Source organism: Triticum urartu, chromosome 5, assembly GCF_003073215.2.
Source record: "Triticum urartu cultivar G1812 chromosome 5, Tu2.1, whole genome shotgun sequence".
Classification (NCBI taxonomy): Eukaryota; Viridiplantae; Streptophyta; class Magnoliopsida; order Poales; family Poaceae; genus Triticum; species Triticum urartu.
In genome coordinates this window covers 526081506-526153594 of record NC_053026.1, presented here as the reverse complement: position 1 = coordinate 526153594, position 72089 = coordinate 526081506, and the positions used below count along the sequence as shown (strand labels likewise).

General features: G+C 46.1%; 1 protein-coding gene across 1 annotated transcript; it reads right to left on the bottom strand.

The window, feature by feature from the left end:
* Positions 1–41906: 41906 nt before the first annotated feature.
* Positions 41907–58311, bottom strand: LOC125507300 (serine/arginine repetitive matrix protein 1-like). The gene is made up of 5 exons (XM_048671924.1): positions 57929–58311; positions 57561–57618; positions 43337–43832; positions 43004–43107; positions 41907–42251 (listed from the first exon to the last, which is right to left on the bottom strand). The coding sequence occupies exons 1-5, from the start codon at positions 58309–58311 to the stop codon at positions 42135–42137; spliced, it is 1158 nt and encodes a 385-aa protein (XP_048527881.1). The 3' UTR covers positions 41907–42134.
* Positions 58312–72089: the final 13778 nt, after the last annotated feature.

The window sequence follows — 72089 nt, the reverse complement described above, 5'->3', positions numbered from 1 at the left end:
CAGGTGTTTCTCAAAAAAAAAAGACTGCGCTTAGGGCTCCAATTAGTGTCAAACTAATAAACAAGATTGGGATTAGGGCACCGAGCGCCGACGTGCTCCTCCTGCAGTAAGCTTTTTTCCACAAATATGCAAAGCTTGTGTAACTTTTCATTGATAGAAAAAAGAAAAATGAGGACAAACAGTGGTACAACACATGTCATAAACGCATGGAGGCATGAGCATGGCGTATGGAGCAGAGAGAGAAGGGGTGCTTAGCCAAACAAGGAAGATCACACAATTAGTCCTATCGAGCCTAGAAACTAGAGGAGCAGATCAAATCAACAGGACATCAATGAGATCAAGTTTCTCCCATATTGTACATTTGTCATTTAATTTCGCCCAACTCCCCACTCATTTGCCGAATTCAAAGGGTTCGAGCCGTGTCTAGTTCATCATCTTCCTCTAGTAACTAACTCAACCACCTAAGATAATCTCTTCCTCAGCATTGTGTAGTGCTTCAGAGTTTTCGTGCCTCTACTTCTTGCACCCCAAGGAGCTTGTGTCACATCCTGCGATGGCCATATGACACTTACATTTTCACGGTAATCATCCATCAATCATATTGCTTCAGCTTTTGCTGCCATACCCCACTTCTGCATTCTTCGTGAAGATGTCCCAATAGCCCAGACACCTAAAAATAAATAGGGTCTTCTCATATCTAACTTGCAGAAGCGACGTCCTATCCTCTATGGTACATGGGGTAAATCACGTGAGTGGCTTTGCACCAACACTCGAGCGCGCACATTCACATAGTCGCCTCTCACATCTTCCTCGGAGCTAGTTGTATCTCTCTGTACTTGCCAATGTGACGCGCAAGCTAGTCGCCCTCACTATAAACCCCTTGCGATATAGACCAGGAATTATGTGTATCTACGCCTAGATGTAAAACCCATCTGAATTGATTGATGTCAGATTCACGCGTCCATCGTAGTCCTCAATGATCGGCCCAAAGCCACGGAAAATACAGGGACCCCTATGCACCACCTTATTCTAATCCCCAAGGAAAAACATATGGAAGAGGACAAGCGTCTCACCAGCCTCCCTATAATTCAGAGTCTGTGCGAGCACCCAAACGAATACATGGACGCCTATGCACCACCTTGTTCTAATCCCCAAGGCAAAGCATATGGAAGAGAAAAAGCTTCTCACCCGCTACTTCCCCGTTTCTCCTCTTTATTTTTCCTGCTTTGATCAGTATTCTCTATATGGTTACAAATGCAATTCCAATCGTGTGTTAAAAGTAATATTTTTTTTGTAAGGTCAAAGTTTGAAGAATGTAAGTCTGTATGAAATATTCACCTGGGTCCCATTGGCATATGTCAATGTAGGCAACATGGCCACCAGCAGCAGCAGCAGCCACTGCCACCACTCGTCGTCGTCGCAGGCGCGGGCGCATGGCGACATGACCGTCGCCAGCAACAGCAGTCGGCACTGATCCTCCTCAATGTCGCCGGTAGTGGCGCATCTGCTCGAAGATGACAACCTCCTTGAATAGATCCTTCCTAGTCTCTCTCCGCGGCCGCGATGCCCCGTGCACGCTACCTATCGTCAAGCGCTGGCAAGCAATCATCAACAACCAAAGTTTCATGAAAGGTTCCGAATACAGAACGGTAAGCCTCCCCTCCTCGGCATTCTCTATGCTAGAGGCATTGGCCACAGAGTCTCTTTCAGATCCACCGAGGAAGGGAGATGTAGGATGCGTGCCAATCACTTCTCCTTGCGAAAGGACACAGACCGCTTCCATCGGTGGCAACTGGTGGACTGCCGCAACAGGCCCGCACTCTTTGAGGACGGGGTGAATTCTTTTTGCATCGCATAGGACCCTATTTGTGAAACATACAAGGCCATCACCTATCCTATGAAGTTCCAAATTTGAAATATTTTGTACCGCCACTGGGCGGTGCTCTATACAAACGACAAAGAGGGCCACGTGCACGGCTGCTGCCACTGAAGTCCAAGGAAAGTTGTCTTGGCAGCCATCTACGAGCATGAGGTTCACCAATTGGTCATTGCAAGTGTATTTCTCCTACAGTAAGTCCGATATCGTATACAAAAATGCTACATCAGTGGGTCTTGCTGGAATTGTTGATCATCCTGGTACACTTGTTGTTGGTAATACCTTTCATTGGTTGATTTGTTCCTCCTATCATCAATGTTACATAAATTTTGTTCTTGAGAATCAATGTCTAGCTGTGATCCACTTAGAGATCCAAAGGCTTCATAGTGTCAGCCTCATCCATTGGAAGAAAATTGATGGCGATTTTTCCTTGGCTAATTTGTACTCCCCGCAACGACCCTTCCACCTTACAATCTGGGAGAAGAGGGACGATCCTAGTGGTGTTGCTAGATGGGTGTTGGTGAGCAGTAGGCCACTAGTAGAGCTTCTTGAATTGGCATTTGCGCCAGGAAGGAACAAATCGTCCGTAGAGTGCTACGCTGAGGATGCATATACGATTTTCTTGCGGGTGGGCTTAGGGTACATATGATTGAGCTGAAGACAATGCGGGACAAGGACATTTATACTGAACGATAATGATGACTGCACATATCATCCTTTGATGAAATTCTATTCTAAAGTTGAAGGTAACTACCTCTTTATCTTTATATTAAATCACTCGAAGGTTTATTATTTTCCATTCATGTTTGCCAGAACAATGATTGTAGTTGTTGAGTGTATGCCTTTTAATTTGAACTTGTGGTCATTGAATTTGCCATTGACTGCAAAAGCAAATTCAGCAAACATTTATGGAAAATAATCAATCTTGAAAATGCTACAATGTAAAGATGAAGAGGTACTTACGTTCAACTTTAGAATAGAAGCTCAAAGAATGATAGGTGCATTCGTCATTACGTCCAGTATAAATTTCCTTGTGATGCATCGTCTTCAACAGAACCATATGGACCCCTAATCCCACCCGCAAAAAAATCATATGTGCATCCTCAGTTTAGCGCACTATGGATGATTTGTTCCTTGTTGGTGTAGATGCGAATTCAAGCAGCTCCAGTAATGGTCTACTCCTCGCCAACATCCATCTGACAACACCATTAGGATCGTCCCTCTTCTCTAACATTGTAAAGTGAAGAGGTCATTACAGAGGAAATACAAATTAGCCAAGGCAAGACCGCCATCAATGCCCTCCGAATGGATAAGACTGACACCGTGGCCTCTGGATCTGTAAGTGAATCACAGCTAAACATTAATTGTCCATATTAATTTGTATGTATTACTGGTGATAAGAGGAATGAAGCAACCAATGAAGGGTATTACCAAAAGTGTACTGGGACGGTCAACAATTACAGCAAGACTCATAGATAGAACATTTTTGTATATGATATCAGACCCACTGCCGAAGAAGTAAACACTTGGAATGACCAATTGATGACCCTCATGCTCGTAGGTGGCCGCCAAGACAACTTTCCTTGGACTCCAGTAGCAACAGCCATGCAGATGACCCTCTTTGTCATTGGTATAGAGCACCCCCTAGTGGTGATATAAAATATTTGAAATCTGAATCTCTAGAGGATAGGTGATGGCATCGTATGTTTCACCAATAAAGTCGCATATGAAGCACCAAAAATCCACGTCCTCAAAAAGTGCGAGACTGTGGCAGCAGTCCACCAGTTCCGACTGATGGAAGCGGTCATTCTCGTCTCGCAAAGAGAATTGATTTGCAGGCATCCTGCATCTCTCTTCCTCGATGGATCTGAAAGAGACTCTATGTGACCCAGCCACGGATAATGCCAAGGGGAGGAGGCTTAACATGGTGGATGCCGAACATTTTACGAAATCTCTGGTTGTGAATGATGGCTTGCCAACGTCTGACGATGCAGGTGGCGTGCACACGGCAGGGCGGCTGCGAGGAGAGACGGAGAATGATCTCTTCAAGGACGTTGTCATCTTCACGCGGATGCGCCAGTGCCAGCAACGTTGAGGACCGGTGGCGACTGCTACTGTTGGGGGCGATCACCGCGTCAGCTTCGGTGACGAGTGGTGGCGGCGGCAGCTGCTGCTGGTCTCCGATTTGTTTGATTGGCTTTCTATGGATTCTGTACAAAGAAAATATAGCCATTATGTACAGATCTGTGTGTAAAATTGCTCTTCTTAATCCCTACTGCCAAGAGGCATGTCGACAATGGATTTTAATAATTAGTAAAACCATAAAGAACCACTGAGTAAATATCTCTAGTCAAATGTATAGTTATAGGTAAGGATGTTGATTCATGATCTCACATTCAGCTGCACAAACACTTGCCACCCTCTGCAAATAGAGATATCTTCTCCTGACCCATAATCATCTTATTACGTCTTCTTTCCCTTTTTCATCCATCAGCATATATAATCTATTCTAGAAAGTGAGTCTAGCTCACTTGGTTGAGGAGATGATTTATAAGAAAGTGAGTCTAGCTCACTTGGTTGAGCACATGAAACCATAAAGTCTGTCTTGATTTTCACATATTTATTTATATTATAGGGTGTAACTTGAATGTTAGATTTAGCACAATACGGTCTAACCCATATTCCTCAATCCATTTCCGTGGACCTTTATGTAGTGCTAATTCCAGTTTTATTAAACCATAATTCCGCAGATAATTATTCCAAAAACTCCAGGTTAACCAAACCAACCACGATCATTAGTAACCATCTAGGAGTCTCAATCTGCAATTAGTCCCACAAGCACACACGTGTGAGTCACGTGCCGAATTTGAATCTAAATCCAAATTCACAGGCTTTAATCAATTCATATAGCCAACATATGAACAACCTGGCTTTCCACTCTATACTGTTCCCGGGTATAATTCCAGCATATTTATATACACTGTGTTCCAGTATAGCTGTACCGGCTTCCTTAAGTATATTTCCTTAAGTCAATTCCACATCATTAATTCCTTTGTTATTTCCTTGATACTTCCACATGAAGTTTAATTCCAGACAATGTATATATAAAATGTTGCAAGCCATAAATTCCTACATCTCCCACTTGGCTGAAAACATTTTATTTCAATAATTTGAATTCCCACACAATTAGCATGGTTAGAGAACAAGTCCTTCCATCAATGTATTAATGATTCATATAAACTTTGTGAATTTTGCACTCATATTATCACAAAGAAACATGTTATGATGCACATTTCCGCGGCCTTAAGTTCACGAAGAAATTTCCTTCGCCATAGACCTTCCTTCAATGTTTGATGCATCATAGTATTCATATTTCATAAATAATGAGTACTAAATCATGTTTCCTTTGTGCACCATAAATACCTACATAAGTAAATATTAACATATACATAAAAATAGATTACCTTTCACCGATATGCTCTTTCCAGTAAATAGTGTCAATATATCCACGCATTGAGATAGTCAAAGAATGAATAATCCATATTTCCTTGACATTTCGCAACAAGTTATTTTTTTAATGTGATTTCAACAATCTTTATAAGATTCATATTCCATTTGCTAATAGTTCCAGCAAATTGCTTTCCGTGCTAATCAAAATAGCAACAATTAAAGTTGCATGGCTAAGTTCACGTCGCACGAGTAATGTCCCACAATAATTGTGGTATGACAATTACTTTTTTTTTGTCCTCACGAGTTCAAATATAATTCCTCGCAGAGTATCATCCCTTTACCAAAAGGTGCTTGACAGATTTGCAGCTTTCCACAGAAAAATATATCAAAACATTCTCTATGTAGTTCCACTCCCAAAACATTGGAAGATTCAACATACCTTCCATACGAAAGTTCGAACCGAACCAAGCTTTCACTTTGTATATGATATGTTCCATCATTAATAAAACCATATGACCTGACATACCATTGATGTGAAGCTTGTTCCAAAAAATATATGAATTGATCTATTCAATTAGCAAACCATGTCTTTATTCCCACCTCTAAATTCCAGAGTTTCCAAGAAAGTATAAACATTTCCTTTGTGTAAAGAATTAAACAACAAGCTTAGCCTTCTAATTTCCACTAAGCATGTTACATTAAACTTCCATGTAAGTAAATCCATTTAGAACCTACATGACTGCGGTTGTTTGGTAAAATAAGAAGTTCCCAAACTTTCCTCATTGAGTCTATTCCTTCCCACAATGATTACGCCATAGTTAACATTAGTAACAAGTTTAGGTACTGTTTCCTCTTAAATATAGTAGAGTAACTTCCTAAAAAACAGACAATTATAGCTAGGATATGATTTTTCATTTTAATTCCTCCCACTTTCCTTAAACATGTTAGTGTCGGGATAATTCCTCCCGCTTTTCCTAAGCATGTTAGTGTTAGGAGTTTAACTTGTGTCTTCCTTTGAGTTTAGTACATATAAAAGTCGAATATGACTACTTGTAAACATCATAAAATATCATATTCCTACTTTCCACCAATTTACCTTTTTTCAGATCAAAAAATGAAATAAGATTTGATCCAATAGAATATATAAATAAAAATTAAAACTTGGTGTTCTACGTAGTTAACAATCATTCCAATTCCATACTGCCAAAATATAGATAGAATACTTCCTTCCGGTTCACAAAAATAGATAGTGACTGTGATAGATAATGACTTAGTAGACAAAAATAGTAGTATGTGATGCTATTCACATAATCAAGGGAATAACCAAGAGTTGTATTCCTCCATTCAGCCATGGAATGCATGATAGACAACGATGAATTATTCCATGCTCATTACCTTAGTTTCAATAAATATTCCTAAAGTGTACTTCCCACACCAATTAGTTTTCAAACTATTAAATCCTTTGATGACCTCAAATATGAGTGTCCAAAAGTACCGGAAATATATGATGATGAAGTATCACAATCCTTCCACTTAAGTATAGAATTCCATAATTAATAAGTGTAATTCTGTTTAGTAAGACCAAGTCGTAAATTCCATCGACAATACAATTCCGAGCATGTGTTCCTATTATCAGTAGTCCTCCCCATGGAGTTATCTTCACAACCAACTTCCAACGGATTATCGATAGAATATGAGACCGTTGTGTTAAATTCAATAATGTACTAACCTTTCTGTTGAGCAATAAATTCTACTCTTCCTTTTCCAAATAGTATACATAACCAAAAAATCCCAATAGAGAAGTATAAATAAAATTCCTTCTCATCGTAGGTGAATATACGAACAATAATAATATTCCTCCATAAACAGAGTTTGATTACATAATTTCCGATTCCAAAGTTATATAATTTATCATTAGTGACTAATTATGCACATTTATTCTTCCTTTGCAATTGTTCATGTGTCAATAAATAGGCTATAGTATTGCATCAAATTATGATGTATAGACAAAATCCATAATCCAACTATAGGAAAAGTAGTGACAAACAAATATTTTGTACAAACCATAAAATTGGACATACCATTGAGTAAATAGTGATTTCCTTTTCCACTGGAGTATTTTCAATATTCCTCCAAAATAAGTGATGTCAATTACAGAATAGACACGCTTCATGTCGTCTCGACATCGTTACACCAGAGAATTCCGATGAATTATTAAACACTCAGACACGTGCCGGAGTATACCAATGAGTTCATATCTGGTGATAATGTCAATCCCATAGCAATTGAAAATCATAGTGCCAAATAAATAAATAAACAATCCATATAACGAAGAATTTAATAAATTTCCTTGGAGTGAATTCCAACTTCTTTTAAAGGCGAGTGGTGTCCAATAAAAGAAGTTCCGAAAAAATGTCCAGGTTACGTAAAATGTTCCACGTAATCTGTGCACTCCCATACTCGGCATCTAAAGAATGAAACATTGATATAACTATGTACCAGTCAATTTTCCGTAGCCAAATTCCATAGCTTTCCTTTCCCTTTTGGCTTTTCCGGTTTATGCAGGCTAATGACATAAACAATATTCTCAATTGAAAAAATACATGATTCCCTTTCGAAACCGTGTAATTAGAGCATCTAAACTGCATGCACGCAAAAAATAAAAGACAGCGGTTAAATTTTAGCAGCCATAGATCGGCTTGTTTTCCTCCAGCCATGCACGCAAAGAACGAATTGGGCAAGGATGGAGTCGGATGTTGGCTTTCCGATTGATCCGTGCGATCGGATAGTAATCACTGCTTTTGCTTCCTACTGATGGCGGTGTCCTGTTTCCTGTAGGCGTTTAGTCGAACAGGTCGCGAGCGCTGTTGATGGCTAGAAAACGGCACAATGTCTGAGCTAGTTGGGAGGAGCTTCCTGAGGCGTTGTTGTCGATTTGATGCAGCAGCTGGCGATTCCAGCGACAGACGAAGTAGCAGGACGCCGTGTTCCTCGGCGAGATCGATCTCAGCGAGTTGGTGCAGGACGGCTGCGGCGACGCGGTGGACCGCGTAGGAACTTACGAGGTTCCGCGGCCGGATCGAACACGATCGGTGATTCGCGAGCAGAGTTGTAGCAGACTAGGATTAGGGCAGTAAGACACGTCGGGAGGTCCGGCGAGGCCAACTTTGGGAAGTTCCGCCAGGGATGAGTGCGCAGCGGATTCCGGCGGCGTTGAACCATCAGCTCCAATGCCAATGTTAGATTTAGCACAATACGGTCTAACCCCTATTCCTCAATCCTTTTCCGTGGTGCCGCTCACAATGATTAATTAATTTGAGGCTAGGGGTTAGGGACCTTTATATAGTGCTAATTCGAGTTTTATTTAAATCATAATTCCACAGATAATTATTCCAGAAACTCCAGGTTAACCAAACCAACCACGATCATTAGTAACCATCTAGGAGTCTCGATCTGCAATTAGTCCCACGAGCACACGCGTGTGAGTCACGTGCCGAATTTGAATCTAAATCCAAATTCACATGCTTTAATCAATTCATATAGCCAACCTATGAACAACCTGGCTTTCCACTCTATACTGTTCCCGGGTATAATTCCAGCATATTCATATACACTGTGTTCCAGTATAGCTGTACCAGCTTCCTTAAGTCAATTCCACATCATTAATTCCTTTGTTATTTCCTTGATACTTCCACATGAAGTTTAATTCCGGACAATGTATATATAAAATGTTGCAAGCCATAAATTCCTACATCGAATGCATGGCAGGCAAACTTATTTGGTTATTGCTCCATGTGATATTTGTTAGCCTTCAAGTCAACTGTTATATGATGCAGTTTATCAAAACAGAGTAATTTTGAGCGTATACCAGTTCGATTTGTCATTGTTTTCTTCTATATCAGATTTTTTCACTGTTCTTGATTATTTTATCTCTTTGCCCTGCCATAGTACTCCAAGCATCATCTTGTGTCAGAATAAATATGAGTGGCTAACTGACAACACTGAAAATGGCATTTGGTTTTGTTTGATTATATTTCATTTTTTGCCAAATCCAAGATCAGTTCCCAGTCTCCTACTGTTTCTAATATCCTGGTCTTCCTTTCTGGGTTTTTTTTCACGACTACGATGCGTATTGTTCCATTAATAGGCAGAAAGATTTTTTTTACTGGGGTTGGGGTGCTACTCTTGCCATCGTACGCAAAGATGGCAAGGGCAAGAGCACACAGGAGCAGAACGGGAGGATGCACAGCCTCAGTTTAGTAAGGTGAGTTTACCTGCAAGATTCTTTCTAGGCCTAGGGCGCCCGCGTGAGCCCACAGTGGCGCCTCCTGCTAGATGGAGTCGGAGATCGTGGTTGAGGATGCGAGGTCTCCATCGAAGATCACATCATTACGATGCTTCCATATTGTCCAAGCCACAAGGATGAAGAGCGAGTTGATTCCCTTTCGAAAGCACGTCAGAGCAGCGTTGGCAACGGCCTGCCACCAGTGGAAGAACCCAGACGTGCCATCCGGTGGGATAGTAGGTAGGCGGTAGTGCAGGATAGCACGCAGCCCGTGAGCAGGTGGTCCATAGTCTTGTCCGCCTGGCAGCAGAGAGCTTGCAGACCGGATCGTGGGTGAGGCCATGACGCGTGTGCCGATCAGCCGTCCAATAGTGGTTGAGGCCTTGAGGGAGGCCAGCCAGAAGAAGATCATGGCATTGGTGGGGGGAGGGGGGGGGGGGGGGGGGGGGGGGGGAGAGCAGTTCTTCCAGATTAGGCGCCAGTAGGGGGCAATGGTGGAGCCGTTGAAGAGCGCTTGATAGCATGAGCTAGCAGAATAGATGCCGCTGATGGACCACTTCCAGGAGATTTTGTCCGGGGCTTGGAAGAGTGCAATCCCCTGAATCTTACGCCATAGCTTGACGTACTCGACGATGGCCACAGGGTTAAGGGTGCCTTGAACGTCGGTGATCCAGGTGTTGCTGGTTAGGGCCTCAGTGACAAGGCGATGCTTCTGGCGTTGGCGAGGGATGGGAGAATTCAGGGGATGGGGCGATCTCGGGGATGGACTGCCCTAGGAGCTAGTGATCCCGCCAGAACCTGCGAGAATTGCCGTCGCGAGTCCAAGTTGTGGAGGCGTGGAGAATTGGCTTGTGTCACGATCGTTGGGTAAGTGGACGTTCTGCCAAGGCCGATCGGGGTCCATAGCTTGTAGCCAAAGCCAACGGGTTTGCAGCGTAATACCGGTGCATTGCAAGTCATGGATGGCAAGGCCACCAAGCTGCAGGGGCGACAAACGCGCGACCAGGAGACCGGGCAAGCAGCCTGCTATGGCGTCCTTTCACCCGAACCAGAAGAAGTTCCAAATGAGCCTGGTTATCTTCTTGAGGATCGGCGCGTTGATGGCCATGGCGAGCAGAATGTGGACCGGTGTGGCGGAAAGGACATGCCAGACGAGGGCAAGTCGTTCCCCGCGGGATAGCAAGGACGCATTCCATGTGGCGAGCCTCTTAACAAGCTTGTCGATGAGTGGAAGCAGGGTAGATGCCGGCGTCTTTCGGATAGACAGGGGGAGGCCGAGGTACTTGATGGGGAATTCAGCTAGCGGGCATGAAAGTGTGGACTCGACTGTGGTTAACTCTTCGGTGGTGCACCAGATCGGCGATGCGGAGCATTTGAGTAGCCTTTCCTGTTCTTGTTATGCTGCTAATGTATTGATGATACTTTTGTAAAAAGAAATGCAGTTTGGGCCCTATCCTCCGTACGATGTTAGTGCTGGTGTTAGTGAAGTTGGGTCTACAGCAGCACGGGAGAAAGAAGCGAGAGCCGCAGCAGTGCAGTCTCAACGGGCACTCTGGACTATGAACCTCAAAGCGCACGAGGCTAAGAAGATGGTGCTGGAAGAGTATGCGCAGAAGGTGGAGAAAGCGTTCCATGACCTATCTACTTGCTGATATGCTGGAGACACCTTCGTTTATTGGCACTGGTGATGGATATGCAGATCACGGGTTCCTCAGCCATGCTGGGCAGCTTCGCTGACAAACTAATTATAGTCCTACTCCCTAGATGACATGGACTAAAACTACTGAGTTACTACTAGCTAGTATATGCTTTGCTCAAATGTAGGTAGATTCTAGTACTCCCACCGTTTCATATTGACATTTCTTTAAGGGGCTGAGCTGGAGCTAATACTACCCGGATGCAACACTTAACAATGGCGTAAAATTTTCAAGCAAATATGTACTGAACAATGATGTGTTTCACAGCTTGTAACATGCAATATTCGACATAATAGAAGTTGATGTATACAAACAAAATCCAATAGTTAAAATGCTTAAATGATAAAATAAAGGACAAAATTACTCGAAAAAGATGTCTTGCATTTTTCAAATTTCAAAACACATCATTAAACATCAAGATTCAGTATCTACAAGACAAGAAATATATTTACATTTTCAAGTAGAACATAATCAAATTCCCAAATCAATGTACTTTAATTGCAAAAAAAAAGTTACCTTTAGTATATTCTCTTCCTCCAAGCCATGAAATACTCAACCACTTGATCATTGGTAACCTTTTCTCATTTATGCTTTCTCCATATAACAGATGGCATCATCACTCAAGCTGTCATCATTGAGGCAATTGCACAAGTTTTGACTAGTTTCATAGCTGAAAAGCACCTCTCAGCTGTAGAGATGGCAATAGGTAACACAATCACTAGTTTCAACAACCGACAAAACAAAGGATAGATAATATGCCTCTTTGTCTGCACCATTTATTTTTTGAAAGCTCAATCATTATAGTTATGTTGGAAAAGATATCATCTGTGCGCACATCGGCAATATAGAGGCACATATATATCCTTAATTATCAAGATCCCTCGAATCCCCGAAATCAAAATCTTTTTAGAAGAAACCTATCCATATTATTGCACTTAACAAATAAATTACTAATGAGCCATGGAAAATTATTTAGCCAGTGAAGTATAAGTACCTAATTAGAAGTTAAAACAATACCTAGTCCTACAAGTTCATATATATATATATATTTGTTGCAACTTGTAATTTTTTCAGGAAAAACACCATAAAAAAAGTATAATAGCAAGGAATCGAATTGAGCGATGACTATAATTTAAACGAAAAAATCAAAATCATATTTCTGTTTTGCTAAGAGAAAGGGAAAGGCAAAATTACAGCTGCGTGGGTGCTGCAGCCTGCCTGCAACGTCGGGTGTGGACGATCGGCTGCCTGCTGGCTGCCGCTGCCCAGGAACCGCTCGATAGATTGGAATGCCTCCGCTAGGTCACCTGGGTGCTCGCCTGCTCAATAACTCAGATAGGATATAGGAGATGAGGAGATACCCATGCGTCAGACAAACGTAATTTCCTTGTTAAATCTAGAACTGCAAGACGGATCGCTAGTTTAACCTTTCTTTTGAGAAGATCGCTAGCTTAACCAGACACGGATGGATCGATCATCACACATCACGTATGTGGGCTGCAGGGATCTTGGTGTCGTGGTTCGGGAAGGACGGCTTGTTGCCTGGTTCGATGGGCCATGTTAGATGGCAACGGGACGAAACCCACCGGGTTTTGCTTGCCCAAACCCATCCCCACGAGAAAATCGCAAACCCGTCCCCGTCCCCATTAACGTGCACGGGATTACATTTTTGCCCGTCCCCTAAACCCACCGGGTTTTCAAAACCCACGGGGAACCCGTCCCCACGAGCAGTCAAAGAAAACAGCAACATTTGAAAGAAAAAAAGGAGCATATTACAGCAGCAGGCGACGTCTGGGGACCTAGGTTTAGGTTTAGGTTTCGTGTTGTGTGGGAGAGAGAGTCCTAAAGAGCGAGCAACACTGCAGCGACGGAGCGAGGGGTTGGTTTGTACTCCAGGGCCTCGACGCTGTGGGGCTCGGCTGCTCGGGCACTGTGGCTTTGGGCCACTTGAGTCAAGATGGATCGGTGCGTGCTAAATAATGTATTTTGACGGGTTTTGTCGGGTTTCGGGTTCGGGTAATACTCAAACGGGTTTAAACCCGCGAAACATGCCGGGTTTTATAATGTACCCACGAGTAGCCCCGCGGGGATAGAAAGTCGTCCATCCCCGTCCCCTAATAAGGTTAAAACCCGCGGGGATGCGGGTTTCGGGGCCCCATTGCCATCTTGACCATGTAGCACTCCTCCTGGGCCACCCTAATGCCTTGGGTCGAATAGCTAATAATTAGCACTAAAAAATAAATTGGATCATGTAGCCTGTGCCACAGGATCTGCCCATTGGGCTCCACCCCTGATTTCTTTGGTACAAAGTTAGTGGATCAAGGAGTACCATTTTCACTGCCAAACTATTTATCTTGAGCAAAGAAAGCAGGGTTTCTAATAATTTGTAGAACTAGATGATACCCCGCGCATTGTGGCGGGACTTTCTATCTTCCATGAGCATATCAAATGAATAGTATATATTGGATGAATGAAAAGGAAATGTGGGTTGAAATGTTGTCATTCCTCAATTCTTGCATACCATGATATCCAGTGAAAAATGGGGCTTGAAGCAGATATTCAGCCAAGTAGAACATGTGCAGAATCTGTAAGAACATATAAGAAAACATTTCTGTCGACGGAAAAATGTATGGAACCTATGAAATGAAAATCGAAAATAATATTCTGAAAGTAAAGTTTGTGCAATCCTCATGACCTCAGTTATGATAAATCTTTATATTTAATTTTGAACAGAAATGGAGAGGTTCCAGTATTGTTGCTAGGATCTAAATGTGTCGTTTGAGTTGTATGTACATATATATTAATAATGCACTATGATCTCTCCCCCATAGAGACAACATAAAGGTTAAATTCAGCAGTCTTGGGAGCAGGATTGAAAAAGGTGCCTCTTAGTTATAGAGATATGTGCTGTCAATAATCAGTGAAACAGAATGCAGTTGAATAGTATGAATTGCATGCATTTCTTCGATAAATCAAGCAAATCAGAATAGAATCTGAGAGGACATCGAGTAGATAGTAGCCCTCTCAATCAACTTATCTGGGATACTCAGAAAACATTGTAAGCTGAACTAAGGAATAGCAATAAAGGATACCCAGCGGTAATAAAGGAATAGCTCTGAATATATACACCACCATGAACATGAGCTCCTACATTAAAGAACCGAGGGGGCATAAAGGCCGGCAAAAGAAAAACCCGACTTGATATAATCACCAATGGAATAACCCGAGATTATTACTGCTGAATGTTAATTGGACAGTTAAAATATCCAATCAGGAAAAGAAACAGTAGCACACCTTCGGGGATAAGGCATGCAAAACATTGATTATCTGTCATAGAAGCTTGGATCAATCACAACAGTGGCTCTGTCCGAAGATCACCGCGACAGCTTGTCAGCCTGTCAGAAAAAAAAAGCTTGTCAGCCTGGAGATTGTTCAGCAAACAATAAAAGAACCATCTAGATAGAAACCTGTACAGCTCAAGTCCTCCCTTCAGTTAACTTAAATTTTGTGGACAGTCATGTTAAAATCTGACAAACAGATCAACCATGGAAACATATACTCCCTCCGTCCGGAAATACTTGTTGGCGCCGCCTCTCGTGGAACCGCTTCTTCTTCTACCCTTGAACTCTCTCTTATCTCTTTGTTTCTCTCAAACACACAAGAACACCCACACACACACACAAGCACCAAGGAAGAAGAACACATGGCTTTGCTAGTAGACACCTCCCTGATGCACACCGTGGCTACATTGTTGCCTCAGCCCTCACGGCCTCACTTTTCCATTCACTTGTTCAACTTAAATAGTCAAGTACAAGACTCACTCACGCACCCACTAACCCACGCACACACGCACATACACATGCATGGTCAAGCCCACTGTTGCTTGATCCGATTAGTACTCCATGGGCTAGCTACACACACGCTTGGGTAACAGCCAAGTCTGCAGAATCTTTGGATACACACGCATAGGACCAAGCCTCAACTAATTGCTTCCTATTCTTTCTCCACGCAGAACTACCACGCGTCTCGGCTGCTCCGGCTCCATAGCTAGCTAATTAATCCATCCATGCATGCAGGCTACTAATGCAACGGCACATCCACTAGTGCCACACACCGCACTACCGGAATAATTGGCTACCCCGACGGCCTATTCTATGCCAACGGCCTTTTGTCGGGGCTGTCGGCATAGACGGAGCTATGCTGACGGCCTAGGGAAAGCTGTAGGCATAGAAAGGTCGTCGGCATACCTCAGACTATGCCGACGGCAGCCGTAGGCATAGAAAGGCCGTCGGCATATCTCCGACTACACCGACGGCAACCGTCGGTGACGTGTGGCCGTCGGCATATAGGTGGCCCTGGTGGCCCGGCCTCAGACGGCAGCCTAACGCTGTCAAATCTATGCCGACGGCCCTCACGACGGCCGTCGGCATATGTTTTATCTGGTTTTTTTCAGGAACTGCCACATGGCAATACTATGCCGACGGTCTTGCCGTAGGCATATATATTATCTGTTTTTTATCTTTTAAATTGTTTTTTATTTTAAAAATGATTAATTTAAATCTGTTTTTTATGTATTATAAGCGCCAAAAATGTTTCTGTGTTACGAAAAATAAGTATGTGATTCTGAAAAAATAAACATTGTAAAACACATTTGTGTAATTAAAAAAACATATGTTGCATTTTAAAAATGTTCAGGCATTTCGAAATACTGTTAATAACATTTTTTAAATGTTTACGCAATGAACAAAAAATTTCATGTAGTTTAAAATGTTCCACACCATCCGAAAATGTCTAACACGTATTTCAAAAAAGTTTCAAAGCTCGTATTTGGAACAATGTTAATTATATGTATAACTTTTTAAAAAAATACTAAATTTCTAGCACATTTAATATTTTTTATACATACGATTAACATGTTCTCAAATACAAGTTTTTGAAACTTTATTCAAATAAGTGGATAAACTTTTTTGGATTGTACGACACATTTTTTAAAACAACGCTAACAATTTTTTACATTGTATAAACATTTTAAAAAATGTAATCAATAGTTTTTCGAATGCCTGAACATTTTTAAAATGCAACATATGGTTGTTTTAATTACACAAATGTGTTTTATGATGTTTATTTTTTTAATGTCGCGTACCATTTTTTTGTAAGACATATTTTTTTTAATTGTTGCAAACACAAGAATATAATTTATTTTCTTACATAGAACAAGAAGGAATAGCAACCTGAAAAATGTTTATCCCATCTAGACATGTTGTGTTGTTGTGGCCTAGTGGTAATCTTAGTTAACGCTGACCACAAGGTCACATGGTCGAGCCACAATGCTCCCTTTTTTGTGTGACAGTTAAAAAAATACTTTTCGGTCCATATTACATGATATACAAATTAGGCGTGGTATTTAAACATGAATCATCATCCCTCTTGTGGTTGTCCACCTTCCCTTACACAGTCCACAGTTTCAAAACCCCACCATCTATTTTTCTTTCATTTTATTTTAGGCGTTTATATATAACATAAATAAAAAACGCAAGGGCTTATCTGCATATCTACAATGTGACATTGGCTGACAGTGGGCCCTGGCCACGCTGGCATGCCACATAGGCCATAGATACATCTGCATATGTACGGATGGTTCTTCGCGTGTCTACGAGTGTGGTCGGTGGCCTTCGGGGCTAGCTATGCCACCAAATCTTGTGATGGGTCCTCTTACATGCCACAAAGTGTGGTGGCAACTTCGAACACCTAGCACGGGGCTCCGAAGTGTGACCCCCTTCACGGACGGCGCTACCGCCCACACTTGGAGGGGGAAACATCTGCATCGGGTTGACGTAGAGGGAATCTTGTGGTGGTTAGGGCCGGGACCTTGTTCTGGAGTCTTCACATGGGCTGACCCCATCACAACGGGTGGAGAAGTCCATTGGTCAAAGGGCTTCTCTGCATATCTACAATGTGACATTGGCTGACAGTGGGCCCTGGCCACGCTGGCATGCCACATAGGCCATAGATACATCTGCATATGTACGGTTTGTTCTTCGCGTGTCTACGAGTGTGGTCGGTGGCCTTCAGGGGCTAGCTATGCCACCAAATCTTGTGATGGGTCCTCTTACATGCCACAAAGTGTGGTGGCAACTTCAAACACCTAGCGCGGGGCTCCGAAGTGTGACCCCCTTCACGGACGGCGCTACCGCCGACACTTGGAGGGGGGAAACGTCTGCGTCGGGTTGACGTAGAGGGAATCTTGTGGCGGGTAGGGCCCGGACCTTGTTCTAGAGTCTTCACATGGGCTGACCCCATCACAACGAGGTGGAGAAGTCCATTGGTCAAAGGGCTTCTCTGCATATCTACAATGTGACATTGGCTGACAGTGGGCCCTGGCCACGCTGGCATGCCACATAGGCCATAGATACATCTGCATATGTACAGATTGTTCTTCGTGTGTCTACGAGTGTGGTCGGTGAGCTATGCCACCAAATCTTGTGATGGCTCCTATTACATGCCATGAAGTGTGGTGGCAACTTCAAACACCTAGCGCGGGGCTCGGGGGTGTGGCGCCATGCATATCTCCAATTTCTTGCATTGAAACCCTATGGGTGCACTAAATGTCTCAAATATTGCAAGCGGGCCCGAAAAATGCCATATCCTGGCACATGTCATGCAATGGCCCCCTCTGAGAGCACGAGAACTTTTGAGGTCAACAGAGCAACGGGCAACACACTTCCTTCACAAACCGGACACGTTCTCTCTCGATAGCCAGATACTACCTCGGAGATGGTGTAGTTTACAAGCGACCTCCAGTCAGTCTTCTGCGAAACATGCTCAAAATTTCACCACACCCTACAAGGACCATACGACGACACTGTGCCAGGTCCCGAGTATTTCCAGCATCATGTGATTTTTGTTTGATTTTAACGGCTGGATCCGGCATGCCGCCGAGGTACATTCGCCTCCCTGTGGTGGGGCATGCCCCTCCTTGGGTTGCACTAGGCCTACACATACCTCAAAGACATCATATATGATTTGACAAACCACCTCTGGACATCATTTCAGGTGGCCGCCGTGCAGATCTGCAATTTCCCGCATTGAAACCCTACGGATGCAGTAAATGTCTCAAATATTGCAGGCGGGCCCGAAATGCCATGTCCTGGCACGTGTCATGCAATGGCCCCCTTTGAGAGCACGAGAAGTTTCGAGGTCAACGGAGCAACGGGCAACGCACTTCCTTCACAAATCAGACACGTTCTCTCTCAATAGCCAGATACTACCTCGGAGATGGTGTAGTTTACAAGTGACCTCCGGTCAGGCTTCTGCGAAACGTGCTCAAAATTTCACCACACTCTACAAGGGCCATATGACGACACCGTGCCAGGTCCCGAGTACTTCCTGCATCGTGTGATTTTTATTCGATTTTAATAGCTGGATCCGGCATGCCGCCGAGGTACATTCGCCTCCCTGTGGTGGGGTCTGCCCCTCCTTGGGTTGCACTAGGCCTACACATACCGCAAAGACATCATATATGATTTGACAAAACCACTTCTGGACATCATTTCAGGTGGCCGCCGTGCAGATCTGCAATTTTCCGCATAGTCGTCATACCGAACACACCATTCCCCGATCCATTCCCTCCCCACCTCACCTCACCATCTCCTCCTCGCCGCCCTCCTCTCCCCTCACGGATCGTCGTCGATCGGTCCAAGATGGTAGAAGAAATTAGAAGAAAAAAAAAAGAGAAAGAACACAATTGTATGAGATTGGTTCCTATTGGTGGAAACATTTGTGCCACGGATCGATGACGAGGCGGCGGCCATGCGCTCCCACACCCGCGACCAGGCCACGGCCTCGGCAGACGAAGCTGCTCGAGTTCGGCACCTCCCCTCTCCTCTGTGTGGTTCCCGGAGAGGAGAGGGCCGAGTGGTTAAAAAGACATTACAAATCCATATGAAATAATAATACATTAAAAAACATAAAAAAGAAAAATTATAACTATAAAAGACATTAAAAAATCTATATGAAATAAAAAACATAAAGAAGGAAAAATATAAACTATTAAAACACAGCCCACGCATAACTGTATTAACTTCTTAATTTTTTTGAAAATGTAAACAAGGTCTAAAGAATATGAAATTTGGCGTGGTACAGCTTTATGAGTCCTAAAATGCATGAAATTTTTTTGAGAACATTTACTGTATTTTAACATGTTTATTTGGTCAACATTAGTAGGCTAAACAAACACAAAAAATTTCATGTGTTCCTATTGGCTGGAACCAGTGTCCCCTGGATCGATGACGTGGCGGGGCAGCCCACCACCACCACGCATCGCACACACCAGCTATCAACCCAGCCCACGTGCACGTACAGTCCAACCACTCCTCGATCTCTTTTTCTCCTCACAGAAGCGCAGCAGCAGCGCACGTACAGCGCCCTCGACGGACTACCCCGCCGCTGCCCCCCGCCGGACTCCCTCGTCGCTGCCACGCCGGACTCCCGCGCCACCGCCCCTCGCAAGATCCTCCTCCGACGCCCCTCGCTGGACCCTGCTATGCATCTCACCTCCTCCTTCTCTTTCTGCCATCTTCCTCTATCTCCCTCTCTCCGTTCAGCACCGCCGGAGTAGCAGCGGCACCGCCGGAGAAGCAGCAGCGCTGGAGTTGCCGCGGCCTACAGTCTCCTCCCGCAGCCACCTCCTAGTCGGGGGCAGTAGTCAAGGCCCGCCGCACCACCAGCTGCGCCATCGAGCCCGTGCAGGCCGTCTGCCTCTCTCTCGCAAGATCTCGACGACCACGGTGGCGACCTCGACGACGACGCCGCGCGGACGACCTCCACGATGACCACGGGGGCGACTTGGGGTCTGGACGGATGCAAGGGACCTCTGCACATCCGCGGCTGCTGCTCCGGCCATGTCCGCAGTCGTCCTCTGTTGCTCCGACCATGCTGTACGTGGGACGCCGGACATGCTGTACGCCGGACGCTCGACACGCTGCTCGCCGGTCGCCAACCGGACGCTGTTTTTTTAATCAACTAAAAGCATATGAAGGAGGCGCCACGTGGCAGAGCTATGCCTACGGCAAAGCCGTCGGCATAGATTTCCATCTATGCCGACGGCTTTGCCGTAGGCATAGCCCTGCCGCCAGGAGAAGCCGGGGGACGACACGTGGCGCAGGTATGCCGACGGCTAGTCCGTCGGCATAGATGGAAATCTATGCCGACGGCCAAGCCGTCGGCATACCTGCGCCATGTGTCGTCCCCTGAATCGCCAGCACTGTTGACGGCGCCGTCCGTTGCCGTCAGACGGAAAACAACGCCGACGGTTAAACTATGCCGACGGCTATCCCAAGGCCGTCGGCATACACACCTATGCCGACGGCTATACTACGCCGACGGTCTGACACATCTACGCTGACGTAATCTACGCCGACGGGGCTATGCCGACGGCAGCTGTAGGCATAGATATATGCCGACGGCAAAGGACCTATGCCGACGGCCCTGGGCCGTAGGCATAGCCCGCGAGTCCGGTAGTGCCGTGTCATGCGGCGCTCACAACTTGGCATGACTAACTGGCCGTGCACGCTCTAATTAATTAACTAAAACATGATGAAAACCAAAAGAAAACAAGGTTAACTCTAACAATACTTGTCGGAGAAATGGATAAAGATGTATCTAGAACTAAAATACGTCTAGATACATCCTTTCCTCTGACAAGTATTTCCGGACGGAGGGAGTACAAGACATGATTATGATGAAATTGGGAAACTATGTATAGGAAAATATTCAAAGTCTAGGCCCTTGTATCCTTTTGCTTAATACCACTAAAATGCAGAATAAATCGATATGTTGTACAATGTGTACAATCAAAATTTCATCAATTATTAGAAAACTACGTAGCATTCAAATCATCTAGATAGGAAAACAGAAATTAATTCCTTGACAATTCTAGACATCTCTAATAGGTTTCATACATGGCCTTCATCAGCATGCACATGCAGGTTCCGCATGGATGCATCCATGGCCTTCATCAGCTAAATTCCCAGCCGGCAATCAACTATGTATGGCGCTAGTTCGTTTCACAAGAATTGAGTCAGTATAATAATATCATCAATCAGTTTATAAATTGACATTCTATTTGAGCTAGAAAGTACAACTTACCTTCAAATTGCGTGTGGTTTGGAGCAATTGGGCTACAGACCAGAAAGAAATCGAACCTAATAAACACCACAACCCATAAACGAATCAATAGCAGATCAAGTTGTAAATTACTTGATAATATTAAGCCAAGTTGCTCCTATATATCTGCACCTGCACCGAGTCCCATCGATTCCATAAGACTTTCTCCCTCACAAGGCTCAACCAAACCGACCATCATATGAACTTCGGCGAGAAGAAATTGTGGGGGCGCATCTTCAGGATATAGAAGGTGGCAACGCCAGGCAGAGGAAAAGATTGAACATGGCAAGAGCGGCCAAGCGAGCAGAAGGCGGCTTGGATCGTCATATTTGACGAACACATGTTGACCTCCACGACAAGTGCATCGCCGTAGGTGAGGTGCTGGAGATGGTACCCGTGGTGCTCGATGAGGTGTTCGAGCGCGTCACTGGCGATGGGGAAGAAGAATCTGCAGCTGCAGCGGCTGCGCGGTGGCGGCGGCGATGCCTGCAGATTTGTCCCGGCCAGCCCCCACATGGTACCGGAAGGAGATGAGTCACGGTGGGGGATTCAACTCATCATGTTGATAAAGGATTCTGATTCGTCGAGCAGGCGTCCGCGGTGGCGGCGGAGAGGGCTCCAATTTGTCCCGTCACCGGAAGGAGATGGACAATAAGATCCCTCTACGGGTGATGAAGCTCGATGATTGATTGCATGCCCCCATCCGTTTCATGTGTATTTGTGGTGGGGAGATCGAAGAATTGAAAACGTTGCCGCGGATGGAAGGAGAAGAGAACAACGCATTATTAATTGGGGAAGTGGAAGAGGAAAGACTCCAGGCGACGCGCCGAGGAAGGATGAGCCAACCGGAAGGACGTGGGGCACCGGGGATCAACTCTTGGCAGCAAATCTGAGGCATGTGTGGTCAATCCAACGGCTGAACGAATTTGGGATGACGTGGAAGCCTGAGAACGAAGGGAAATCAGGTAGTGGGGCCCTTGTATTTAGACTAATAAGCTTGCACGTGCAAATGCACGTCTCGACTAATATTACAAAGATATGTTAGAATTAACATGCATACAAAGGTATTTTGATCGCGTTAAAAAGTACTAAAAATCAAGAAAACACTTTAACATGGCAGCCAAAAAAACATAAATATCTCATTATTTCTTAATACACGTAATTAATACTAGTGCAACAACAGAAATTTTGTGTGCAACTTCATTGTCGATGAAGCTAAGTATGGTGCACCGCAAATTGCTTCCTTAGCTGGCAAACATCGTGAATGAGAATAAAAGTCATTATCTTGGGAATTTTCGCTTAGTAGAATGTAAAATCATGAAACAATGAATATTGACCCTGCAAATTGGTTGATTTAGTTCTTCCCCGTACCATGAGTGCATAAAACTAAAAACAAAAGAATCGAGATTTTGGCAATGTGCTGATACACAATTATTCACTTCTTTAGCATATCTAACAATATGAGGACACCATTTTAAGATTCTCTAGCAATGTGCTAATAAACAATCTAATGACCTACTCCCTCCGTTCCGAATTACATGTCTTACATTTGTCTAGATACGGAGGTATCTAGCACTAAAATGAGTCTAGATACATCCGTATCTAGACAAATTCAAGACAAGTAATTCGGAACGGAGGGAGTACATATGTAGGGTTCCTTCGATTCATTCGATTTTTCGAGGATACGAATCTTAAGGATCTTTTCCCTATGGAGATGGTTTGATATTTTCCCGAAGGATTCTTTGTACTCCATTTTGGAATGTCTCTCAAAAGAATAATATATGAATTACTACATAGTTAGATATATACAAGGATCCTTCGGTTCTCAAGAGTTCCATGGGATTTTCTATGGATATGAAGCCCGAGGATCTTTTCCTGAAGTATTCTTTGTACTCTATATTGGAGAGAAAAAATCCATCCTCTCAGACCTCTAGTTATGATTTCATCTGTTAAAATTGTTACATATGCCTAAAATGAGGGGGAAAGAGAACTGAACAGAGACTATCCAATTTTTTAGGCTTAACAAGGAATAGGTAAAACGCAATTATATGGTACCTAGGTTTTCCTTAATCCCGTATTTTGATAATCAGATAATCATGTGAATCAAAGAGACCCTAAGAAGCTTTAGGGACTTCAATTAAAAACATATGGCAGCATTCAGTCTCATCATGTGTACCACACAACTCTTTGCCTTCGAAACCCACACAAAGACACCACATAAAATGAATGGAATTGAAGGATATAATCTGTTTTTTTACTTATAAAAGCATAATCAAAATCACCGTATGGTTTTCCTAAAAGAGCAAAAAAGAAAGGCACAGAAGTTACAAGAAAATACACACATGCAGAATTAGCCAGCACATGCAACTTTGTTTTTTCAAAACCACTATAAATTACAATGGCATGAAACAACTTCACCGCTAAACCAAAGTGGCCAGATTTTGTTTATGCCTACAAAAGTTACAAACCGGAACAACTTCATCAAGAAAATGTTTCTCTTCAGTGCACTTATCAAGCTTTGCCGAGAAAGGCTTTCTCCCCGCTTTATATATAAAGCACTTATCAAGCTTTGTGTGTAACGTTTGGAGGTATCATGCAGTAGCAGAAACTTATATTTAATTCTCTTTGATTTCTAGCAGAAGTGACTTATATCGGTACTACATTAGCACAAAACCAGAGTCACAATGAACTTATAAGCTAGTAATAAACATTGACCAGATCATTGTACTATCCGAAAATCTAAAAGAAGAGAAGTAGCACATTTGTAAAAGAAAATACACAGAAACATACCATAGATTACAGCTTAACTTTCCTGTTGAATAGAGTTCATCCATTACTGCACCACCATTACATATGAACACATACCATCTGCTTTGGACACAATACATGATGGACATAGTCGTCACGAGCATAATCCCAAACCTTTGGTGTTTCTAATTCAACTGAAAAGTGGTGCTCGGTTTCTCTCCAATGTTCAATAACATGACTGTGGGGCTGGCATGGAGTAGAGCGGGGCGAGGCGCTGCAATTATCCAAAATTCCACATGCTATCAAGTTATAATAGTAAAGCTTGTAGGAATAAAGATGTGCAGTAAATGACTTATGTGCATCTGTTAGAGTTGTGTCGAATATTATTGTACAAGTTAGGTTACAGTTGGACTTGGAGTCGTATGGTGTGTAGATAGGATGAGGAGTCGTGTCCTAGCAGGACACTTGTATCCTAGGCCTCTCATATATAGCGGGGGTAGACACACGATGTAACCTATGCCAACATAATAGCACGGGCACGCGGGGGAGCCGGCGGCGTGTTGTAACGCCCCAGTTATAACTTTCCCAATTTGTACTCCAACTCTTGCCGTTTTCGGCGTTAAGTTATATTTATTTCTCGGGTTCGGGTTTTTGTCTCCGTGTGTTGTTTTCGTTTTCATGCATCTCATACCATGTCATCATGTGCATTGCATTCGCATACGTGTTCATCTCATGCATTCGAGCTTTTCCCCGTTGTCCGTTTTGCATTCCGGCGTTCCGTTCTCCTCCGGTGGTCAATTCTAGCTTTCTTTCGTGTGTGGGTATTAAACTTTTCCGGATTGGACCGAGACTTGTCATGCGGCCTTGGTTTACTACTGGTAGACCGCCTGTCAAGTTTCGTATCATTTGGACTTCGTTTGATACTCCAACGGTTAACCGAGGGACCGAAAAGGCCTCGTGTGTGTTGCAGCCCAACACCCCTCCAATTTGACCCAAAACCCACCAAACTCAGCTCCATCATCTAGAGCGTTCGATCACGATCGCGTGGCCGAAAACCGCACCTCATTTGGACTCTCCTAGCTCCACTTATGCCTATAAATACATCCCCTTCATTTCGGACCTCTCCCTCTCCCCGAACCCTAGTCTAAAAAAAAAGATCCACCGCGCCGGCCGGACACGTCCGATCCGACCGGACGCATCGCCGCAGCCAGCCAGGCGCCGCCACATGGCGGGCGGACCACATCCCCGCCGCCTCCCAGCCGCCGGCCCGCAAGGCCCGGGGCCGGCCCTCTCCTTCGCTCGACCGGGCCCGAGGCCAGCACCTCGCCCGCGCCTTTCTTCTCCGGTGGCCGGAGCCGCCACCCGCCACCGCGGCGCCGCCGCGCCCTTCTTCTCCGGCGACCGCCGCTCGCCGCCACCATCGCCGCCGCACCGCCCGGCGCCGAGCCCGGCCGCCACCGACCTCGCACCGCCGGCCATCGCCGGATCCGGCCGGGCCCCGCCCTCCTCTTCCTCCTCCTCCCACGCCGGCCTTCTTCCCCGTCAAGTCCGGCGAGCTGCTACAGTAACTCCGGCGTGCATCGGGAAGCGTGCGGATCTGGATCCAGATCTGAGAAATTCATCTCGATTGACTTTTTCGTCCCTAACCTTAAATTTTTGTGCATACTTTGACCAGTGATATCTCCGCATCCGTAACTCCGTTTTGGACATATAGTATATCAAAATGTTCGCCTCAACGAGTACATCATTTCATTCCATTGCATCATTTTCATTTGAGTTCATCTTGATGCCCGAAATGCTGCTAGAAGGAGGCTTCGTGAGTTAAATGTCAGATCCGTTAGTTTATCATACACTTTTGTCATTTTTGCCATGATTGATGTGTGCATGATATGCCTGTGAGTCCTTGATATGTTTTGTTAAGCATTTTGTCTTCTTTTCAGAGGTGCAACCCATGCATTTTTAGGATGTGTGTGGTGACTTGTGCAAGCTTGCAAAGAGAGGCACCCGGGAAATTTGTTTTCAGGGACTTAGTGATTTTCACAAAGTCTGGGATTATTTAGTTCATGATGCCATATATTCAGCTTGTTTCCTAGTGATCCGTGCCTCTTTTGAGGATGATCAGTAAGGGACTTTTGTTAATCATGTTATGCTCTATCCATCCATGTATTTACTTGCAAGTTTGGTGCAGCCTAGCTTGAGCCAATCGAGCTCTACTTTTTATTCGTTGTTATTTTGGGCAGATCGTTAACTCTTTTGCGATTTTGCCGGTGTTATTGTAGTTGATCCATGCATGCTATGCCATTGTTCTTGTCATGTCTAGCTAGAATTTTTTGCCTTATTAATGGATGTATGCTTGTCTTGCCATGACTTGCACCGTAGTGAGTGCATCGAGCTCGTTTACATGCCTTCGTGAGATAAATTTCAGCATGTCTCAGTTTTCACTAAGTCTGAAAACTGATTGTGTTTCATCTATGTTCGTGTGCTCGTTAGAGTATTTTGTGAACCCTTTTGGCCCCAGGTCACTTTGGGTCTTTTGTTAAGCTTGTTGAGTAGCTCTATGCCATATTCTTACTTGTCATATTCAGGTCTTGTATCTTGTTGTTTTGCTGCTCCGAAGAGAGCATCATGGTCTAAAATTTCAGACTAGTGTTAATTTCACTAAGTCTGAAATCTGTTTTGCATATGCGTTTTTGCCATGCTTGTTTGAACCTCATAATGGAGGAATTGGACGTGGCTCAGTGCTAGTGTTTTGATAAGCATCTTGTGTACATCTCTGCCATGTCTTTTGTTGTCATGTTTCGTGGCTGTAGCATGTTCATTTCGTTGCGTTTAGATGCCTACTTGCTGTAAATCGCAGACCGGTGTCATCTTAAAACGCTTGCCATTTCCAAACTGTAACTCCGATTCCAATGATTTTTATATCGTTTTCAAGAGATTTCATCCCCTCTATCCAGTGGAACACTTGGTTTTCCAAGTTGAGGCCAGGTTCATGCATTTCCTGTCACGTCTTGCATTTTGCATCCCGCATCGCATCTCGCATAGCATACCATCTTTGCATCTTATTGTTTGCCCTTGCACGTGGTTGATTGTATCCTTGTTGCTTGTTTGTGTTGTTTGGGTAGAGCCGGGAGACGAGTTCGCTAACGAGGAACCCGTTGAGTTTGCTTTTGAGGATCCAGACAACTCTGACAGCTTTGCAGGCAAGATGATCATACCCTCGAAATTACTACTATCTTTGATATGCTAGTTTGCTCGCTCTTGCTATGCCAATGCTACGATGCCTACCTTTTGCTTGTCAGCCTCCCTATTGCCATGTGAAACTCTAACCCACCTTGTCCTAGCAAACCATTGATTGGCTATGTTACCGCTTTGCTCAGCCCCTCTTATAGCGTTGCTAGTTGCAGGTGAAGATTGGAGCCGTTCCTTGTTAAAACATTTATTTACTTGTTGGGATATCATTATATTGCTATGTTATCTTAATGCATCTATATACTTGGTAAAGGGTGGAAGGCTCGGTCTCTCGCCTAGTGTTTTGTTCCACTCTTGCCGCCCTAGTTTCCGTCATATCGGTGTTATGTTCCCGGATTTTGCGTCCCTCACGCGGTTGGGCTATAATGGGAACCCCTTGATAGTTCGCCTTGATTAAAGCTTTTCCAGCAATGCCCAACATTGGTTTTACCATTTGCCGCCCACTCTTTTTCTTTTCCCTTGGGTTTCCGGAGCCCGAGGGTCATCTTTATTTTAGCCCCCCACGGGCCAGTGCTCCTCTGAGTGTTGGTCCGACCGAGTAGACTGCGGGGCCACCTCGGGGCAACTTGAGGGCTGATTTTACTCGTAGGATGTCTCATCTGAGTGTGCCCTGAGAACGAGATATGTGCAGCTCCTATCGGGATTTGTCGGCACATTCGGGCGGTGTTGCTGGACTTGTTTTAACCTGTCGAATCGTCTTGTTGTACCGGGATACCGAGTCTGATCGGTGTGTCTTGGATGGAGGTCTATTCCTTCGTTGACCGTGAGAGCTTGTCATGGGCTAAGTTGGGACTCCCCTGCAGGGATTGAACTTTCGAAAGCCGTGCCCGCGGTTATGGGCAGATGGGAATTTGTTAATGTCCGGTTGTAGATAACTTGAACTAAACTTAATTAAAATGAATCAACCGTGTGTGTTACCGTGATGACCCCTTCTCGGCGGAGTCCGGGAAGTGGACACGGTGTTGGAGTTATGCTTGCGCAGGTTGTTCTTTAGCTTCTCGCTCGCGCTTCGCCTCCTCTTCTCGCTCTCTTTTGCGTATAAGTTAGCCACCATATATGCTAGCCGCTTGCTGCAGCTCCACATATACTTGCCTTATCCTTCCTATAAGCTTAAATAGTTTTGATCGCGAGGGTGCGAGATTGGTGAGTCCCTGTGGCTCACAGATGCTATAACTCCAGATGCAGGTCCAGGTGTTTCCGCTCCAGGTGACGAGTACGAGCTGAAGTGGGAGTTCGACGAGGACTCTCAGCGATACTACGTGTCTTTTCCGGATGATCAGTAGTGGTGCCTAGTTGGGGATCGATTCAGGGCCTTGTCGCATGTTGGGTTCTTTTCCATTTTGGCGCCGTAGTCGGGCCATGAGTGTCTATTTGATGGATGTTATTTATGTACTTTAATGTGACGTGGCGAGTGTAAGCCAACTATGTATCTCCCCTTTTTACTTATATTACATGGGATGTTTGTGATGATTTCCTAACTTGCGACATTGCTTTCAATGCGGTTATGCCTCTAAGTCGTGCCTCGACACGTGGGAGCTATAGCCGCATCGAGGGCGTTACAAGTTGGTATCAGAGCCTTCCCCGACCTTAGGAGCCCCATTGCTTGATCGTTTTTAGAAGCCGAGTTGTGTCTAGAAAAAAAAATGTTTTGAGTCATTTAGGAATTATCTATCGGAGAGCTTAGGAATTCTTTTTTTACTTCCCAGTCTCCTCATCGCTCTGGTAAGGCATCCTGACGTAGAGTTTTGACTCTTCTCTTCTCAAATTTCATTAAATTTTTTTTTTAGGATCACGCGAGTATCTTGGATTTGTTCCGATGGCTTATGATGAGAATACTGTCTTGGTGCCTCCTGTCAGGGGTTTAGTGGAAGTGTCCCGGGGAGTTGAGCTCTGAGGTGTTGTCATCATAATTTTATCGTTGCAATTCTGGAATACTTGAGATATGTTCGCCAACATCGAAAATCTCTTTTATGTAGTTCGTTGGTGAGATAACCTCGACGCCACCCAGTACTGGGGCGGGAGTTCGGGAGTATCGCCATAACTTGTATAACGGATACTTTTCGAAGGTTGAGATAGATGGTTTCCGAAGGTTTCTTGGTTATGTGTTGAAGGATGGATACAACTGGATGTAGGTATTGCTAGTTTGGGTGAGATATTTTGCTTCCCCTGCATCCCCAACACCTGATTGCATAACCGGGAAAATTTCAGGAGTTTCATAGGTGGGAATTCTCGTAGCTCTAGTTCTTCTTCCACGGATATTGGTTTGAGATTGGGATTTCTTACCGATTATTCGTTCTTGATCCGTACCTTGTTGATTTCATTCTTCTACCTAATTCTACGTGGCTTTGCAATTTAGGAATGTGTGACCACTTCAAGAGAAATGCATTCGTTCTTTTGTTCGGATATGAAGACTTTATGTTGCAATTTTCATTCCGTTGGTTCAAGCTTCATTTATCTGTCTGTGTGCTAACGGTGGTCAACCTCTTCAGGATGGCTCCCGCTAAGAGCACCAGTCAGAACCAGAATCAAGATCCGCCACCACCTCCTCCTCCTCCGGAAGCATGGCAAACTGTGATGGCCGCTACTAATGCAAACACACAGTTATCATGCAAATCCTCCAAGAGTACAATCAAGGCCGGCAAGGGAATCAAGGCAACAATCAGCACCACTTTGCTACACTGAACCAGTTCCTCGCGAATGGTCCAAAGACGTTCAGCAGTTGTGTTGAGGCTTCCGATGCTGACGATTGGCTTGTGGATCTGGGCAAGCATTTTGAATGCAGCAACGTCAGGCCTGAAGATTTCGTCAAGTTCGCTTCTTTCCAGCTCAAAGATCAGGCAGCAAAATGGTTCCAGCAGTACAAGGATTCCAGAGGTGGACGTCTGATCACTTGGAATGATTTCCGTCAAGATTTCCGAGCTCATCACATCCTTCAAAGTGTGGTTGAGAGTAAGCGTCAGGAATTCTGCAATCTGAAGCAAGGCTCTTTGTCTGTCTATGACTACAACAAGTTGTTTCAGAAGCTCGCCCGCTTTGCCAAGCAGGATGTTCCTGATGAGAAGAGCATGATCTACCAATTCAGGGGTGGTCTCCGAGAAAAAATCCAGCTCGCTCTTGTCCTCTTTGAGCCGTTGAGATACGATGAATTCTATAACATGGCACTGAAGCAAGAGGCTGCTCAGTTGAGGTGTGATGCTTCCAGGAAGCGAGCCAGAGATGCTACTCCGTCTTCCTCTACTCAAGTGGCCAAGCAGCAGAAGTATTGGCTTTCTCCTCCTCCGTTCCGTCAGCCGTATCAGCAGAAGAGCAAAGGTGGCAGTGGTTCCTCCCACCCACCCAACCCAGGCTTCCAGAACAAGTCTTCGTCTCAACCTCCAAGATCGAGTGCTCCGTACCACCGTCCGCTTTCAGAGGTCACGTGCAACAAGTGCCAAGAAAAGGGTCACTATGCCAACAAGTGTTTCAACCAGAGGCGTCTTCCTCCTCCTCCTCCTGTGAGATCGGCAAGTACAGCTATGGTCAAGCATAATCCCAAGCATGCCAAGGTCAACTTGATGAACGCAGCTCAGGCAGAGGATTCTTCAGATGTCATCATGGGTAACCTTCCTGTTAATGATATTCCTGCAAAAGTACTTTTTGATACTGGTGCATCGCATTCTTTCTTGTCATGCCCGTTTGCTTCGAAGCACGATGTTGATACTGAGATTATGCCCAAGGCCATGCAAGTTGTTTCTCCCGGCAAGCTTTTGACTTTGAGTTTGGTTGCTCCCGATATCTCTATCACGTTGGGTGACTACAAGTTTCTCGCTTCTCCGATGGTTCTTGGTAACTCGGATATTGATCTTATTCTCGGAATGGATTGGCTTTCTAAGCACAAGTCACATCTTGATTGTGCAGCAAGGCAGATTCAATTGACTCATTCGTCTGAGGATATTATTGTCTTTGCCGCTCGTGATGATACTATCCGTCTGTTTTCTCTCAATGAGAAGGGTGAATTGGACGCTATCTCGCAAATTCCAGTCGTTTGTGAGTATCAAGACATCTTTCCAGAAGAGCTCCCAGGAATGCCTCCGCACCGGCCAGTTGAATTCGTTATTGATCTTGAGCCCGGCACGGAACCTGTGTGCAAGCGTCCTTACAAGCTCGGACCTGAAGAGTTGAAGGAGCTGAAGAAACAACTCGATGAGCAAGAAAGAATGGGTCTCATTCGGCCTAGTTCTTCTCCGTGGGGTTGTGGTGTTCTTTTTTTGAAGAAGAAGGATGGATCGGACCGACTTTGTGTTGATTACCGTCCATTGAACAAGAAGACCATCAAGAACAAATACCCACTTCCCAACATCAATGAGCTGTTCGAACAACTCAAAGGTGCCCAAGTATTCTCCAAGCTTGATCTCCGTATGGGTTATCATCAGATTCGTATCCGTGAGCAAGATATTCCCAAGACGGCTTTCAGGACAAGCTTGGGTTCATATGAATACATCGTCATGTCTTTTGGCCTCGTCAACGCTCCTCCGACGTTCTCTCGCATGATGAACTTCATCTTCAACGCCTATACCAATGACTTCGTTTTGGTCTATCTCGACGACATTCTGGTTTTCTCCAAGAACAAGGAAGATCATGCCAAGCATTTGCGTTTGGTGCTTGATAAGCTCAGGGAACATCAGTTCTACGCCAAGTTCTCCAAGTGTGAATTTTGGCTCGATGAGGTTCTTTATCTTGGTCATATCATCTCTGCCAAGGGCATTGCTGTGAATCCTGAGAAGGTGTCTGCAATTGTGAATTGGGAACCTCCTCAGAACGTGAAGCAACTCCGCAGTTTCCTCGGCCTCGCAAGCTATTGCCGAAGATTCGTTGAAAACTTTTCTAAGATCGCGAAGCCTCTCTCAAATCTTCTTCAGAAGCACGTCAAGTATGTTTGGTCTCCGGAGTGTGATATTGCTTTCAACACTTTGAAAGAGAAGTTGATCACTACTTCAGTTTTGACTCCGCCTGATGAATCCAAGCCGTACGAGGTCTTTTGTGATGCCTCTCTCCAAGGTCTCGGTGCAGTTTTGATGCAAGAGAAGAAAGTTGTCGCTTATACCTCTCGCCAGTTGAAGCCTAATGAGAAGAACTACCCCACTCATGATCTCGAGTTGGCGGCAGTTGTGCATACTCTGTTGACTTGGAGACATCTTCTATTGGGAAGAAAAGTGGATATTTTCACTAATCACAAGAGTCTCAAGTACATCTTCACCCAGCCTTATCTCAACCTCAGGCAAACTCGATGGGTCGAAATGATTCAAGAGTATAATCCGAGCATCGAGTATACTCCAGGCAAGGCCAATGTGATTGCTGACGCTTTGAGCAGAAAAGCGTATTGCAACAGTCTGATTCTGAAGCCTTATCAACCCGAGCTTTGTGAAGCTTTCCGCAAACTGAATCTGCAAGTTGTTCCTCAAGGTTTCCTCGCCAACCTTCAAGTCTCTCCTACCTTAGAAGACCAGATTCGCCAAGCCCAGCTTCTTGATGCTATGGTGAAAAAGGTGAAGATTGGGATTGCCAAGAGTCAGTCCAAGTACAAGTGCTACCGCCTTGATGACAAGGACACTCTCTTCTTCGAGGATCGAATTGTTGTACCCAAGGGTGAACTTTGTAAAGTGATCATGAACGAGGATCACAATTCTCTCCTCTCCATCCACCCTGGGAGTACGAAGATGTATCAGGATCTCAAGCAAGCTTATTGGTGGACTCGAATGAAGCGCGAGATCGCTCAATTCGTGAACGAGTGTGATGTCTGCAGAAGAGTGAAGGCAGAACACCAAAGACCAGCAGGTCTCCTCCAACCTCTTGCCATTCCAGAATGGAAGTTTGATCACATTGAAATGGACTTCGTGACTGGGTTTCCAAAGTCTAAGCGTGGCAATGATGCTATATTCGTTGTCATCGACAAGCTCACCAAAGTGGCTCACTTTCTGCCTATCAAAGAGTCTATCACTGCAGCTCAATTGGCAGAACTCTATACCTCTCGAATTGTTTCTCTGCACGGTATTCCTCAAGTGATATCTTCAGACCGTGGCAGCATCTTTACCTCCAAGTTTTGGGATTCTTTTCAGAAGGCCATGGGCACCAACATCCGTTTCAGCACTGCTTTCCATCCTCAAACAAGCGGTCAAGTCGAGCGTGTCAACCAGATTCTTGAAGATATGCTCAGGGCTTGTGTGATCTCCTTCGGCATGAAGTGGGAGGATTGTCTTCCTTATGCTGAATTCTCATACAACAACAGTTTCCAATCAAGTTCGGGCAAGGCCCCGTTTGAAATTCTGTATGGTAGGAAGTGTCGTACCCCTCTCAACTGGTCTGAAACCGGTGAACGTCAGCTGCTGGGTAATGACTTAATCACAGAGGCAGAAGAAATGTGCAAAGTCATTCGTGATAACCTCAAAGCAGCCCAATCCCGCCAGAAGAGCTACTATGATAGTAAGCACCGTGATTTGGCTTTCGAGATCGGAGATCATGTTTACCTCCGCGTCTCTCCTATGAAAGGTACTCGTCGCTTCGGTATAAAAGGGAAGCTCGCCCCTAGATACGTGGGACCTTTCAAGATTGTCAGCAAGAGAGGCGACCTCGCCTATCAACTCGAGCTTCCTTCAAACTTTGCAAATGTTCATGATGTGTTCCATGTCTCTCAGCTTCGAAAGTGCTTCAAGACGCCTGACCGCACCGTCAACTTCGAGGACATTGAGCTCCAAGAAGATCTCTCTTATCGTGAGCACCCAGTTGCCATTCTTGAAGAGACTGAACGAAAGACTCGCAACAAGTCAATCAAATTTCTGAAAGTCAAGTGGTCTCACCATTCCGACCGTGAAGCTACCTGGGAACGCAAGGATCACCTCCGTTCTGAGTACCCGGCGTTCTTTCAGTCCTAGATCTCGGGACGAGATCTTTTCGTAGTGGTGGAGTGTTGTAACGCCCCAGTTATAACTTTCCCAATTTGTACTCCAACTCTTGCCGTTTCCGGCGTTAAGTTATATTTATTTCTCGGGTTCGGGTTTTGTCTCTGCGTGTTGTTTTCGTTTTCATGCATCTCATACCATGTCATCATGTGCATTGCATTCGCATACGTGTTCATCTCATGCATTCGAGCTTTTCCCCGTTGTCCGTTTTGCATTCCGGCGTTCCGTTCTCCTCCGGTGGTCAATTCTAGCTTTCTTTCGTGTGTGGGGATTAAACTTTTCTGGATTGGACCGAGACTTGTCATGCGTCCTTGGTTTACTATCGGTAGACCGCCTGTCAAGTTTCGTATCATTTGGACTTCGTTTAATACTCCAACGGTTAACCGAGGGACCGAAAAAGCCTCGTGTGTGTTGCAGCCCAACACCCCTCCAATTTGGCCCAAAACCCACCAAACTCAGCTCCATCATCTAGAGCGTTCGATCACGATCGCGTGGCCGAAAACCGCACCTCATTTGGACTCTCCTAGCTCCACTTATGCCTATAAATACATCCCCTTCATTTCGGATCTCTCCCTCTCCCCGAATCCTAGTCTAAAAAAAAAGATCCACCGCGCCGGCCGGACACGTCCGATCCGACCGGACGCATTGCCGCAGCCAGCCAGGCGCCGCCACGTGGCGGGCGGACCACATCCCCGCCGCCTCCCAGCCGCCGGCCCGGGGCTGGCCCTCTCCTTCGCCCGACCGGGCCCGAGGCCAGCACCTCACCCGCGCCTTTCTTCTCTGGTGGCCGGAGCCGCCACCCGCCACCGCGGGCGCCGCCGCGCCCTTCTTCTCTGGCGACCGCCGCTCGCCGCCACCATCGCCGCCGCACCGCCCGGCGCCGAGCCCGGCCGCCACCGACCTCGCACCGCCGGCCATCGCCGGATCCGGCCGGGCCCCGCCCTCCTCTTCCTCCTCCTCCCACGCCAGCCTTCTTCCCCGTCAAGTCCGGCGAGCTGCTACAGTAACTCCGGCGTGCATCGGGAAGCGTGCGGATCTGGATCCAGATCTGAGAAATTCATCTCGGTTGACTTTTTCGTCCCTAACCCTAAATTTTTGTGCATACTTTGACCAGTGATATCTCCGCATCCGTAACTCCGTTTTGGACATATAGTATATCAAAATGTTTGTCTCGACGAGTACATCATTTCATTCCATTGAATCATTTTCATTTGAGTTTATCTTGATGTCCAAAATGCTGCTAGAAGGAGGCTTCATGAGTTAAATGTCAGATCCGTTAGTTCATCATAGACTTTTGTCATTTTTGCCATGATTGATGTGTGCATGATATGCCTGTGAGTCCTTGATATGTTTTGTTAAGCATTTTGTCTTCTTTCCAGAGGTGCAACCCATGCATTTTTAGGATGTGTGTGGTGACTTGTGCAATCTTGTAAAGAGAGGCACCCGGGAAATCTGTTTTCAGGGACTTGGTGATTTTCACTAAGTCTGGGATTATTTAGTTCATGATGCCATATGTTCAGCTTTTTCCTAGTGATCCGTGCCTTTTTTGAGGATGATCAATAAGGGACTTTTGTTAACCATCTTATGCTCTATCCATACATGTCTTTACTTGCAAGTTTCGTGCACCCTAGCTTGAGCCAATCGAGCTCTACTTTTGCTTGGTTGTTATTTTGGGCAGATCGTTAACTCTTTTGCGATTTTGCCGGTGTTATTGTAGTTGATCCATGCATGCTATGCCATTGTTCTTGCCATATCTAGCTAGAATTTTGTGCCTTCTTAATGGATGTATGCTTGCCTTGCCATGACTTGCACCGTAGTGAGTGCATCGATCTCGTTTACATGCCTTCGTGAGATAAATTTCAGCATGTCTCAGTTTTCATCAAGTCTGAAAACTGATTGTGTTTCATCTATGTTCATGTGCTCGTTAGAGTATTTTGTGAACCCTTTTGGCCCCAGGTCACTTTGGGTCTTTTGTTAAGCTTGTTGAGTAGCTCCATGCCATGTTCTTACTTGTCATATTCAGGTCTTGTATCTTGTTGTTTTGCTGCTCCGAAGAGAGCATCGTGGTCTGAAATTTCAGACTAGTGTTAATTTCACTAAGTCTGAAATCTGTTTTGCATATGCGTTTTTGCCATGCTTGTTTGAACCTCATAATTGAGGAATTGGCCGTGGCTCAGTGCTAGTGTTTTGATAAGCATTTTGTGTACATCCCTGCCATGTCTTTTGTTGTCATGTTTGGTGGCTGTAGCATGTTCATTTCGTTGCGTTTAGATGCCGACTTGCTGTAAATCGCAGACCGGTGTCATATCTTAAAACGTTTGCCATTTCCAAACCGTAACTCCGATTCCAATGATCTTTATATCGTTTTCAAGCGATTTCATCCCCTATATCAAGTGGCACACTTGGTTTTCCAAGTTGAGGCCAGGTTCATGCATTTCCTGTCACGTCTTGCATTTTGCATCCCGCATCGCATCCCGCATAGCATACCATCTTTGCATCTTATTGTTTGCCCTTGCACGTGGTTGATTGTATCCTTGTTGCTTGTTTGTGTTGTTTGGGTAGACCGGGAGACGAGTTTGCTAACGAGGAGCCCGTTGAGTTTGCTTTTGAGGATCCAGACAACTCTGACAGCTTTGCAGGCAAGATGATCATACCCTCGAAATTACTACTATCTTTGCTATGCTAGTTTGCTCGCTCTTGCTATGCCAATGCTACGATGCCTACCTTTTGCTTGTCAGCCTCTCTATTGCCATGTGAAACTCTAACCCACCTTGTCCTAGCAAACCATTGATTGGCTATGTTACCGCTTTGCTCAGCCCCTCTTATAGCGTTGCTAGTTGCAGGTGAAGATTGGAGCCGTTCTTTGTTGAAACATTTATTTACTTGTTGGGATATCATTATATTGCTATGTTATCTTAATGCATCTATATACTTGGTAAAGGGTGGAAGGCTCGGCCTCTCGCCTAGTGTTTTGTTCCACTCTTGCCGCCCTAGTTTCCGTCATATCGGTGTTATGTTCCCGGATTTTGCGTCCCTCACGCGGTTGGGCTATAATGGGAACCCCTTGATAGTTCGCCTTGATTAAAGCTTTTCCAGCAATGCCCAACATTGGTTTTACCATTTGCCACCCACTCTTTTTCTTGTCCCTTGGGTTTCCGAAGCCCGAGGGTCATCTTTATTTTAGCCCCCCACGGGCCAGTGCTCCTCTGAGTGTTGGTCCGACCGAGTAGACTGCGGGGCCACCTCGGTGCAACTTGAGGGCTGATTTTACTCGTAGGATGTCTCATCTGAGTGTGCCCTGAGAACGAGATATGTGCAGCTCCTATCGGGATTTGTCGGCACATTCGGGCGGTGTTGCTGGACTTGTTTTAACCTGTCGAATCGTCTTGTTGTACCGGGATACCGAGTCTGATCGGTGTGTCTTGGATGGAGGTCTATTCCTTCGTTGACCGTGAGAGCTTGTCATGGGCTAAGTTGGGACTCCCCTGCAGGGATTGAACTTTCGATAGTCATGCCCGCGGTTATGGGTAGATGGGAATTTGTTAATGTCCGATTGTAGATAACTTGAACTAAACTTAATTAAAATGAATCAACCGTGTGTGTTAGCGTGATGGCCCCTTCTCGGCGGAGTCCGGGATGTGGACACGGTGTTGGAGTTATGCTTGCGCAGGTTGTTCTTTAGCTTCTCGCTCACGCTTCGCCTCCTCTTCTCGCTCTCTTTTGCGTATAAGTTAGCCACCATATATGCTGGCCACTTGCTGCAGCTCCACATATACTTGCCTTATTCTTCCTATAAGCTTAAATAGTTTTGATCGCGAGGGTGCGAGATTACTGAGTCCCTGTGGCTCACAGATGCTATAACTCCAGATGCAGGTCCAGGTGTTTCCGCTCCAGGTGACGAGTACGAGCTGAAGTGGGAGTTTGACGAGGACTCTCAGCGATACTACGTGTCTTTTCTGGATGATCAGTAGTGGTGCCTAGTTGGGGATCGATTCAGGGCCTTGTCGCATGTTGGGTTCTTTTCCATTTTGGCGCCGTAGTCGGGCCATGAGTGTCTGTTTGATGGATGTTATTTATGTACTTTAATGTGACGTGGCGAGTGTAAGCCAACTATGTATCTCCCCTTTTTACTTATATTACATGGGATGTTTGTGATGATTTCCTAACTTGCGACATTGCTTTCAATGCGGATATGCCTCTAAGTCGTGCCTCGACACGTGGGAGCTATAGCCGCATCGAGGGCGTTACACGTGTGCCGGCGCCCGGGCGGCCGCGGTGCGGTATTGTAGCGGTGTCATGGGGAGGAGCGCCCGTAGTCAGGCCCCGGGGACGTAGCCATGATGGTGAACGTCGTTAACAAATCTCGGTGTCGTGCCTCGTGTGATTGCTTGGTCCTCGATAGATCGACGGAGTGCCTCGGATTTATTCTAACAAGTGGTATCATGAGCTGGGTTATTTGGAGGTCAAGGTGTTGATCTAGAGGAGCTGCCGGTGACGATGGATTGGTGCGTCGTTGGAAATCGGAAGTTACGGGATTTCGGCGAAGCAAAGGATAGATGTCAGGCAGCGAGAAGCGATGGAAGTTAGCGGCGGATCACGCGCGGAAGGATCGGTCGGAACAGATTGATCTCGATGAGTTGCGTGTGGCAGCAGGAGTCCTTGTCGTCTTAGAGTCGGCGAGATGCGTGCCTGTGCGTACAAGGGCGCGGCTAGGCTGCTCGAGTCCCAAGTGGAATTCAGGTACAGGACCGGCCCAGTCGAGGCATGTGCTAGGCCGCAGGGAGGCGCGAGGGCCGCAGGAAGCTGCTGCAGTATATGCACAATCGAGTCGAGGGAGCTTCTGGCTGAGGCGTGCGTTGCTGTCCAAAGTATACTACGTTCTGTAGATGGCAAAGCTACAGGAGATTTGTTGGTTAAAAAAAAAAAGAAAAGGCCTGAGTGCCTAGCGTCACATGCAAACGAACGTGCTTGGTGTCCAGGAGCAGTTGGAAGATGAAATAGCTTGTCTTGGCTGCTAGGGGTACACGGACAAGTGCTAGCAATGGATAAGGAAAATAATTTTGCAAGGAATCAGGTTTGCACGAAAGTTTTTTCTGTCAAGATTGCTAACAGGGTTCAAAGAGTATGTGGCGAGGATGGCGACGTGCGTATAAGGCTTGGAGGAGTCTGGAGCGCGCCGTGACAAGATCATGCAAACACAGGGCATCAAGCAATGCACGGAGATGTGCGGGGCAGACACGATGCAGGATGGAGCATGGTTGCAGTCGAACAAGTTCGGCTGGGTCGGACTGGACTGTCTGACGGACCGACATGGATGTTGGTCAAAGCAGAAGACGGGGTAATTTCAGCGACGACGACATAGAAGCATGATGCTGATGGTGACCAACTTCTGGGGCGTGGAAACACGTGGTGCGGGCCTGAGGGCTTGTGCGGCTTCGACAGACTATGGCGCTGGGTTGATTCAAGACGGTGCACATGAGAGCTTGGAGTCGACAGGGCGCGGGAGGGTGGCACGTACAACCACCATGGAGTCATGTTGAAGGTGGAGCTGGAGTCAGACAGATGACTTCACTTTGTGCTGATGGAGGGGCTACGGCGTAAGAATTCGGAGAGTCGAAGCCTATTTCAGCAGGATAGCGAGAGACACGTGGATCGGACTGGGTACCAGTGGTCTGATGGAGACGTGATACTCGGCATCGGTCGGTGATGATCGGTGGTTCTCTGCAGTGGCGGTTGAGGGAGTGTGGCTAGATACTCGGGAGACTCGACCAGGACAGCAGAGGCTCGACGCGGTGATAGCGGCGAGGCATGCGGTAAGCACGGGACACAACGACAGATCAAGGCACTAATGGTGAGACGTGTGGTCAGACAAAGTGTGCAGGGGTGCTGAAGCAGTGTTGACGAATACCAGATTCAAGTTGGTGACTAGGTCTATCGGTGCTAGTTGATGGACAGGAGTTGACCGTGGAGAATCTGAGAAAGTGGCGGAAAGTCTGAAATTGTCGAAAGCTGAGAGAGTACATGGCCGTATATTCTGTGGTGTTCAGTGCACATGGGAAAGTGCGGATGACAAGTGCAGAAGGAGGCGGAGTGCTATAGCAGTGGGACATGTCAGAGACTATCCGGGGAAAAAAGGATGAGACAACTGCGAATTTGACTCAGGGTGACACAGGGCGACGGTGAAATTCCTTCAAGTTTCAGACAGACGGTCAAGAAAGAGCAATGATGTTGAGTTCAGGTAACTCTTATATGTGGCGTCCAATATGTGAGTTGTTCACTTTCACACAGACAACGGTCGGTGTGTGATGGCGTTGAACGGATTCTTCGGAAGTTGGGAGCACAATGTAGAGTAATGAGGAACTTAATTTTGCTCCAGTGTTGACTGTGAAGAAGACAAGAAGGGACTACAGTTGCAGGTGGAGTCGCGTGGAGTCTGGAAGTAGCAGTGGTGCTCATGGCGTATCTCAAGTCCAATGTACATGGAGGTTCGACGCACGGACGAATTCAAGGTGGTAGAGAATATTCGCCAAGGTGGAGTTTGTTAGAGTTGTGTCGAATATTATTGTACAAGTTAGGTTACAGTTGGACTTGGAGTCGTATGGTGTGTAGATAGGATGAGGAGTCGTGTCCTAGCAGGACACTTGTATCCTAGTCCTCTCATATATAGCGGGGGTAGACACACGATGTAACCTATACCAACATAATAGTACGGGCACGCGGGGGAGCCGGCGGCGTGTGCCGGCGCCCGGGAGGAAGGGGTGCGGTATTGTAGCGGTGTCATGGGGAGGAATGCCCGTAGTCAGGCCCCGGGGACGTAGCCATGATGGTGAACCTCGTTAACAAATCTCGGTGTCATGCCTCGTGTGATTGCTTGGTCCTCGGTAGATCGACGGAGTGCCTCGGATTTATTCTAACAGCATCAACCCACATGTAAAATATACAGTATTTATTCTGCCCCACAGAGATCAAATCAAATGTGATATGTGGAACACAAAAGACAGTACACTTATTTTTATGAAGAAAGAGGCAATTTAAATGAAAGTATGAAACACAAGCATTCAGCAGGGAATCGGCTGAATCAGAATTCTTTAACGTGGAGTAGGGAGAGATCAAGCCTGCTTATTTTATCCTTTCTCGGAGTGCAACTTATGTGACTTGAAAATTATACTACTCCCTCCATCCGAAAATTCTTGTCACTCGAACGGATGTATCTAGAACTGAAATATGTTTAGATACATTTATTTGAGCGATAAGTATTTCCGCACGAAGGCAGTACTAATTTTTTTCTCAAATATGAGCTCAACGGTATAACTTTTATTAGGTATAACCCACGTTTGGTTTGTTAAAGGAATACCCCCGGCTGTTAAATTGATGGTCAAAGTTAGATTTTGAAATGTTTGTGCGCCTTATTCATTTAAGTGGAGGGAGTAGTAAACTTATGTCAGACGTCTCGAATTCCTCCATGTACTTGCGTCAGCGTGAGCCCCCAGCTGAATGCTCTATCAATGATAGCTTCCCATCGGCAAGCAGCTAGCAATTCAGTATCAGTATAAATCTCTCACACACTGTCAGAATATCGGTCTTTCCATTCCACAATTTTGCACACTATCCGCGTCTATAACAACTTAGACAACTGAGAACACAATCCACAAACTTACATGGATTGGAGGGTTGCAATTATGCGCCGTATCAACAGGCCATGAGGCACTCGCCTCCACGTGCTTCACAGCTCACGCTAGTGGCGTGCCATCGCTACAGCCGGTGAGCCTCCACCTGATCCCTTCTGAGAGAGGCATCCATTTGTCAGCACCACATGCTTTTTTGTCCCAATCGTATGTATGTTCTCCCTGAATCATATAGTGTCATAAAATAATTTCTATATATAAACTGAAAGTTGCTACGCAGGGACGACAATAATTTACCAAATGTACACAATTCTGAAAGATAGTTATTCACCTTCAAATAGCATGGACAATATAAATAAGAAGTGAATAGTTTGATAAGAAACCTCTTGCCATGTCAGTAGACATTACTGGAAGTCATTGCATTCTACCTACAGCTCCATGATCCTCATTATAATCTGGAAGCTGGAATTGCACAATAACACTCATGGGTCCCCAGCTTCGAAGCAGGCTAATTGATTTCTTAAAACATTTGTAAGTGGACAAGAATGAACCAATACATGACAATGTATTACACACCCATCCTTCTTTCTTGGAGCCTCTATACACAGAGACCACGTATGAATAGAAATTAGAACGAATTGTCCGTCTAATTGGTTCAAACTGAATATTGACAGAAGAAAATGACACAATACATGCTTCTCATGCACTGAATATTAATCTGCAAATAGAAATCCGACAACACCAAATTTGACAATTAAATTAACAAATCAGTCCACATTCCTCAGTTTGTAATCACTGAAGCAAATGTCTAAATATCTGCATCTAATTATTAGAAATAAGAACAAAGCCTCGCTACTATCTCGGCACACATCTAAGAAATACAGATGAAGAAGCCAACTTCAGTTTGATGACCCATAGTTACCCGATTATTGTTGTAGTGGCTAGGAAGATGGGGATGTTAACTGAAGCCTCACCAACAATGGTTGTGATTTGATTACGACAGGGGACGGGAGCCCAAGACAGTCTGGCACGCAGCCGCTGCCCCATCTTTCCACTTCAATTGATGTTCTGTTACCACCTAGCTGTTCACAATGCATTTGTATCAATCCCTTTGGTACCACCTAGCTGTTCACAATGCATTTGTATCAATTCCTTTGGTTGAAAGGCAACTCAATCCCTTTGGTTGAAACGCAAGGCAAATGTGAAACAAAGTCTAAGGGGGCCAAAATTCATCAGAACGCAAAAAGGTAGGTAGTCTGTAGTCTGCAGATTAGGAACAGTTGAGATTCAGTGTACAAGAAACTTACTTGCGGCCAACGGGGAGCAGAAGAGGAACAGCAGTGCGGAGGTCAAGCTGAAGCTCAACTCCCGCGGCGAAGGGCGCGGCGACTCTCTCCCGCGGCGAAGGGATGAACGGCAGGGGGCGGCGGGTCTCTCCTGCGGCGAGAGGAGGAACAGCAGGGGGCGGCTCTCTCCCGCGGCGAAGGGAGGAATGGCGGGGGGCGGCGGCTCCCTCCCGCGGCGAAGGGAGAAACGGCGGGTGGGCGGCGGCTCCCTTCCGCGGCGAAGGGAGGAACGGCGAGTGGGCGGCGGCTCCCTCCCGCGGCCAGACGACGAACGGCGGGGGGTGGGGGGCGCGGCGGCTCTATCCCGCGGCGAGAGGTCGTGCGGCCTGCGGCCGTGTTGTGGCGTCAGTTGGGGGAGAGGTCGTGCGTGGCTTGATGCGTTAGTGTTAGTGGCTTGTGGCGTCAGTCGTACGATGGTGAGGGTTAGCGATCGATGGGTTAGTGGCTTGATGCGTGGCTTGCAGCGTTAAACATCGGAGGATTAAGAGCCATTAGATTTTGATGATGAATGGATGTGATTATTTGAATCTGCCCCTTTCTTTTTTTTATAGTGGTAGTAGATATACAGATAGCTGTTGTCAGAATCTTGACGATTTTTGCTGGTGCAGAATATATTGAACCTTGCTCTCTTGCTATTTTTTGTTTGTTCTTTCTGGATATTGTGGATATATATGCTGACAAACAGGAACACAATCAACCGTCAGCAAACAAGATGACGTGTCAGTACTTGACGCCTTGGGTTTTCTTACACTATCTCCCTGATTGCTTGAGCTCGACGCCGTGTTCCCCTCCCCTGCACGCAACGAGCCTGGCTGTGAGGAAACGGTTGAATCTTAGCAGGCCTAACTGGATGGTGCTTTAGACATTGTGCATGCCAAAATTTGATTGTAGGCCAGACAATCAAACAAACCAAAACTTGTGGTGGAGCTTGATAACAGGCTCACCTAGATTCATGTGTCTTCTGCTGGCACCGGACATGCAAGTTGTGATAACTCTCGCACATGTAAAGTTCACAAGCTCGGAGTGATTGGACCTATTGGCACATGGGTGCACTAATCTTGCTCCTAGGCATACAAAGGTAGTACTGCCTTCAGGTCAGGTTTGAGTCACAACGTTCCCTGTGCGTGCGGGCACTGGACATCCGAACTAGACCAGGATTGCTATTTCTTCTGCTGCTACCCAACCGCCATGGAAAAAGTTTGCATCCTGGAATTTTCTGATGCCGCTCATTCATATCTTTATCACCCTAACAACATATGGACCGTTATGATGCATTATCTTCTTCACGAGCCTTCCTCGCCACAAAGTAATAAAATAAATCATTTCAAAATGAAGCCAAGATTGCGAGTCTCACTGACTAGCCGTGACCTATGAGTAATTCAACATGGGTGTGTGACTGTGGTGCAAGTGGTGAGGAAAGTGGGGGGGGGGGGGGGGGGGGGGGGGGGGGGGGGGGGGGGGGGGGAATGGAGCTACTCTTATAGGTCCACATGACCTTCAATATTTCCATCTGTCAAAGATTTGTGGCAGCCTCCAATGCTTTCTTTATGTGGCTCCCCGATAACCAAAAGTGATGGCACACTATACATCATTATGAATCTAAAAAACACATCATTATGTGTCTGACCTCACCTACCATGCATCGTGGTAAAGACTTATTTTCCACATTGTAAACAAATTAGTATTATGTACACTTGTCAGAGTAGTATGTGCCTTTACAACCCCGCAAAAAAAGGTGCCTTCACAAAATTCCGGGTGAAGACAAAAATGTTACTCAGTCCGTTCAGGTGCATAAGGCTAGTAATAGTCGGAGTAACTTAGGTAGTAACATAGCGCACTTTGAATTTTTTTTGCTTATGTGGCAAATAGTTAATGAGAAGTGATAACATAATACTATGTTACTGTAACATAGCACTTACCAAGACAACATTAGTCTACAAGCTATTAAATGAAGCCATATATGATACTAATAGTGTCATATACATGATACTAGTATAAGTTACTTCCCACTATGACCAGCCTAAGGGCAAAGACAATAGCACAGCCGGCTGCTGGTTGTACAGCAATGCCACATCATCATAAAGCCTTCTCTCATGTAGTAGTCTGACGTTTAGGCGGGCCATAGTGGGGGTAACATAAGTAGTATTACGTACTTGGGACTCGCAAACATGCTTATGTGGCAGGCAATTAAAGAAAAAAGAGATGATTATAGTAACATAGGTAGATATCGTAACATAATAAATGTGGTGCTATTATGTGTCATGCATGGCAATAAATGAAACCACCTATGATACTAATCTGTGATACTATGTACTATAGAGGTAGTAATATAGACTAGTAACATATGCATGTTACTAGTCTAAGTTACTCCCCACTATGACCAGCCTTAGGCTGGCTATTAGCTTGGCTCCATTTAATATTGCTTGCAAGTGCATATGATCTGCTGGGATGGAGAGCGCCGGCTCTAGCGCTCGCCGCGGGCTGGAAGCGGGCGCAAAGCTCTCGTATCTTGTGCTGCAGCCGGGCGCTTGACGAAGCACCCGTTCACTTCTCACTCCCTCTTTCTCTCCCCTCCAGGTGTGATTTGGCTGATGTGGATGGACTTATAGCCAGCTGAGTCAGCCTTACTATATTTGCTCTAAGTCATCTTATGTTGTGATCATGACCAAGATGGAGGGAAAAACAAGATGACTTAATGTTTATTTGCTAATTGGCCACTACATGTCGTGTTTGATAGTCTCAAGTCATTAAAAGCATGCACGCTCCACATCTTTTATTGGTCAATTCCTTTACTTATGTCAAGAAACAAGAAACAAGGTGAAAGTTAATGCACCGCGCCTAAGTGTTTTGAGATTATTTGGTTTTCTTATACACCTAGACGAAGGGAGTATGGACTTTGCAAATGTAAAACAATTTAAAATGTATGCTTATTATTACCCATCCTTTTCTTTGCTCAACCCAGGTGAACTCTTACCATTATAAAAAATATGTCAAAAATACACATTAAATACTCCAAGGCATGCATTCCTAGCAACCCTTAAAACTACTCAAATTTTACTTTGTGTCTCTATCTTCATTTTATATTTCTATGTTATTTAGTCATCTTGATTGTTGGAAATGGTTGAGACTTTCATTTTATATAGAGAGTGAAAACCCAAGCTAACGATTTTGTTATTGTTTATTTTGTCCCCAACTGAGGCTCTTTCAAGTTGTTTTTTTTAAATCTCTTGCATCTTTTAATCAGAAATTCGCACGAGCACGTGGGCGCAGGGTCACGCACCTGCCTAGGTGTGCCCAGTCGGACGATTTCTTCAAGGATGCGAAGTTGTTGGATTTCCCAGGAGGGCACAAACAAGTTTTTAAGTTTTAGTTTCTTAAACTTGGGGATTTTGTCATTCTTTCAAACAAGTTTTATTAGATAAAACTTGGTGAAGTTTTAAGAAGTAATCAAAATGTATTCAAAGGTGGTCGTATTTCAAAGTCCTCGTCACAAGGAACACGATTATATGAGGACGGAACTTAATTTGACTTTTGGTTCAAAAGATATAAAAGATTCAAAATCGAAAGCCAAACGAAAAATGGGGTGTGCCTGCCATAAATCATCTCTCATCTCTTTATGGCACTCCAACTTTCCTAGTTGACACCACCCAAATGCTCGTGAGTAGTCTCCAAATTCTAAGACCCTTGCTTCCTCGTAAATATTTCTAAAATGACTATAACTCCTAACTTTACCTAGGCCTTTTGTTAACAACCAGGACAAATCTTAGCCTCAAGTGATTTATGGTCCAAAGTCATGACATCGGTGTGGTAAGACTGTGGAGATGTTGTTGCGATGCATGTCCAATTTAGATGTATAGCACTGGGATTTTCTTCCTTCTTTCTAAGTCATTTTTATGCCATCACCGCATACATTTAAAAAAATAAGAATACATGGTTGTCATTCAACACGCTACTGCCATAAGGGCGAGCAAATCTGTCGCCTCCCAACTCCAGCCGCCACTGCCTCAGACCCCCTCCTCGTCACCATCCGGCAGCCCCGTCGGCAGCAAGAGGAGTGGGGACCCGTCGGTCTCGTTTTCTTTTCTTAGGTTTTTCTTCTTTGATGGCGTCGACGAGGTGGCGGCGGCAATGGCATGTTGGAATAAGGTCTCTCCGGTCCCTCCCTACCTTGATGACGTCTGATCCGGCGCTGATAAAGGGCATGTGAGAGTTTGTGTTCCCAAATCTGTTGGTTCCCTTCAGATCTTGGTAGTTCATGTCTCTTTCAAGGAGAGCTTTTGACTATCTATTGTTGTGGCGCCTTTGGTATCTTCTTTTGTGTTGTTCTGTGGCTTGACTTCATTTCTTCAACTCTCTGAACTGGTGGTGATGGATCGCAAGCCTGTCCTGCTTAGCATGATGCTCTAGCCGATGTTGTTTTAACAATTTTTGGATCTCATCTCAGGAGGCGAGTGGCTATTGCGGTCTTCAAAGCCTGGTATGGCAAGGGTGTTCGCATGTGTCACTTTTTGTTTGTTTTTAGTTCAGTGCAATTCCGAATCTCCGGAGGGAGGTGTACAATCAGAGAAAGAAGAAGACTAATATGCTTTTAATGTAATTATATTTTTTTACTGGTCTTTCTACGCTCAGATTCATTTCCATTGTACTAGCATTTGTTTTCTTAGATATTAATCAGATCTAAGATTTCCTTTGGGTGTCTATTAAAAAGGAATATATGGTTGTCAGCATCAATCAATGTGAGGTTGGGGATTATACTCCTTTTCATAGAAAGAGTAAAAAATGGTCAGCATAAAAATTGCGTATTAAAATAATGAAAACACTACAACATCATAGGTATCAAGAAAATGTGTTATATAATTCAAGAGATATCTTCCTCTCTAGGCTTATTTTTTAGGGAAAGCCATAATGGCGGTTTATATTTGGTGCGCAAAAAATGATACATAGTTTGTTAACACATCCACTAGAAAACCCGGAGGCTGTGATTTTCAAACAATGGTTGGAGAGGGCTCTAAGTTCCTAGCCAACAAATTTGCCGCCACATTAACCTCCCTAGGGCAGTCATAAAACAAAATGGAAATAAAATTGCTAAAAAGGAACATTCTTCATAAAATTGGGGCTGCATGTCCTAGCGAAATTCCACCACCTTACATGATCTCTACAGCCTCCATGTAGTCGGCCATGACACAAATTCTGTTGCACCCAACTTCATTTTCAAGGAGGAGCCCATCTCGTAGACCTCAAGCTTCCGTCGTAGCTGCATCGTCTACAAATGGGATATCACTGCATGATGCTGCCACAAAGAAACCGACCTCATCTCGAAGGATTGCACCCGTGCCACCTGCTTCCCTGTCGGATCAAAGGTAGCGTCGACATTGAGTTTGAGAATTCCCTCTGGTGGATTACCCCGACCATGTCTCTTTAACTTTGCTTGCTTCGAGTTTGCCTTGGAAAACCTTTTAGCAAGAGCAGATATTGCTTGTGTTGACCTGCTTGGTTCACAGACATGCTTGCCATGAGTGTAGCAGCGTCTTTCCCACCATACGTTCCATACTGTAGTAGCTACAAGATAGCTACACTGCACATCGGTAACATGGGCCATGGTAACGTTCGTTGGCATTAACAGATTGGCCAACACCGAGCCACTTTCCCTCTCCATGTCACATGCCTCCTGTACCACATCTTGAATCCCCATGAGCCTCCAAATTTCCTGTAGCCTAGGACACAGGAACATTGCATGTATAATGCTTTCACAATCTGAAGTGCATAGGGGGCGTTGAGAGGTCGTGATCATATGTCTGTTTGCGAAGACTCTAAGAAACGTACTCCATACATGTATTTTGATATTTTCCGGCACAAGCTACTTCCAAATGGTATGCCAAAATGGACTAGTAATTGAGGCTTGTATAGAGTTAGTCATCAACAACTTTCGTCTATGTTGATGCTCCCATTCTTCATGGTATGCCGATGTGACCGAAAATTTTCCACTCCTGTTAAAGTGCCATGATACGAAGTCATTCATCATTCCCAGAGCCAATGGATATCTAATATACCTTGCAAATCAATAGGCTAAAAAAACTCCGATATAAACTGTTCATCCTACACTCTGGTCTTTGTATCAATAAGCTCCTAAACTTTTGTGACCACAATGTTACCTCTTGGTGTCATTACCTTGTGTGTAGGGCTGGTTGGTATCCAGGGGTCTTCCCAAATATTAATTTCAGACCCATCACCAACTCTCCAGATATGCCCACACTTGAAAAACTAATACCACTCGAAAGTCTCTGCCACATATAAGAGCTCCCTTTCTTATGGCTCCAACACTGCTTTGCCAAAAGAGCTAGATTGAAGCAATGACCCACATTTTCCACCAAGCAAACCAGGCATGTGTTTTTCCAGATCATCATCTCCCCACTAGTATTTAGACATGGTTGTGATTATACTATTGCACAGCTCCATAGGATAACAATTTCTCCTTCCAACCTCTGATCTGCCTAGAACTCTATCAATGAGATGTTAGAAACTGTCTGTTTTGTCTACACTGACAAATGGAGGCAATCCCAAATATTTATCTGTAATGGCTTCCACCATGCTATTCAAAGCGGTGCATACCTCCACTCTCGTATCAACAAGGGCTTGGCTTCACTCACCAACTGTCCAGATGCTGCAAAATAATCATCCAGTGTTGTTTGCAGGCTGGTTGCAATGGCGCCATCTGCTCGGATGAGAATTAGCGAGTCATCCACGAATAAAAGGTGAGAGACCGAAGGAGCATCACGGCACACCTTGACTGCCATGATATTACTAGCCTCCTCCACATAACTGGTCACACTCATCAGCCCTCATCACAGAGCAAGAACAGATGTGGCGATAAAGGTCACCCTGTCTGAGTCCCTTGGATGAAATTAAAAAGTCGGTTAGTACATTGTTTACCCGTACCTGGTACTTCACCGAGCGTACACACTCGATGATCATGGCCACCCAATTTGGTGTGAACCCTAGGCGCAAAAGTATGGCCACCCTAGGCGCAAAAGTATGGCCACCAGGAAACTCATCCTCCCTAGGCTTTGCGCATGGATAGAGACGAGTCTTGTTTCAAGATGTTCTCTCGAGAGTTTGCCTCCCAAGACAAAACATGCACCGGTGCCTAGAATTAGACAAGATTTACAATCTAAACTAAACTCATATCTATTACGAGTACATCTATGTGCAACCACAACATATGCCTTTTGTATCTCACTTCATTGCCTTTTCCGTGCCCTAAATCTTACAGTTTCTCCTCCAGGGACAGTGGGAGGCAGGCTGGACCTCCATGCATCGGATAATTTCCTGGTGTCTCCTACTCCAAATGCATTCATTGGTATCTTAATCACACGTGATTGCATAACCACATTGTATTGCCTTGCGGAGAGCCTCGCCGCCATGAATTAAGAAAAAGATCATAACAACAGTACCTAAATTGTGAGTTTGCTCACTTTTTTCTTCTTTGGAGAAATATTGATAGAAAGTCTACTTGTGAATCGTGAGTGCATTCAACTGTGGTTGTGTGTGTGATGTGTGCGGGGAGGGGCATGGTGGGAGTGTGGGCACATCCAATATATAGGCCTCAACCCAATGACAAATAGCAAGAGGAGATTTGGAGTAAAAGATAGAACAAAGCACATCGTGACATAACCCCCTTCCTTCCCTCGCGTCGCCTTCCCTGGGCGATGCCAGGGGCCCCTCAACCAAAGCGCCGTAGGCCACCCCTCGCGCCTCCTCCTGCCACCGCTGCCGCCAGCGTGGCCCGCGCTGGCGACGGGCCCGGCGCCGAAGGCACCTGGGCAGGCGGAGGCTGCGGGATCCCATCTGAGGTGGCAGGGGCGGCACCTGTCATGGGAGTCCGAGGGCGGCGACCCTATGCCACGCGGCGATGGCTGCAGTTCCATGGCTGGCTGAGCGGCGGCCCTGAGATGGACGGCGGTGGTGGCAGCGCCCCATCTGGCAGGGTTGGCTGATCTGTGCGGAGATGGTGACGGCGGTGGCTGCGGATCCAACGCCCCGATCGGATCCGTAGCGGGGTGGCGTTGCGCCAACCGGCGGCGCGTGGAGGGACCGGTGAGGAGATGACGGATCTCCGCCGGAGTTCCGACGGCGGTCGTACGTCTTGGTGGCGAGGCTCCGCTCGGTTCCAGCCAGCCGAGAGAGATCGGGACGACTGTTGGGGAACGTAGTATTTCAAAAAATTTGGCTACGATCACGCGAGATCTATTTAGGAGAAGCATATCAACGAGCGGGGAGGGTGTGTTCAATATCTCGTAGACCGAAAGCGAAAGCGTTTAGTAACGTGGTTGATGTAGTCGAACGTCTTCGCGATCCAACTGATCAAGTACCGAAGACACGGCATCTCGGCGATCTGCACACGTTCAGCTCGATGACGTCCCTCGAACTCTAGATCCAGCTGAGCCTGGCTGTGAGGAAACGGTTGAATCTTAGTAGGCCTAGCTGGATGGTGCTTTAGACATTGTGCATGCCAAAATTTGATTGTAGGCCAGACAATCAAACAAACCAAAACTGCACCGTGCTGCCTGGCAGGGCAATATGCAGACTACCAAACGCGTTATAGAGAGCTAGGGCCACGCAAGTCAGGATGCCACATCAAGCGGCTGTATGTCTGGTAGAAAGTAGGACATCGACCTTTGCCTTCAGACTCCTACAAAAGGTATGGAATGAGTCGCCACTTAGCAAATTGGTTTGAGCTACAACATCTCTTGTGGTGGAGTTGGATAGCAGGCCCACCTAGATTGATGTGTCTTCTGCTGGTAGCGGACATGCAACTTGTGACAACCCTCCCACACGTAGAGTGCACAAGCTCGGAGTGATTGGACCTATTGGCAGATGGGTGCACTAACCTTGCTCCTCGGCATACAAAGGCAGTGCTGCCTTCAGATCCGTGAAAGGTATGAGTCGCAATATTCCCTGCGTGCGGGCATTGGACATCCGAACTAGACCAGGATTGTTATTTCTTCTGCAGTTACCGGACTGCCATGCAAAATTTCGCATCCTAGAATTTTCTGCTGCCGCTCATTCATATCTTTATCGCCCTAATAACATATATGACAGTCATGATGCATTATCATCTTGTTCGCAAGCCTTCCTTGCCACAGAATAATAAACCAAAACATTTCAAAATGTGGCCTAGATTGCGAGTCTGCTCACTGACTAGCCGTGACCTGTGAGTAATTCAGTGTGGGTGTGTGACTGTGAGTGGTGAGGAAAGTGGGGAAAATGGGTCGACTCATACACATCAATAACCAAAAGAGATGAGCACCGGACACATCATTATGCATCTAAAAAAATATCATTGTGAGTCTGACCTCACCTATCATGCATCGTGGTAAAGGCTTATTTTCCACATTGTAAACAAATTATATTATGTACACTTGTCAGAGTAGTATGCGCCTTCCAAAATTCCGGGTAAAGGCAAAAATGTTATGGACATTGCAAAACTAAAACATTTCTAGTACCCATCCTTTTGTTTATTCACCCAGGTGAACTATTACAATTAAAAAAATCAAAATACACATTAAATACTCCAAGACATTGATTCCTAGCAACCCTTAAAACTATTCAAATTTTATTTTGTGTCTATCTTTTTTTTAGAAAGGAGGCGCTTGCCCGGTTTTAGCGAACCGAAGCCTTACAGCATTTACAACAAAGGAAATAGGAGGTAGTAGTAGCAAAGAAAAAAGAAAGTTCAATACAGAGCCAAAGGGCCAAGGCACGAGGCCGAGCAAAATAACCTAAAGCAACCACAAAAAGATAGATCATGTCACAAAATAATCCGTCCCTGATGATCAGTGGTGTTACGCCGAAGCTTCGACACAAGAGCCTTGAGCTTGTCCAGCAGTACCTCAATGATGGATGCATCCTCTGACTTTATTAAGAGCTTCCATAGCTGCAAGAAAAATTGTCATTTTGTATATGGCATCAGCAACATGTTTGATGAATTTTCCTTCAATTAAAGCTTTGTTTCTGATATGCCAAAGTGCCCATGGCATGACAGCGAAGATTAGCCAAGTAATCCTACGGGTGCGTCCTGACAAGCTAGACGATAACGTGTGAAACACCCCATACAATGTCGGTGCCCAGCTGCAATGTGTGACATCGCGTATAGAACCCCACAAGAACTGAGCAACTATGCATTTGAAAAAATGTTACTAGTGTCTTCGATCACGCTGTAGAGGGGACATCGGCCGTCCCCTAGGCCATGTCGCTTTTGTACCAGAACACCTGTAGGGAGCCAGTTCCGCACCAACTGCCACAGGATTCATTTTTTGGAATGAGCGCCTTCCAGATATCCATTGCTTGGAAAGGTGCAGCACCCTCATGCAAAGCGTGATACAAGGAACTAGTCGTGAACTGACCGGAAGGCTCTAGCTTCCACCGGAATTTGTCCGGCTCCGTAGTAGGTGAGATGGTTTGCAGTAAGACCACTAATTGGCCCCATTCTTGAATTTCTAACGGTCCTAGAGAGCGGCGGAATTGCGGACACAACTGTCCATTCCTCCAATTGTCGCTAACAAGAGCATTAGGGGCTATGGAAATTGCAAATAGCTGGGGAGAAATGTTGGCTAGTGGGTCTAGGCCGAGCCACACGTTTAACCAAAAGACGGTGGACTTGCCATTAACAATAGAGTGAATTGCACCCACTCGCAACAAGTGTCTGATCTTTCCTATTGCCTTTCAAAACTGGATCCGTTTCTACTAGAAGCCGTTGATACCGGGACATGCCTTAAGTACTTGTGTCGAATAATATCCAACCACAGACCACCTTGTCTAGTCAGAATTTTCCAGGCCCATTTAGTCATCAGACACCCTTCCATGTGTTTGGTATTCACAATACAGAGGCCCTCGACCTCCTTTGGTGCACGGATCGTACTCCAATGAACCATGTGACATTTCTGCTTCCCGAGTTATTTGCCCCAAAAGAACCGAGACCACACCGTATCCAATTTCGCGTGCACTCCGTCTTGGAGTAGGAAGAATCCCATGGTAATGATCAGAGTTGTTTTGCCACCCGTTGACTGGTATTTACCCACCCAAGGCTCCACTCGCTTAGCTACTCTTTCAGTAATGAATAGGAAGTCCTCGATGGTCAGATGCTTGTTTTTTTGTTTTTGTGGGCGTCAGATGCTTGTTTTTTTTTGTTTTTGTGGGCGTCAGATGCTTGTTTGTTAGAGGCATACCAGGTACTTGATTGGCACGGTGCCAAGTTTGCAATTCATAATATGTGGAAGCGTGAGGCGGTCCTCCAGACTTCCTTTTGTAACAAACTAGATGATTCCCCGCACGTTGTTGCGGGATTTATAGTAAGAAAAAATGGATATATGTTAGACAAATGAAAAATAAACCATTTGAATTTACCTTTTAAGCACATCGTATCGATGCAAAAAGAAAGCCATTTGATGAGACTGGACAATGCACGACTGGCTACTAAAGATTTCATTTAAAGAAATATGAACATTAGTCGATCGGTGCATGCTTCAGATTACAATGACTAAATATAGTGACCCTTTATAAGCTAAATATATATATAGTGACCCCGCCATCCATCTTTGCATCCAAAACATCTACGCACAAAGAACAATTACATGTATATATTTATGTATCAGAAATGAAATAGTCATTGGAAATTTCATTGGGAGGTAATCACTCTTCTTAGTTGCCTGCATCATAGCTCACTTTTTATCTTCATCTTGTGAGGACAACAAACAGTCAGTCACCAGGTGGTGGCATTTCAAAAGTGAAAAAAATAGTAAACGTTTAAGAAGAGTCAATGATAGTGAAAGCAGAAATATGCCCATTCATGTAGTACCATAATTTTTTCAAAAGAATTCAACCTCTACTACATTTAGTGAGGCAATATTAATTCAAATTAGCGAGAAGAATCCTGATGAAATAAATATAAAATAGTGATACTACTTGACTTAGTAAGGCAAGACCAGTCAACGAAGAAGGCTTTTAAATTTAGAGCGATGATGAACTTTGTTTCCATAATTACACATGGTATTCGATGAGCATTTCATTCTGTCCATTAATATTCATGGTTTGGGAAGTCAGGATAACCTGTTCCAACAACGATATGTATCCTAAGTCGAACAACTATGACAAAGAAGAGAGATAGTAAAATGAATCTTACAGATTCCGCAAAGTCGAACTTAAGAAATTCAATAGCAATCAAAGAATAAAAATCTGTAAAGGTAATTAAAGGACATGTTCTTACTTCGACAGATAGGGAAATGAGCATTAGAGAGCACATCCACCAAATTTGTCATCATATATAACAAATGAAAAATCATATGAAAATTACCGAAGATAGAGATTAGAAAGAAAAATAAGGAGTGATCACTACTGATGCTTCTCCATTGGAGTTTCGGCATCTTTCAAACAATCTGTATCCTGTTTCACAATACAATTTTTAGGTTCACGCAAGACTAATGAGAATGGACAGAAAAGATATGTTGATATTCCTCAAGTGTTTTTTTTCACCTTCCTTCAACTGTTCAGACCTATACTTGTTATTCTCATGTGCGCATATATCCTGAGTAACTCACGACATTAACACATGAAAATGACTGGAAGACAGTTGCAAAATTCTAACAAAAGTAACCTGCAAACATCAAGATATTTTGATTATTCAGAAATACATTAAGCACGCACACCAGTAACTACAAATAGAAGATGTGTTGAACCACAAAGAAGATTATGGGCGTGATACCATAAAAAAGTTGTGCATTTTTGTAAGGTAATTTCTTCAGAGGTATTCTTTAGCGATGCACAATACTACAATCCGTGCGATGCAATCCTGCTTATAGAATGGCGGAGCAAGAGTTGCCTCAAGTGGATTGGTAGCATTGCCAATCTCAAAGGGATTCAGTAACTCTAACTGACGCAACCTGCTTGAGCAAATGAGCTCAGTAGCGAATCTGCAAATGAGTTTACAATCTCCCAGAAAGCAAAGTTTCCACTCAAAACTTTTCATAAAACATAAAGTAATCAATTGGGGGAATCAACCTGCAAGGAAGGGTATGCACGCACACAAAGATTTGAGAATACAATACCCAAACATCAGTACATGAACCATAGCCACTTAGGTAGTCATTGCTCGTGGGGAGTTGTGGCAGCATAAATTTGGTCATTACTTGTGGCTCCAAGGGCTGGGATCAGTGTACGCACGCACGTATCAGGTACAGTTGGCGGCAGACCCCAAGGTATAGGGCGGATGAGGCATACCATGTGGTGCAGATCTTGATGGATCGGTGATCGCGAATCGAGAACAATGGCGACGAGTGGTCAGCTGTTGAACATGGCCAGGTACTCAAGTAGGAGAAGGATTGCGACCCTGCGGGCTGTGGCTGAGCGATGGAGGCGGCGGGCATCTCCCATGGATGGACGTCTGGGTCTAGAAGCTTCCACACCCCGCCTCCTCCTCGTGATTTGCCATCAGACGAAGGGCATGGACCGTCATAACTTCCTCTCCAACAAAAGCGCTAGTCAATGTGGTGAAGGCAGAAGCTTAAAGGGAGAACTCTAGTGGAGATGGAAGCTTAAAGGGGGAGTCGCTCCATCTGCTATTCGGTGGGAAGATGAATACGATCTAGTTATGGGCATCAATGGGTGGGAGAGTTAATTTGGAGATGGGTGGGGGAATAATTGGGGAGAACTGAGCCGGGATTACTCCTCCAACGTGCGGACATCAGCGGAAAGAAAAACTCTATGGGAGAAACACGATGACGTGGAAGACAAATACGCTGATGTGGCACGATGATGATGTGGATAGGCTGCATGACTAGAGAAATAGAATAGTGGGGATGAACTATTTTTGTATTATAGATGCCTCATATTTATCATAATTGATTTTAAGGCCAGAAATAGGTTCAAAGTACATGAGAAAAAACTTCAAGTTTACTAGGCGAAAGGGGTCATTCTTAATGATGATCAACGTTTGTGTCTCTATCTTGGTTTTATATTTGTACGTATTTTGTAATCTTCATTGTTAGAAAAGGTTGAGACTCTTATTCTATACAGAAAATGAAAACCCAAGCTAGCCATTTTGTTTATTTATTTTTTGTCCCTAACTGAGGCTCTTCCAAGTTAATTTTTTAACTCTTACATCTCTTTATTGGAAATACGTAGGGGCACGCACCTGCCTAGCCTTGCTCAGCCGCAGGATTGCTTTGTGGTACACGAAGTCATTTGTTTTCCTATGAGAGCACAACAAGTTTTAAGTTTTAGTTTCTAAAACTTGGGGATTTTGTCGTTTGGTCGAATCAAGATTTAGCAGTTGAAACTTGGTGAAGTTTTAAAAAGTCATCGAAATGTATTCAATAATCGTATTTCAAATTTCTCAACACAAGGAACATGATTATATGTAAACAAAACTTAACTGGATTTTGGTTCAAAAGATATAAAAGAGATTTCGCCTCCCAAGACAAGACATGCATCGGTGCCAAGAACTAGACAGGATTTACAGTCTAAACCAAACAAAAGCCAAGGCACCGAGGAGGTTCGTACCCCCTCGCATCGCCTCCCCTGAGCGACGCGAGGGGCCCAAACCCTAGTGCCGCCAGCCCTCCCTCGGCCATCCTCCTGCTGTCAGCGAGGTCCATGGTGGTGGTGGGCCCGGTGCCCAAGTTGCTAGGGCGGGTGGATCTGTAGCGGGATCCCCCTGAGGTGGCAAGGGCGGATCTTGTGGTGCGCCCATGGGCAGCAGGTATGGCGGCGCCCCTAGCCAGCGGGATGGGCTTCCATGCGTGCATGTGCGGCGGCGGCCAGCGGGATGGCCTTCCGTGCGTGCATGTGGTGACGGGGGCTGGCACCCCATTGCTAAAGTGGTGGATGACTGTACCTAGGATGGGTCGCAGTGGCCCCAAATCTGGCGGCCCGTCCAGACCCATAGTGGCGTAGTCTTGGCCGACCAGCGACGCATGGAGGGACCGGTGAGGGGCGGCTGGAGGCCCTCTGCCAGCATTCCGGCGGCAGCATTCATCTTCGTGGTGAGGCTCCGTACGGATCCAATCGGCTGCGAGATCGGGGTGACGCGACCTCTGGTGAAAATCGTGCCGACTGTGGTCGTGGCAGCGTCTGTAACATTGTTTCCCTCTCGAGGCATCATCGTTGCAGGTTGCGGCACCACGCTCGGGATTTGGGGTGGGGGGATCCTAGATCTGGGTCTCCCAGATCGGACGATCACGGCATCTTCAATACCATGTCCCTCATGGGGTCATTGTTTTGGAGCAGAAGCTAGCTGGAGGGAGACAAGAGGAGGAGCGGTGTTACATCTACTGCAAGTCCGACGACAGGTCTTAGCGGCGTGGCGCAGCAGAGCTTCGGCAATGGGTGCGTGTGGATGTGCACGTGCTTGAGGGTGACACTGTCAGCTACCGTGGTGGCGTCGATAGCAGTATGGTTTGGCAAGTTGAACACGTTGATCGCTCCTGAAGATATAACGAGAGAAGATGGTGGCGGCGAATCTAAAGATTGCGCATGCGGGGCACGCCGCGGGCCGGCCAGCAGGGGGTGCTCTCGGCCCGATGCAAGGCAGCTGCGTGAGACGACCGGATTAGATAGTGCTCATTCATGCGGTTCGGGCACATTATCATGAGTGCAGGTGTTGTGCCTTTGTTTGCCAATTAGGTGGCTTCGGGTTAATCTATGTATGCATGTTCTCACACTTTGTTGAATAATAATAAAGATGGCTATATATCAATCGATGCATAGGCCGGGGCTAATCCTCCTTTAAAAAAATATGTATGCAAGCGTAGCACAGGCCTTCTTCAGATCTCTGCATTGCATTTGTAACGCCCTGAGACCGATGTGCCAGGTGTCCTCTAGTTATTCGCTGTTGTTTCTTTGTCATTGTTTGCATGTCATGCATTGCATATCATGTCATCATGTCCATTTCATTTGCATACGTGTTCATCTCATGCATCCGAGCATTTTCCCCGTTGTCCGTTTTGCAATCCGGCGTTCCGTTCTCCTCCGGTGGTCATTTCTACCTTTCTTTCATGTGTGGGGATTAAACATTTCCGGATTGGACCGAGACTTGTCATGCGGCCTTGGTTTACTACCGGTAGACCGCCTGTCAAGTTTCGTATCATTTGGACTTCGTTTGATACTCCAACGGTTAACCGAGGGACCGAAAAGGCCTCGTGTGTATTGCAGCCCAACACTCCTCCAATTTGGCCCAAAACCCACCAAACTCTGCTCCATCACCTAGAGCGTTCGATCACGATCGCGTGGCCAAAAACCGCACCTCATTTGGACTCTCCTAGCTCCCTCTATGCCTATTTAAAGGCCCCCCGTTTTTCGGATCTTCTCCTCCCACGAAACCCTAAAAAAATTCATCTCTCCGCCGCCGGACATGTCCGCCTCCTAGCGGACGAAATCGCCGCCGCCGCCTCAGCCAGTCCGCAGTCGACACGTGGCCGCCGCCGCCTACCACCGCCGCCGGCCCGCCCGACCCAGGCGAGGCCCTTCCCGGCCCATCGCCGCGCCGCCCGCGCCCTCCTCCTCCCGCGCGCCGAGCGCCTCGCCCCGCCGCCTCCTTCCTCCGGGCCGATCGCCGCGCCACCTTCGCCGGCCAGCTCCGGTCGCCCGAGCCGCCGGAGTTCCTCGCCGCCACCGCGCCTCGCCATCGCGCGCCCGCGCCGCGGGAGCCGCCGCCTCCATCGCGCCGCCCCACGCCGGCCAAGCCCCGGCAAGCGTCGCCGGATCCGGCTACCCCTGCGACCCCTCCATCTCCGGCCACCACCGCCATCGCCGGCCAACGAACCTCGATTTTCACGCGCGTGAACAGTGCATCGGGCCAGATCCAGATCTGAGACTACTCGGTTGACTTTTCCCCCTTCGAACCCTAATTTTTATGCTATCTTTGACCAGTGATATCTCCGCATCCGTAGCTCCGTTTTGGACATATAGCATATCAAAATGTTCGTCTCAGAGAGTACATCATTTCATTCCATTGCATCATTTTCATTTGAGTTCATCTTGATGCCCGAAATGCTGTTATAAGAGGGCTTCGTGAGTTAATTGTCAGATCTGCTAGTTCATCTTAGACTTTTGTCATTTTTGTCATGATTGTTGTGTGCATGATATGCCCGTGAGTCCTACATATGTTTTGTTAAAGATTTTTTTATCTTCCCAGAGGTGCAACCCATGCATTTTTGTGATGTGTGTGGTGACTTGTGCAAGCTTGCAAAGTGAGGCACCCGGTAAATCTGTTTTCAGGGACTTAGTAGTTTTCACTAAATCTGGGATTGTTTAGTTCATGATGCCATATGTTCATGCTGTTTCCTAGTGATCTATGCCTCTTTTAAGGATGATCAGTAAAGGAGTTTTGTTAATATTGTAGTGCTCTATCCATCCATGCCTTTGTTTGCATTTATGGAGCACCCTAGCTTGAGTCAATCGAGCTCTACTTTTGCTTCGTTGTGAATCTGGGCAGATCATCAACTTGTTTGCGATTTTGCCGATGTTATTGTAGTTGATCCGTGCACGCTATGCCATTGTTCTTGCCATGTCTAGCTAGCATTTTGTGCCTTCTTAATGGATGTATGCTTGCCTTGCCATGACTTGCACCGTAATGAGTGCATCGAGCTCGTTTACATGCCTTCGTGAGTTATGTTTCAGCATGTCTCACTTTTCACTAAGTCTGAAAACTGATTGTGTTTTAGCTATGTTCGTGTGCTTGTTAGTATATTTTGTGATCTCTTTTGGCTCAAGGTCACTAATGGACTTTTGTTAAGCTTGTTGAGTAGCTCAATGCCATGTCTTACTTTGTCATGTTCAGGTCCTGTAGCCTATTGTTTTTGTTGCTCCGAAGAGGGCTTTATGATCTGAAATTCCAGACAAGTGTTAATTTCACTAAGTCTGAGATCTGTTTTTCATTTGCGTTTTTTTGCCATGCTTGTTTGAACCTGTTAATGGATGAATTGGTCGTGGCTCAGTGTCAAAACAAAAGATAGGTAAACTAATCGTCTATCCTATTACATGACCGCCATCCAAACCGGTTGAAGATATCCCACGCTACCATCTCCCACCGGACAGATCCAGTAACCAAACGCTCCCTGGCCTCCGTCGGAGTGAGCAAGGACCACATACGGATCAGCGCGGTAGCCCGGAATAAAACCTGCAAAAAATGAATAGTTGTTGTTCTGTTAAAAGCCAAATCATTTCTGCAGTTCCAAATTGCCCATAACAACGCGCATACTCCTACACGAATGTGTCTAACTGTTTCGGACTCTATCCCAACAAGCCATATTCCAAATAACGCACTAACCGAATTTGGAGGAGTAATGTTAAAGGCAATTTGCACAGTGCGCCACAAAACTCTCGCCAACGGGCAATCAAAAAAGAGGTGCTCGATAGTCTTGTCCCGATCACAAAAACTACACCTAGTAGATCCTGTCCAGTTGCGCTTAACGAAATTATCCTTTGTTAAAATTACTTGTTTATGCACAAACCACATAAACACTTTAATCTTCAAAGGATCTCTGATGCACCTACATATCTAAATAACTAATGAAATCTCTCTCAATCATCTCTGGCTCTGGATTCTTGTGTCCACGGACATGACTTCAGTGCGTCGGATGATTTCCTGGTGTCTCCTACTCCAAATGCATTCACTCGTATCTTAATCACACGTGATTGCACAACCGCATTGTATTGCCGTGAAGGGAGCCTCGCCATCATGAATTAAGAAAAAGATAATAATAACAATACCTAAATTGTGAGTTCGCTCACTTTTTTCTTCTTTGGAGAAATATTGATAGGAAATCTAGACTTGTGAATCGTGAGTGCGTTCAACTGTGATTGTGTGTGTGTGTGTGTGTGATGTCTGCGGGGAGGGGCATGGTGGGAGTGTGATTTAATATATAGGCCTCAAAGATGTATCAAGTGTAACTTATGTCTAGTAATATCCGACCATGTATCATAGAATTCATATGGATAAGATTTTTTTCATATATATAGGCCACCTAGTGCATTAGTAGTAGAGACGCACAAATGATACTGCTTGGTCAAGAAAATTATATTATTCTCCATGGGTTGGAGATGGAGAGAGCAAATCCTTTGTAGCACGCAGCCACGCACTGACATCAAACATGTTGCTTTGATTGCCTTCTCGGTTCATCAACCCAACCAGAAACGACAAGAAGAGATTTGGAGTAAAAGATTGAACAAAGTCAGTTTTTTATTTAAATTGTTTGTTAAATAGTCTCCGCAACAATGGCTTATTAAATTTCATTTTTTGTGATATATTCTTATTTATATTGCTCACATAAATATCAATTGGTGTAGTACTTGATAACTTCTACATCCCACCTACACAAGTGTGTAAACCAAACTGGCACCCTTCCCTATGGCCACGTGAACCTCTGTATACACAAGTACAACATACTTCTTCAACTATCTACTGACTGCATCAGTTTTTATTTATGTGTTGCTTTTTGACAGGAAAAGAGGATTTGCATCGCTCAATGGTGGTTACAATTATCCATACACAGCTTAAAGATCTCTTCTGATCTGAGCGAAGCCATATTATTTTTGTGTGAAACGCAGTGCACCAAAAGGCTGCTAATTAGCATGGCTAGCCTTTGAATACCACTCCTCTAATATGAGCAATAACAGGGTTTCAAGAAATATTAGTATAACATAATCTCTCGCATGTTGGAGCGTCACTTAAATTTCATTCACCAGCAATATGTACTTGGACCAATTGCATCCCTGTTATTTGCCAAATGAGCAACTTCAGTCTTCAGTGCTGCCCGTCCCAGCAATGACTGGTACTTGAGTCAAATCGTTCTGTTATTAGGTATGTTTCAACTCATTCTGCACATGTCAAATTCGTCACAGCATCACTAACAGTGCTACAATATTCAGTTCAGCTTTGTTCACGCTCAGCTCCATCAGCCGGCTTGATGTCTGGCAACAGACGCTCTTACGCCGCAATGCATTTTGGTGGTTGGCAGTAGATGACATGACAACTTCTTATTGTTGATTTGGTGGTTGTATTCTTCACCTTGCTCTTACTCAGCGGACTTTCTATACACAACCATTAAGAGGCAGAGGCGAAAGCAATAATAATAAAACATTGCTTTCAGTACACATCCTCACCCATGCATATAATTGTACTATACTTTTTCTTAGTTTCTTCTTCCTTGTATAATAATCTCATAAAAGAAATGTCACGTCTCATAACGGGTAGGTGACTTCCTCTATTGGAGAGAAGCCAAAGAATCTCTTTGCTAGATGCACATGGTATTGGCAAGATTGTAGTCACGACTCCAGAGCAGCTCCGAAAACCCGCTGAATGTTCACCGACGATGATTCAAGAAAAAGATATACAATTTGATCAATGGTGTCCTCAGCAATTATTCAATATATCAAAAGAATTTTCTGTAAGCAACATGAGGGTTTACCAGATCTGTTGTTCTTACAAATGGGACTTAGTGCCGCTGTCCGGGATTTTTAGTCCCGTGAACAGGTTATAGGCGTGTCGTGATTTAAAGGCCGCATGCAAAACCCAACTTCTTTCCTATTGGTTGGTGCTCTCGGTAGTTTTTGCCAACGAAGACATGCAACTAGGTCAGCAGATACTCATGTGCATGCAGCCAATACACGTAAGACCACCCACAATAGAAGTAACATAAATGGTAACATCACACTTATTTAAGCAAAATAGATGATGTGACATGTAATTAATAAAGAAAGAGAGGCATGTAATAACATAGCTAGTTACTGTAACATCACACATATCAAAAAAGATGAGTCTACAACATAATAAATGAAGTGATGCATGACTGAACACATATGTTACTACCCACTATGGGGGTATTAACATATACATGTTACTACTCTAAGCTACTCTCCACTGTGACTAGTCTTAGCAAGCGGCCACGTCGCATTAAAGGGACACCGAGGCAGAAGCATTTTGCATGCTATGTCGCTATGGCTGCTTAAGACTCTCACGGATGGCTATGCGCACTTAGGCATCTTGGTACCTGCGTTTTGGTCTAGGGCTGTTTCAACCCGGACGGAGGTACTGTCATGGATCTAAGACTGACAGTAGAATGGGGGTAAGTATGAGGAGGCAAGATCCTAGCTATGGAGTAGTTGTACACACAAGTTTTACGAGTTCAGGCCCTTCTCGGAGGAAGTAACATCCCTACGTCTCGGTGCCCTGAGGCGGTCGACTGAATTATATATGTGTGTGTGAGTTTACAAAAGTGCGACCGCTGTCCCAGAGGAGGGGGTGGTTTATATAGAGTGCGCCAGGACCCCAGCTCCCCTCCGTTACACAGGGTTCAATGTTCATAAAGGTGGGGCGTTACTGGTAACGTCTACAATAAAGTGTTATAAATGCCCATAAAGCTATGGTATAAGTCACAGCCGTTGCAGAGTGGAGGGATTCTCATCTTCTGGTGGTCGAGTGTCTTCAAGGTGGTCGAGTGTCTTCAAGGAAGTCGAGTGAGCACATCTTCATGGTCGAGTGGATGATGTTTTCTCTTCGAGTGCTTCTGATTCTTTGTAGAGATGTCCTTGGGGAGGGTATCTGGACATATCCATGACCCTACCCTAGGTACATAGCTTCATCATTAGCCCCCGAATGGATCAGGATTTGAGTGGGGAAAGAGTTGGGAACACTTCCGACCCATTCTTTGTGCTACGAGTATATCTCATTCTGGAACAATGAGTTGAGGTGAGGACGTCGACTCCTTTCTCAGTCGCCTTGGTCCATTCTTGGTTTGTCGAGTGAATTTTCACGGTAGGATTCCGAATGATGATGTAGAGGATGTTTGTCTTCAGTCTGACAGGTTGTTCTGCTCTCCGCGGATCTCGCGGGATTCGAATTTTGGGAAGGGCGCCAGACGAACGGAACCGAGCTTATCGGGAAGGATTAGGCAAGTCTCCTCGATCCCCGCGCCACCTTTTTCGTCATGTATTGCGCGCGCGACTGTTGCGGGATTTGTTTAGATTGCCTGGGTCCACTAGTCAGTCACTCGGATGACGACCTTATAAAAGGCTTCGGACCAGGTCTCTGCCCCGTGCGCTCCCATTCTCTCTTCTTCTTCTCTCAATCTCTCCGCCACGCTCGCTTCCGCCCTCGTCGCCGAACCTTTACTCGAGCTCGACCCGCCGCCCTGGGGAAGGAGAGGACGGTGGCACTGGAACGCGCGAAGAAGGCGACAACGAAGGCGAAGGGCAAGCGGACCAGCCGGGGCGGATCCTCGTCGAGATCCGGCCTGCCGGCGGGCTGGATCCAGGACGACTGGATCCGCTCGACAATCACCCAGGACGACCTCGACGACCTGGTGGAGGGGGGACTGATCCCCCACAAGTCAGCACGGCTCCCGGGGAACAAAACCGAGCCGCAGCCGAGGGAGGGTGAGTGTGTTCTCCTACCCATGTAGATCGCGGATTCTCACTGCCTCCCCATCCTTTCTTCCGGGGTTTTTTGAACTTCTTTGGGGCTCAACTCCACCATTTCACCCCAAATACCACAGTCTATCTGGCCGCTTTTGTGTCGATGTGCGAAAACTTCTTGGGTTGTTGACCGCACTAGGGCCTTTTCAAACACATCTTCACCTGCCGATCCCAGTCGGTCAAAAAGGCCAAGTCGAGTGACGAGAAGACACAAGTGATCCAGATGTGCGGGGGTCTGGGGATCCAGATGAGGAGCAAGAGTACTTTCCCAGCCATGATTCTTCCCGACTCGGTCCGGGGCTGGCAGTCGACTTGGTTCTACTGCAAGGATCAGCCGACCCCGGGCCAGTCGACTGGACTTCCTCCTTTTTCTTTGGCTCGAGTGGAGAAGCCCGCCCCCCTGAAGGTAGTTCCATAAGAGAAGGCGCAGGTCAAGGTGCTGGTCGAGCGGGTCGTCCAGCTTGTTCACGACGGGGTGACCGGGATGGACCTGCTGGAGGTCTTTCTCGGTCGACGCATCCAACCTCTTCAGGCGCGCGATCATTCGATGTGGATGTACTCTCTGCTCGAGGATTCCACTCGGATCCACCCGGAGGACGTCAGCGAGGATACCTTGGAGAAGTGGTTGATGGGGATCACCAGCAACAAAGACAACCCTCGGGGGTCTAGGAGGGTGATTCCATTCGACAACTCACACCAGCCGGAGCAGGTATAATTCTGTCTTATCAAATATCTTTTCAATTCACCGAGTGAGATCTTGTTTATGGTCGATTGAATTTCCTCTGATCGTTGTCCTTTCAGGCCCTCATCGACATGTACTCAATGCCCGACGGAGTGCAGGACCAGGAGGCTGAGGAAGAAGGGAGCGGTGGCCAGAGCGGCGAGGAGCATTCGGAGGCCGAGGAAGACGAGGAGAGCGACCAATCGACTGGTGACAAAGAATTCGACTCGCCTCCTCGCAGGGAGAGGAGATCCAAACAAGCCCACGACCCGGCGAGTGCTCCGGACTTAGTGGCCGCGCCGACTGGTCAGTCTTCGAAGCGTCCTAGGACGTCTTCCCCGATGCCGACTGAAAAGGCTCCAAAGCAGTCCAAAGTTGCGCCGCCTCCAGCGCCGAAAGTGCCGAAAGCCACCTCCTCCAAGCCGCCAAAAGCTTTGCCCAGGATCAAAGTTACCGTTCCTACTATCTCCGGGTAACCATCTGACTTGTCTTTCTCGTCGACTCAATTAACCGGACGTAATCGATTGAACGTGGGTCTTCGCAGTGCTGCTACGTCAGGAACCTCTTCTCTCCAATACCGGGACGAGGAAATGAAAGATGCAGTAACCTCCAACCCAGGTATAATCTCTTGCGATTTGATTCTTTGGTCGATTGCGTTCGAGTGGCTCACTTGGGGTCGAATGATCTGCCTTGCAGCTCCACCCAACGTCATCGATCTTCCAGATGACGACGAAGATGTGGCTCTTAAGCCCAGGAAAAGCAAGAAGGTAACTGCTGGTAGGATGTCTCGGCAAGAAACCACTACGACACCTCCCGTCCGTCAACTTGAAGACGCGGGCAGGGCTTCTGTGACCTTCGCCGCACCTTTGTCGACTGGGCCTCCCGCACCGTCGACTGCACCTGTGATTCCTTCAGCTGTCCAGCTCCAAGCCGCCGCACCTAGGTCGTCTGCCCACTTTTTCACCAGCTACCCCATCCCGGACAACCAGTCGAAAGCGGCTGCGGAAGCCATTCGACAAGCTGACATGATCATGGAGCGGGTGAAGACAGTGCATGAGAATAGCCAGGCTGCCTACGACGCTAGCGCTGCTCTTCGGGCCAATATCCAGGTGAATAAACTTTCCGACTGTTTTTGGTCTATGAGGAAATGTTACTCGAAAAATCTTCATCTACACAATCTCCTGTTGTTTTCGTCGAATTAGAGCACCCAGTGGGTGTTTTGTTGATTTTGGTAGTTTCGCTCTTCTACTCGATCTGGGCGAGTGGAATCAGAACCGGTGGGGGCACGATAAGTGCACCCACTGGGTGTAGTCCCCGAGTCCGCGGTCGACTGCTGGCAGTCGACTGGGGTCTGGGTTCTTCTTTCCTTGCTTTTTTACTCCTTACACTCGACTCAGGCAGACCGGTCGAGTAGTTTCATTCTTCCACTCGGTCTGGGCGAGTGAGATCTAAACCGGTGGGGGCAGTCGACTGGGGTCTGAGCAGTTTTTTTAAGTTGAGTCTTAGTCAGCGGGGACACGCCAAGTACACCCGCTGGGTGTAGCCCCTGAGACCGCAGTCAATTGTGTGCAGTCGGCTGAGGTCCAAGCGAACCTCTTTAGGCTTTATTCACTCGGAAGTAAACAACCTTTGGCCTTATCAACTGATCCGTCTTTTGCCTTCTACAGACGTCTTGCACTCTTATTTCTACGTTTGCTGAACTTGAGGAGAAGCAGAGGCAACTCAACCTCGACTTGGAATTAGCCCAGCAGAATCTGAAGAAAGCTCAAGACGAAGCCGCTGGTTTGGAAGGTAACTGACTGTCGACTGACTTTCAATACATTTCTTTGATCTCTTCTTTGATTTGATTGCTTCTTTTGCAGAGAAAATGAAGTTGGCTCTGGAGAAGAAGGACTCGGACCTCGCCGCCACGCAAAAAGCAGCTCAAGATAAAACTGCTCTCGCAGACCAGAAGCTTGCTTCAATCGGGACGCTGGAAGAAGAGGTGACCAAACTAAAATCTTGTCTTAATGAAGCTAACCACGAAGTGACCAGTCTGAAGAAGGACAAGGTCGCCCTGAATGAAAAGCTGGATTCTGCGATCCGCAAGAGGAATGACACGGAAGCTTATCTGAGGACTCTTGCTAAGAAGCTTTATCTCACGCTGGAAGGTATTTCTTTTAATCCGACTGTGTTGATGATTGCGATCGGATCTTGCTTGGTCGATTGACTATTTTTTGCTGCAAAATTCTGTCAAGACTTCGACGAGGAAACTGGAAGGGTCGAGACGGGTCTAGACCCTATCGCTTCTCTAGTCTGCGATGCAACTGCAATGAACGTGCTCCGACTGGAGTCCCGTATCGCCAGCGCCATAAGCTACCTCGCGCGCCTGAAGGAGGTAGTCTCCCAAATCGACTCATCGCTTTGGCCGGGGGTGACGCTGCAAGACGACTTGGAATCCTTGATGACTTGACTGAACGAGATCCCTGACCGAGTGCAAAAATGGAAGAAATCCTCCGCCCGGTGTGGTGCTGATGTGGCGCTGTCCTTGGTGCGATTCCATTGCAAGGAAGCTCGTGAAGACAAGATGGCTGCGATCAAAGTTGCTAACACCAAAAAGCATGACTTCCAGTCCTTCATGGAGACTTTCATTGCTGCTGCCACTCGGATCGCTGATGGAATCGACCTAGACTCAGTTGTGGCGCCTGCCAGCCCTCCTCCGGCCGAGTGAACAAACTTATGAAACTTGAATCTGCTTTAAATTTGCCTCGGAATGCCGAGTGACTGCTGTAACCGTTGAACTCCTTCGGGCTTGATGCCCGAGCACTTTTGATTTGCTGCTTGGAACTTTTAGGATTTATTTGAATTTGGTTTATCTCCGAATGTGCTTGTGTTTGCCTTCGAATGGACTTTACTCACTACTTGGAATAGTCTTTGTGCTGGAGACGCAGCTCTGAGGGGGCAGCTCCAGTCGACCCGCGCTTCGTCGTCCTCGCGGATAGGGATGGAGCGGACGTTGTATTTGCGTTGTAGCTCCGAAGGAGAAGGTTGCAGTCGACCTGCACCTCGTCATCCTTGCAGATGGGGATGGAGCGGACGTTGTATTTGTGCCGTAGCTCCGAAGGAGAAGGTTACAATCGACCTGCACCTCATCGTCCTTGTGGATAGGGATGGAGCGGATGTTGTACTTGTGTCGCAGCTTCGAAGGAGAAGGTTACAGTCGACCTGCACCTCGTCGTCCTTGCGGATAGGGATGGAGCGGATGTTGTACTTGTGCTGCAGCTCCGAAGGAGAAGGTTACAGTCGACCTGCACCTCGTCATCCTTGTGGATAGGAATGGAGCGGACGTTGTACTTGTGCCGCAGCTCCGAAGGAGAAGGTTGCAGTCGACCTGCACCTCGTCATCCTTGCAGATAGGGATGGAGCGGACGTTGTACTTGTGCCGCAGCTCCGAAGGAGAAGGTTACAGTCAACCTGCACGTCGTCATCCTTGCAGATAGGGATATGTTTCAAACTTAGGCGAGTACTGGACTGTAGCTAAGTCTCCTAGTGAGAGAACTTAGGCAAGTGCTGGACTGCAGCTAAGCCCCCGAGTGGGAGGGTTGCTCTCCACTCGGTAGGATTTTTTCAAACTTAGGCGAGTACTGGATGCAGCTAAATCTCCTAGTGGGAGAACCTAGGCGAGTGCTGGACTGCAGCTAAGCCCCCGAGTGGGAGGGTTGCTCTCCACTCGGCAGGATTTCTTCAAACTTAGGCGAGTACTGGACTGTAGCTAAGTCTCCTAGTAGGAGAACTTAGGCGAGTGCTGGACTGCAGCTAAGCCCCCGAGTGGGAGGGTTTCTCTCCACTCGGTAGGATTTTTTCAAACTTAGGCGAGTACTGGACTGCAGCTAAGTTTCCTAGTGGGAGAACTTAGGCGAGTGCTGGACTGCACCTAAGCCCTTGAGTGGGAGGGTTGCTCTCCACTCGGTAGGATTTTTTCAAACTTAGGCGAGTACTGGACTGCAGCTAAGTCTCCTAGTGGGAGAACTTAGGCGAGTGCTGGACTGCAGCTAAGCCCCCGAGTGGGAGGGTTGCTCTCCACTCGGTAGGATTTTTTCAAACTTAGGCGAGTGCTGGACTGCAACTAAGTCTCCTAATGGGAGAACTTAGGTGAGTGTTGGACTGCAGCTAAGCCCCCGAGTGGGAGGGTTGCTCTCCACTCGGTAGGATTTTTTCAAACTTAGGCGAGTGCTGGACTGCAGCTATGTCTCCTAGTGGGAGAACTTAGGCGAGTGCTGGACTGCAGCTAAGCCCCCGAGTGGGAGGGTTGCTCTCCACTCGGTAGGATTTTTTCAAACTTAGGCGAGTGCTGGACTGCAACTAAGTCTCCTAATGGGAGAACTTAGGTGAGTGTTGGACTGCAGCTAAGCCCCCGAGTGGGAGGGTTGCTCTCCACTCGGTAGGATTTTTTCAAACTTAGGCGAGTGCTGGACTGCAGCTATGTCTCCTAGTGGGAGAACTTAGGCGAGTGCTGGACTGCAGCTAAGCCCCCGAGTGGGAGGGTTGCTCTCCACTCGGTAGGATTTTTTCAAACTTAGGCGAGTGCTGGACTGCAGCTAAGTCTCCTAGTGGGAGAACTTAGGCGAGTGCTGGACTGCAGCTAAGCCCCCGAGTGGGAGTGTCGGTGTCAAAACCGGCGGATCTCGGGTAGGGGGTCCCGAACTGTGCGTCTAGGCCGGATGGTAACAGGAGGCAAGGAACATGATGTTTTACCCAGGTTCGGGCCCTCTTGATGGAGGTAAAACCCTACGTCCCGCTTGATTAATATTGATGATATGGGTAGAACAAGAGTAGATCTACCACGAGATCAAGGAGGCTAAACCCTAGAAGCTAGCCTATGGTATGATTGTTGTATGATGAAGTTGTCCTACGGACTAAAACCCTCTGGTTTATATAGACACCGGAGAGGGTTAGGGTTACACAAAGTCGGTTACAATGGTAGGAGATCTTGAATATCCGCATCGCCAAGCTTGCCTTCCACGCCAAGGAAAGTCCCATCCGGACACGGGACGAAGTCTTCAATCTTATATCTTCATAGTCCTGGAGTCCGGCTGAAGGTATAGTCCGGCTACCCGAACACCCCCTAATCCAGGACTCCCTCAGTAGCCCCTGAACTAGGCTTCAATGACGACGAGTCCGGCGCGTAGATTGTCTTCGGCATTGCAAGGCGGGTTCCTCCTCCAAATTCTTCATAAAAGTTTGTAAACACCAAGAGTAGTGTCCGGCTCTGCAAAATAGGTTTCCACGTATTGCCACAGAGAGAATAATATTAACACAAATCTAATATGCCGACTTATTCCGCAGCGTGACATCACACTACGGCCAAGCCTTTATTCGAATCGTTTTCACTTTTCCACCTCAGCGTGTTTTGCGAGGCGGTTTCCTTGGCACGTCTTGTCAAAGCAGAGATCGTGTCCCCATTATTTACGGGATTCTCATCAATACGGACGTGGGTAACCCAATCGTGCCCATTAGCATGTCTTCTCGATTAAAGGCGAGTCCCAAACG

Coding starts and splice junctions, on each gene's coding strand:
- LOC125507300 (XM_048671924.1), bottom strand. CDS start 58,311: ATGGGTCTGGACGGGCCGCCAGATTTGGGGCCACTGCGACCCATCCTA. Junction 43,833..57,560: donor GGCTGAGCAAGGCTAGGCAG/GTGCGTGCCCCT, acceptor TAACGCTGCAAG/CCACGCATCAAGCCACTAAC. Junction 42,252..43,003: donor TCAAATCACAACCATTGTTG/GTGAGGCTTCAG, acceptor TATATGATTCAG/GGAGAACATACATACGATTG.